This window comes from Diabrotica undecimpunctata, chromosome 8, assembly GCF_040954645.1.
Source record: "Diabrotica undecimpunctata isolate CICGRU chromosome 8, icDiaUnde3, whole genome shotgun sequence".
Taxonomy (NCBI): domain Eukaryota; kingdom Metazoa; phylum Arthropoda; class Insecta; order Coleoptera; family Chrysomelidae; genus Diabrotica; species Diabrotica undecimpunctata.
In genome coordinates, this window is record NC_092810.1 from 131,767,067 (window position 1) to 131,828,014 (window position 60,948).

The following is a 60,948-nucleotide window of genomic DNA, read 5'->3' on the forward strand; positions in this document are numbered from 1 at the left end:
AGTCTTAATTTATGTGTTTTTAATCCAATCTAATACATAAATGGTCAAACGACTTCGCACCTATTTTATGGAAAATATAATGTCACATAAAGGACATAAAACTTACATGAATAGATTGGTCTCGTAACTCTTTCTTTATTGTCTCGGCCGTTAATGGATTACGTAGACACGCTGTATATTAAAATTAAACACCACAGATATAGATATTAAAATAACAAATATCTTATTTTTGTCGTGGCTTTCATTGCTTGTTATCGAAACTATTGCAATATTCCGTGCAAAACTGTTGTAACTCTGTTACATTAGAATTACAACAGTTTTGCACGGAACTTATGTACAAAAACGCAAAATAGTTAAACTGTTGTTGTTGTAATATTTAGCCGGTTAAGCATTTGAAAGTTACTAAAGTTTTACAGGGGATAGATATGCATGTTTACAGTCGAATTCCATGATTACTTCATTTTCATAAAATTTTGAGTTACTGCAGTCTTGCACTGAGGGTGCGATATTTATAATAGCACCTGTAGCAAGTGCAATGAGTTTAATGCAAAAATCAAGTCTCTTCATTTTGTTGACGATGCAGCACAGATAAAAGCTCTATCTATGGAAAATAAATTGCACAAAACTCGTGCCCAAGTTTTCTATGATAGAAAACGAGCTGTCCGAATAAAAGCTATGAGAACTTTTTAGTATAAATCAATCGTCATGTACTACCAGAAAAACATTTCACTACCCAACATCAGCACTAACGATGTTTATTATAGGAAACTACTTTCTATGTTTTCGGTTAACATTCACGTACTGTCTTTAAGAAAATCCTGTTTTTTACATATCCTGAATATGTGTCAAGAATAGGATCCGACGAGGTATTATCTTTTCTGTTCTTCTTTATTTTCAATTAATTGCCAACAGTCCGCCATCTTCACATTTTCTGCTACTCAGCTGGCGGACAAAATAAAAATTTCACGATTGTTCGGCTACTTCATTACATTGTCCACGATATAAAGCGCCTAGATACTATTCAAATAACATTCCCCATCAAAGGGGAATATAAAAACATGGGCTTGATAAATTTGAAGACTACGATGCAATTACCCGCAATTGAATAAATGTGTTACAAGATGCAAGAAAAAAGTCGAAACCGTTTAAAGTTATAGACATGGACCAGAAATTAAGGAAACAGTGGACTACTTTTCTGCAAGAAAATTTGTTTATAAGTGTCCAATAGCTCTGCAGCAAGTAAGAGAACTTCAAATGATGAAAGAAAACTAAGATTGGCATTTGGGAAAGCAAACAACTAACAAGTAGATCAATAAAATCTGTTGTTCCTAGAAAAATAAAAGATGGCAAATTTTAGCTACCAAGTCAAGCATACCATGGATCATTACCAATTTTTAAAGATAATTATTACGATTTACAAGTGTTAAAACGATTTTGTCTGCCAAATGCTAATGAATTTTATGAAACATTGCTATACGAATGAAAAATCGCTTTATTTTTTATTAACTAGAATCTAATAATCTTAAGTTCAAATTCTTTTGTTTAGATATTAACAAAATAGTAATAAACGACTTAAAAATATTGGCATGTAGTTTTATTTATTTCTAAGATCGTAACAAGCGGTTTGGTAACGTTAACTAACTTTTCTTTGTAAGTTACTTTTGTGACATCGTTTGTTTTTTTCCTTTACCCATTATATATAGGGGGTAGTGCAGTAATAATCAAAGAAAATGTTATGCACTATCAGGAAACTAAAGAATTTCAAGCCACATCAGTAAAAATTACATGTAAAAACTATGAGGTAATCGTCACAGCGGTTTACAGTCCGCCAGACATGCCATCAATATGTAGATTTCCTGGCCAGTTAAGGACATAGATTTATCCTTGGAGGAGACTTCAATGCAAAACTTATGCATTGGGGGTCACGACTGACTACCACCAAAGAGAAATAATTTTTAGAAGCAATGAAATATATAAAATGCGACGCAATATCAACGGGCACATACTGGCCCACTGACACAAATAAAATCCCAGACCTTATCGACTTCTTTGTAGTCAGAAATATTTCAACAAATTACATAGAGATAGAAGAGGCATTGGATATGAACTCGGACCATTCTCCAATTATTCTCACACTCAGTGACACTGTTATCAAAAAAGAAAGCCCCCTAGATTTGTTAACAAAAATACTGACTGGAAAAGTTTCCAGATAGACCTTGAAGAGAAAATTAACTTCTCAGTTCCATTAAGAACCGTTGATCAACTAGAGGCAGAAGTAGAATTACTCAATAAAAATGTACAACAAGCTACTTGGAACAACAGCACGAACAGTGTCGAAAGAATAAAAGGAAATAACTACCCGAAAGAAATCAAAGAAATGATAACCGAAAAAAGAAAACTGAGACGCAAGTGGCATCATTCTAGAGCACCAGTTGATAAAACTTGATTAAATAATGCCATACAAAAATTTAAAAAAAAAATCAAAAAATTAAAAACGAATCGGTTAGCATCTACCTAAGTGAACTATCAAATGATAGCGCTACTAATTACTCATTGTTGAAGGCTACCAAACAATTAAAAAGGCCAATCTTACAGAATCCACCAATTAGAAATACTAATGGTAGCTGAGCAAGAAGCAATATACAAAAGGCCAACAGGTTTGCTGACCACCTAGAAAATACTTTTCAACCAAATGAAGAACAAGAAATGATTAACTGGGAGCTCCCTGATCAAGATGAAATGGAGATTAGCCCTGTAACTCCAAAAGAAGTATATTTGGAAAAAATAAAATATAAATCCAAAGAAAGCTCCTGGATTTAATTACTGGGTAGTGTTAAAGCAACTTTCAAGGAAAGCTAGAATAAAATTAACACATGTTATAAACGCTTTCTTTAGGCTGAGGTACGTACCAAAGATATGGAAGGTGGCAGAAATTATAATGACACTAAAACCAGGAAAACCTTCACAAGAAGCTTCTTCATATTTCACTGTTACCTGTCATGTCTACGAAAAATTACTCTTGAAGAGACTAAAACCGATTATAGAGGGAAAAAATCTAATTCCTAATCATTAGTTTGGGTTTAGAGCAAGCCACTCAACGATGGATCAGGTGCATACCATAACAGATATAGTAGAAAAAGCTCTAGAAGAAGGAAAAGTATGTTCCGCAATTTTCCTGGATGTAGCGCAGACTTTTGACAAAATGTGGCATGACGGATTATACCATAAAATGAGATGGTACTTACCAAAACAATATTCTGAACTACTAGAATCATATATATCCAGACTTTCACAAGGAAGTGTCCTGGGGCTAGTGCTATACCTGATCTATACCAGCGATATTCCATCATTAGAACCTAGCACAATTGAGACATTTGCAGACGACACATACATTCTAGCAGTCGGACAAAACCACGAGGATGCAGCAACCATGCTACAGAACTCTGTTGAACAAATTAATATCTCGACCAGGCGATGGCGTATAAAATTGAATGAAACAAAATCTGTTCATGTCAATTTTACTAGCAAAAGAGAACAACATATCCCAGTTAGTATAAATAGAAACCAAATACCTTATGCAAATACGGCAAAATATTTGGGAATTACATTAGATTCCAAGCTACGTTGGAAAGCACATATTAAGAAAAAAAAAGGAGGAATTAGAAATTAAGTTCAGAAAGATGTACTGGTTGATGAGAAAAAAATCCACTCTGTCTACTTATAACAAATTTTTATTGTATAAGCAACTTTTTAAACTGATATGGATATATGGGATACAGCTATGGAGCTGTACAAAATAAAGTAACATCCAAATTATACAACGATATCAGAATAAATTATTAAGGAACATCGTTAACGCTCCTAGGTACTTCAGAAACTGTGATCTTCATCGAGACCTCCAGATGGATACGGTTATCCAGACAATAAGTAAGTTTGCCGAGATTCATGAACAAAGGCTCTCCAACCACGTGAATTTCGAGGCCATCAAACTCCTAGACAACGCCAACCAAATAAGAAGACTTAAGAGAACGAAGCCGTTTGAGTTAGTGCTATAAGTGAGTGAAGGTGAAAAAGCAGAGCAAAGTGCGGTTAAAGTGTACACGTTAGCTAGTAGTACTATAATGTATTAGAGAATAAGGAATGTTGCTGAATGTAACCTTAGATAAGGTTTTTGTAATATTTTGTATATAGAACTAACTTGCTTATTGATCATAGTGAATGATCAGATAGCAATAAATATAAGATTCCTGTTGGAATTTTAATAAAAAAACCCTTTATATATAAATATATATTGTCAATAATTCACTTGTATACCAATTTATCTCCTACTTTTTGAGGTTGCTCACTCATCCAATTAGGATTCTCTTCACTCTAATATCTGCAGTTTTGCCGATTTACTGTTTCATGTAAACAGAATATTGCTTCATCATAACAAAAATAATATGACGAATGAAGCTTGGATTTTGATAACATAATTCTTGCATTCTTTTGAAAAACCGCATTCGGTGCTCTATTCTCATTAAAAAAAAAATCATGGCCCTTCACTGTATATAAATCTTCTTATAAGAAATTCGAAATATAGTCCCACATTTGAGATTTATCTCTAAAAGTCAAAACTTACCCACTTTTAATAAAATTTGACCACATTGTGGTCATACGTTTAACTATTATCAGGTCGTTATAAGTAGGAGTTATATTATTCCTGATAAAGAGATATGGCGCATCTTCTCCATGCTGGGCTCCTAAAAGAAAAATAATGATGTACTATAAAAATATGTTGTATTATTACCTATGTATATTGTATAATATCCAAAAAAATGAATATTGAAAAATCGTTCCCTAAGACACGTGTCACATTGTTTATACAATCTGTGGATAACCTGATGAAAAATCAATTCTGTTTATTATGCTGTTTAACGAAAATATGCAGAGAAGGATTAAAAATAACATACGGTAGTAACCAAGCTGAAACTGTAAGGCGGATAATATCTTCCTTAAAAAATAAGCCTAATCCAAAGCCACCGTGAATAACACGAAGTTAAGGTCAAAGTAGATGCAGTGCTATAATTGTTAATCTTTTTAACATACAAACAGCGGCGGATCACACAGTGTGTCAAATGTGCCTGTAACTGTGTAAGAACACAACGTACGCTTGTCAGAAAGCAACAAGCAAATTACGTAAAATGTGAGGGACTTTTTGGTAATTCTCTGGCTGTGGAAATCTCCAGTTTCATTTAGCTTACTCTACGAATAGGTAGTATTCTAAAACTTATGTTTGCCAATATTTGTTTAAAACATTCAGAATTTTCCTTCTTTTTTTCTCTATTGAATTACTTCGCACACGAATTCATTTTGTTCAAAAAACTGTTAAATTTTAAGTTCAAAAACTCTTGTATGCATGTGATATGGTCGCTATTATCACCCGAAATTAAAGTTTTTTGTTTATTTTTAGACATATTTTGTTATTAATAATTTTTAAAAAATTGACTTCTGAAGCTACTTTTGTAATAATTAAGTAACAAATTGGCAAAAATAACGTTACAAACTCTCATTTTAAAGGATTTTCTACAATTTTTTAGAGAATTGTATTACTTTTCCATATAATTCACCGGTCTTCACCTTTAGTATTCAAAATCAAATAACGATCTTGCATTGTTTATATATTGTTTATAAGTAAATAAAAACTAGCATTTAATCTTTTGCATAATTTGTTTTATATATTGTTATCACCAAATTTATCAAAGACAGTTGTTAGATACCTGTATTACAGAGTGTCACGAAAAATCCTTTTTATTTGCTAATCTCTCTGGTCAACTATGCAAGCCTCCAATTGCATTATGTATTAACCCTCAACTGGTGACGTGGTGCCACTCAGTACCCCAGAAAGGTATGAGTTTAGTTGTATAACGATTGCACATTGTATTACATAGTTAGTCTTCTGTGAAAAGTGCAAACGTCAAGTATAGGTATGTTATTTATGTTCTTGCTGGGGTTCTCAGCGACCCCACGTCACCATGAATTCAATTTTTTCATAATTTTTTTGTGCACAGAAATAGTCAGTACAAATAAAAATATTAAATATTGTCGTGAACAATAGGAGGAGAGTGTTTATGTAATGATATGATGAACTGGGCGCTGATTCGGAAGACGATATAGTCAACAATGATCAAGATATAGAAGTTAATGATGATACGACTGATAGTAAACAAAATGTTTCAGAATCTGAACAAAATACACCAGAGTCTGTTATTGAGAAAGAACAAAATATCACTGACGGTGAACATAGTGAGCAAGAATTGGATTTTGCAAATCATGTAGGAAGGGAGAAATCGCTACAAATGGTTGATACAGCCTGCGCAGAGAACAAGCAGTAAAGCCGAAGCAATTGATTTGGTAAGACATTTACCTGGTCTTAGTGGCTTTATAAAATGTTTCTTCTTCTTTCTCTTTATAAGCAATTCTGCTTGTTCATTTGCGGATTAATACCTCTATGGAAGTAGAAGTAGTATAGAAGTAGTCTGATTAGTAACTTATCTCTTGCTATTTTGACGACAAGGGTCTCCTCCATTCTGATTATGTGGTTATTCCATTCCTTTTTTCTACTTTGTGTCCATTCATTTATACACTGTACGTTACATTTTCTTCTAACGTCTTCATTTCTCTTTCGATCTCTCAGCGTATGTCCTGTAATTCTTCTCAGTTCTCTCATCTCTGCCGTTTCCAATAGCCCTTGCGTTTTGGCTGTGTCGGGTCTTGTTTCTGAGGCATATGTCATTATTGGTTTTACACTGGCTTTATAAATTCTTGATTTCATCTCAGTGGTTAATGTGTCTGTTTCGCCATATAGTGTTATTAAGGCATCCAGTTTATTTGCTTTTTGTACTTGATCTCTCACTTCTTTGTCCAGGTCTCCATAGCTAGACAGTGTAATTGTCAGGTATTTTATTTCCATTACTTGTTCAATACTGATGCCATCCATTTCCATTTTACATCTGGTTGGTTCTTTGCTGACTACTATTGTTTAAGTTTTCTGAGATAAGATTGTCATATTAAATTCTTTTGCTCTTATATTAAATCTGTGGACCAGTCTTTGCAGACTATCTTTATCTTGGGCTATCAATATTGCGTCGTCTGCGTAATAGAGTATTTTGATTTCTTTGTTTTCCATTCTGTATCCTCTTCCTTTGTTAACGCTTTTGATGATTTCATCCATGATCAAATTAAAGAGCATGGGTCTCAATGAATCCCCTTTACTTATTCCGCTACCTATTTCTGTAGGTTCTGTAAGTTGTCCATCTATTCTCACTTCCATTCTGGTTGTTTTGGTAGACGTTTTCGATAGTTTTTATAACATTTAGGGGAGCTTCTCTATTATATAGAAGATGGATTACATATTTGAGTCGGTCTCTGTCAAACGCTTTCTTTAGATGAATCATACACAGAAATGCTGCCCTATTATATTCTAGTAATTTCTCAGTAATTTGTTTTATAACGAATATTGCATTTGTACACGATCTTTCACTACGAAAACCCTGTTGTTCATCTGCTAAACTTATCCTCTAATTTATTAGACCTTGTAAAATTTTAGTTGTAAGTTTTAGCGTAGTATTTAACAAGTTTATACCTCTGTAGTTTTCTGGCTGATTTTATCTTCTTTTTTAAATAGTGGAATTAGTTCGCTCTTTCTTCATTTTTCCGGTATTTTATTGCGTTTTATAATTTTAATAATTGTTGTTAATTGTTTTATCATTTCTGCTCTACAATATTTGAGTAACTCGTTTGGTATCCTGTCTTTACCTGCTGCTTTTCTGTTGGTTTTTAAGTATATTTCAAACTTCCTCTACATTTATATTAAGTTTTCCATTTGTGGTAATTTCTGGTGTTTCCAGTTCTAGCGTCGTTTATTCTTCCTCTGCTTATAGCTTTTTTAGGTAGTCAATCCACGTATCATTTTCTATGTGTCTTGGTTCTATTAGTTCCTTTACCTCCGTTCTTTGACGACTTATGAAGCGCCATATTTCCTTTTGCAGACCGTAAAAATTGTATTCCATTTCTTTCGAAAAATATTCCCAGTGATCATTTTTTATTTTTTTTTTACAACCGCATGTGTTTCGTTTCTAATTATTTTGTAATTATTGTATGCCTCTTGTGTTTTGGTTGACATGTATTTCAGGTAAGCTTTTTTTTACATTTTGTCTTCACTTCTGTACAAAACCGTGGAATTCTTCACCTTGCGAACGATTTATGTTTATTTATATTTCTTTCACCAAGAACTTCCTTGGCCGAGGCTAAGATATTAGACTTAATTTTTGTCCAGCTTTCGTCGACTTCATCAATTTCTGTGATATGTATTTTTGCTTTGTTCAGTTATTTTTTTTTGGAATAGGTATCTTGGAGTCATCCTGTAAGCTTTTGACTTTTATCTTTGTGGTGTATTCTGGTGTTTTGTTATCCCAAAGAATTTTCTCGAATCCCGTGTTTATTCGGATTTTGTACAATACCAATTTATGATCGCTTCCTATTTCTGCTGATGTTAGTGCTTTTACATCCAAGATTTGCGGGGGTGGTAACTCTCTATTCGACAGAATATAGTCTATCATGTACCGATGCGAAGTATATTTCTCGCTTTCCATAAATTCGTTGTCCTCTTTCTCGCGTTAGTCGTCGTAATGAAATCATTCCTGTTCCGAGGCATAATCCTGTTTCTATGAGCTGTATGGTTTGAAAGTCTATCAGTAGGGTGCTAACTAGGCTGTAGACTAGGTAGTATAAAATTGTTGGCAGATCAAAATCCAACGAGTGTTTGGCAATGTATATTCACTGATGATGTAAAAAAAAAGAAATAATAAAGAGGACAAATGAAAGATTGGTTTTAGTAAGGCGACAATATGAAAATAAAGATAAGATAGAATTACAATTTATTGACAAAACAGAACATTAAGCATTATTTGGTCTATTTTTTCTAACAGCAATTTTTAAATCAAATAACGAAGACTTAAAATTAATGTATGCAACAGATGGAACGGACAGACCAATTTTTAAGTGCACGATGTTTCTAAAACGTATACTCACTCTATATTAACTTATCGAAGATTTCAGACCCACAATCCAGAATGGAGAGCGAAAATATTAATGCTGCCTCTTGGGTTTTTAATAGAATCATTGAGAACTCGCAAACAAATTACTGCATTAATGATCTTAGATGCATTGACGAAATGTTTAAGGTGCAAATTTAAAATATATATGTCCAATTATATATATTTATATAATGGGTATATGTATATACACTGATAGAGTTAGTAATGAAGCAGGATTATCAGATCAAGAAAAAAAATTTCAGTTCCTACCCAATCAGGACTTTGAAACTCAAAGCCAATTTTTGGAAGCGGTACAAAATATCACTGCGGACAATTGGTTTAGCTATATCCAGGTTGTTGAAGAGTTATTGCTAGAAAAATTACATATTTAAGAACATTCGAAAAGAATAAACGAGAAATTCCTAACCAATTTTTGCCAAATAAAACTCGTGTAGAACAATCGATCTATGGATTTTACAGAACCATGACACTTCTTTTATACGTGCCTAAACTAAATAAAGCTGTGATTACGATTTCATCTATGCATAGATTTAATCAATTGATAGTTAAACTGGAAAACGAGATGATCCAATTCTATAACAACACAAAGGGGAAGTGGATAGTTTGGATTAAAAATGTGAGACTTTTCTACTTCTCTCGTAAACTCATATGTTTTATACACTTGTATAAACAAGAACGACCGTTCAAAATTTCAATTCATTAAATAATTAGGTACTGATCTAATAACGCTACATGTAAGACGACGATTTACCAACTGTCATTTGCCGAGAGAGTTGAGATCAATAATTAGTTCAATTTTACAATAACCCATTAGTGACGATTCCTGTTGCAGATAATAAAAGAAGACGATGTAGAAAATGTCCTAGAACCAAGAATTGCGAAGAACTTCTGCGAATTGCAAGTTTTCTATGGTACATAGTTGTTTAGAATGTACAGAAAAAATGTGTAAGGACTGTACAATTGAGTAACTGTGAAATTTTTTGTTAAACGTTATATTTTTTATTTTAATAATGCACACATGACTAAAGCCGCTTACACATCTGGCGAACAAATGTGACTGAAGACCTTTGACCGAATTCGTTCGGTCTTTTGTCCACATTACAGCAAACGAATTCGTTTGCAGTCATTCGATCAGTTTCGCGGGTATTTTTGGGGATTCACGGCGCGGCAATTATGTAAATTGTAAAAATGACATCGGATGAGGATATAGTTATTGCAAGTGTGTTGTATATTATTATTAGTGACCGAAGCGAAGACCAAAGAAGTAAAACACTTCCCCAAAAAACGACGAAACCTGCGCTGGTGGACAACATCATTGTTTAAAAACTGAAGTCAGTAGAGAGATAGCCTTATTTAATGATCTAGAAGCTGAAATAAAATACGGGCTTCTTCAAAATTTTTGTAGAAATCTACTAATTTTGAATGGTTATTAAATGAAATTGCTCCAAAAATCTCGAAAAAAGATACAAATTTAGAGAAGCGATACCGGCAACAGTAAGGTTGATGCTTACCCTACGATCTTTAGCTACTGGCGACCTATCTACAAGTTTTAAGCACTTTATTTCATAAATCTTCCCGCTCTCGATATAAACCAACAAGCTTTAAACATAGTCACTTTCACTCGGAAGTTTACACAAAAAGCCAAATGAATTCCTTCTTCAATTTTCTTTTGATATATCGCCCAGTGAGCGAACTCTAGCGAAGGCAAACATACGCGTTTGGTCGGAAGGCTTCGGCCACACTCGTTCGCCAAATGTGTACAAGCCTTACGGCGTACATATCTTAGTTAATTTCTAAACCAATATTGTTCAAATTTTTGATTTTATAACAAAAATACTCTTATTTTTGGTTAAAGTTAAAATTATTTCAAACTACTGTTTTTTAATAACATCCTATTATTTTTTTTTTTATTTTTTGTATGACAAAGCTAACGTTTTCATTAGTTTTTTACGATTTTAAAAGGTTGGGGTACGGTTAGACCCCACGTCAACATTTATGTCAAGGTTATATCACGTCAACAGTTGAGGGTTAAATCCAGTGGCGGCTGATGTGGTAAAATTTTGGGTAGGCCAAGCCAGCAAATTACATATAGCTATGTGTAATCAGTGACGGATCCAGAGGGAGGGGTCACGGGGTCATGACCCCCCCCCCTAACTAATTTTTTAATTATTTCTCTGTTCATTTTAACTTCTGCGTTGTATCTAATTTTTGCGATTTTTTATTTTTCATCTAGCAAATCGCGAACACAAAACGCACTCTTCTGTACATCCTTAAAGGACAGGAAATTACTTGTTCCTTGCAACTGGAATGATTTTTTAAGGAGGCAGACATATTTTTTAGATCAAAGTATCCTTCACAATTCCATACACATTTCTTATTAGAAAATAACAAACACGGCCAACAATATAGTCAATAAACGCAATGTTGGAGTAGGCCTTTCATTCATAATAATTTTTTTTCTATCAATTTCAGTTCTAGATAATGGCGATTCCAATAGTGAAACAACAATATTTATACACTTACTATTAACATTCCTATTACTGCAACCCAGTAAAGCGTCATAAAAACTCATTTTTATGTATCAGTTATAAAACAATCTCACATATATAACTTGCATACAATCAGGCGATATGGAAATCACGCAAATGTGATTTTTTTTCTTCAAATTTTACCAATTTTTTTAAATTTATTTGGGCAACCGTGCACTTGTTTGCAATTGTGTTGTTTGTTTAAAAATATGTTACAATTACAGATTATGTTACATATTTTTTTATCATAATTTAAAAGAAAATTTATATTACAATTCGATAATTACGTTACAACAATGATGGTCGGTGTAGGCCCGATCGTCTGGTGCCTAAACAGCAAGCATAAACACGACAATATAAATCGTTGTCCGGCAAGCTGCTTAACTTCAAACGCTTTTTGTACGGGGATCTTATGTGAGCTGGATCGGCCAGTTCCGATCGGACCTATTAATGATATTTAAAATGTCTGAATACGATTCGATGCTTTCTGTGGTAATATAATAACATAGTTGTTTTAACGGACGCTAATGTATTGAGTAATTTAGTACATTTAAAAGTTATTTACAAGCATTAACATAATTTTTAAATATATGTTTTTCAATTTTAAAGCTCTTAAAATTATTGGGTAGGCCGGCCTATCCTGCCTACCCCCAAAAGCAGCCACTGGTTAAATCTCATTGACAATATGATTTTGTTGACACGGCGAATCGAGCAAAAAAATTAAGCTTAAATTACTTTTGTTTTTATCTATAAAATATACGTACCATCACTATATCTCTGTGTTACTCCTCCTAAAGTCCCCTCGTAATTAAATGAATAATAATAACAATTTACAAATTGATTTACATTTCGTACTAGGCGATCGGTGGCTTTACCAAATAAATCGACGTTCAAAAACTAAAAATATGTTAACAAGAAATAGAAATTATACATACCAATAAAATAATAGTTAGTATAATATAATAATTATATTATACTAACTAGTGCCAATAGCCCCTTTGGGGATGTGGCGGCGAGCAATTTTGAAATCCTTAATAGAGAATCTCATTCTTATTTTAGATTCAGAAATTTCTGTAGTTGGCTGTGTACCATGAATCACAAAAATATTTATTTAAAAAAAATCCTTTATAAAAGATATATTTCAAAATGACCCTTTTGGGCTACATCCCAGAACGTTTTCGGACTAATAAGTCAATCATCAATTAGTCAGGGTCAGCAAACTTTGGAAGTCCTGGGTTATCATGCAGTAAATCTGTTTAAAACTTAATTTGAATTTACCAACAAATATGTAATAATTAACACATTTAATATAATTTAGTGTTTTTACCCACATATTTAGTGGATTCGCTCATGTATACCTGGTAAGTGTTTAACCACATGTGCTTTAATCTTTGTCAAAATTTAAAACTTATGTTTGTTTCCATTTAAGTGGTGATAATTAATTCAAGTAACTGCACTGATGATAGAATTATTAGTCAGAAAACGATCGTTTTCTTCGGTGTTTGTCGCTCCGAGATACTTAGAACTCATTGTTGATTGTGTTTCCAACAAGGTCAATGCCATCCACGAATGCTAGTAGTAATTTTGGACCATTAACTGTCAGTAGTTCTGTTCTAATTTGTGCTGTTCTTACTACATTCTTCATGAAAGACGCTAAGGTTGTCCTTATCCCGAAAAGTAGAGGTGAAGAGGAAGGGGTACGATTTCGGGAAATTTGCCTTCTTAGTTCGCTAGCTAATTTATACGCGCAGCTTGTGAAAGACCGCCTTAAGCGAGAGCTGGAAGAAAAGTATGTGCTGAGCAACCGCCAAATTGGTTTTAGGGCCAAAAGGTCCACCGTAGATGCGGTCACAGAAGTAACCTCTTTTGTCACGCAGGATACAAATAGATGGGTGGCTCTCATCCTGCTTGACGTCAAGAATAGCTTTAAGATGGCATCATAGAAAAAATCATGTCTAGGCTGAGAGAATTGGGCGTTAGTGAGTACCTGGTCAACGTAATTGACAGATACTTTACTGACAGGTCTATAAGAGAAAAAAACCAGCATCAGTTTGTCGCAGGGTATTACGCAGGGTTCAGTACAAGGTCCCATCCTGTGGAATATCCTGTTAAGCCTACACATGTCAAGGGGATGTAGTCTTGTAGCTTATGCCGATGACCTCGCACTGGTTGCGAAGACGAGTCAGAAAACGGACATGGCTAATGTGGCTAACATAGCCCTGGGTCGTATTAGTAGGTGGATGGGAGAGAACGATCTACAGCTAGTGCCTCAGAAAACTGAGGTGTTAGTTCTCAAAGGGAGTCAGGAAAAATCCTCTCTTCGCTTTATAGTGGAAGGTGTGGAGGTTGCACCGGTTAAATCGATTAAGTATCTGGGAGTCTGGTTGTTGGAAGGACTAAGGTTCGGAGTATACATCCAAAACACGGTAGCGCACTGCTTAATACGCCAAGCTGATGGAGACTTCGCAAAGACGAATGCTCCTCAGGGTATCTAGCACATACAGGATGGTTTCACATAAGGCTCTGTATGTCATTGGCGCGGTGATACCGATAGCTTTGTTGTGTAAAGAGCTAGCGAGGGTGTATGCAAGGAGGATGGATGAACATATAGATGAGAATGAGAGAGAGAGAGAACGATAGTGAAGTGGCAGATAGGATGGGCAAAAAGGCAAGGTGAACAAAGGAGCTTTTTCCCGATTTGAGGCCGTGGTGGGAATGTAAGTTCAGGAAACTAGACTACTTCTTGAAGCAGTTTCTGACCGGACATCATAGTTTTGGCACCTTCACAAAATAGAATAGGTAAATCTGCCTCGGCAAACTGTACTGTTTGTGGGGCACCGGACGCTTCCACCCACATTTTTAACTGCCAGAGGTAGGCAAATAACGATATATTACTACACATAACACTAAAACGATATAATAATATATCGTTTCCTGTCCTCTGGGTTATGCGAAATGTGTAAAAGATTAAATCTTCTAGCAAAAGCTGCTATCGCTTTGTTGCATTAAATGGCAAAATATATGGACTAGGAGGACAAATTCGTTAAACTTCCCCTGCTGGAATCGGTATCAATAAAGTATTACGAATCATTTCGGCCTATCCCAGCCTCATCAGACACTTGAGGTGATACAAATTCAAACTCGGAAAGTACAACGAATGTCTCCTAAATCTTCACCACCGCAGTGGTTAGCGTACAGAAGCGCCACCTGCTTTGGCCGCCATGAACGAAAACGATATAATAATATCGTTTCCTGTCCTCTGGGCTATAAATGTGTAATCATGGCTGCCAAAGCAGGTGGCGCCTTTGTACGCTAACCACGGCGGTGGTGAAGATTTAGGAAACATGCATTGTATTTTTCGAGTTTGAATTTGTATTAGCCCAAGTGTCTGATGAAGCTGGGATAGGTCGAAATGATTCATAACCACTTTATTGATATCGATTTGAATACGGGAAGTTTAACGAATTTGTCCTCCTACGCCATATATTTGGCCATTTAATTCAACAAAGCGATAGCAGCTTCTGCTAGAAGATTTAATCTTTTATATATATATATATATATATATATATATATATATATATATATATATATATATATATATATATATATATATATCTCATCTCCATGTTCTTCCTCTTGATGTATGTTTAGTAATTTTTTTAAATATTGTTGACATGTTTGAAGCAGCTATTGCCGTTGATTATTAATTCATTATTATTTTTCCTGAGTTCAGACACGAAGTTTGACACCAATTTGTAAAATGCTCGACTATTTGACTCTTGTCTATTCATTTCCATTTCTTCATGTTGCTGTTATTCGTATTTGCATAGATTGCTATTTAATAAATAATTAAAACGTGACAATTTATCTTTTACCTGTATCGCTTGTGGTACTTGCGTAGACATGGGGAAAAATACATTAAAAAATTCAGCTTTAATTTTTCTTGATGCTTGAAATCTTGTAGAATCGCTAAGACTTATACTTGCGGGGACTAAATTACTACGGTTAAAATCAAGATTAGCTAATGCGGTCTCAGTAACAGCTAAAACAGACAACTTAAAGTGAAATTTTAATTTTTTTTGGTTAAATAATTAAATTAATTATTAAGAAATGGATAACGACGAAATTAATAACGATGAAAAGTATACAAACGATATATATGTAGTTACCAATATTTTCAGGATTTTGGTATGATCCTAATTCATTATTTGTCATCCCTGTTAATATTGGAACTTGATTAAAAACTCCGGTACGAAATTGTTTATCCGCTTCTCCTGTGTAAAAGGCATCCTCATGGTCAACTTCTTGGACTCCTCCAAATAGAGTACCAATTAATATATTTTGTACCGTAATCTATAAAATAAACGTACTTATAAATTTTATATTAAGGAAGACCGAGGCTTGTTACCGCAAGACTAAGTCGGTGCAGTAGCTCTTTCTTCTAATCATTATATTTGGCAACGATGTTAGATATGCCTCATGATACTATAACTAACAAGATAAGTCAACGCGCATGTTCTTGCATCTCTCTCGCACACCTGTGACGTAAGCCCGAGACAACTTTAATGATGCCAAGTTAAATGTTCTATCTGTTGCTATCCTGTGACCTTCAAAACGTAGTGAATGAGATTTATATTTATTCATTGATGTAGTAAGGACTTTGTATATTATAAATATTGTTATATAAATTTTGTGGTGAAAACATTCAGTTTACTGTGTTAATATCACCTAATTTATTTATCGTACGCAACTTCCTCTCGACTACGTGTAGCTACTTTATAAAGAAGACTAATTATTTGGTTGCCATAATGTATTGTACAGTGGTGGGTTGTTTAAACAATTATAATAAAAAAAGTAACTCTTTTTCGAAGTGTCTTTTTTTGTGTTTGCTAGAAACAAACAAATGCGTAAAGTATGGGTACTCAAGTGTTTTCAGCGAGACAAATTTAATGTAGAAACCGCGAGAATATGATCAAAACATTTTACAGAAGCTGACTATTGTTTAAAAGAAAAACTATAGTGGAATATTACTACTAATAGTATAATTAATTATGAAATTGTCACCGAAGAGATCTGTTCCTCGCTAAACCTTCCTAGTGGTGATAAAGAATTTAACCCTAAAGATTTAATTGACAGTCATCAAGATTTTATTAATTCGAATATAAAATACCTGGAATGGGATGGATTGGAAAATTAAGCCGGTTTCATTGCATTTAAGTTACAAAAAAAAAGAAATACTTGGAATAATTCCGGACGCTAACGATAAATTACGATAACAAATTAAATCGAAACGCAAAGATTTTCGTATATTTATCGTTCTTACTCGACGCAACGAGTACAAGAAAGATGGTAATTTATATGGGTAAATTGTTGATGCATAGTGGAATATAAATATTCCCAGCATCGCTCTTAATGGCTTGATTAAGCGTGAGTATACAATTTACTTTAATTGCTATCGACATATTTAACTTCATCTTTCATCACTAGATGTCTCTAGTAGCATACTCTGGTAATTATTTTTTCTATAATTGCCAGAGTAGTCGGTGCGTTTTGGTTTGGTTTGAGTTTTCTTACAAACTCTCTCTGATGACGGGTAGACCCAGAAACACGTGTTAGGGAGTGGTAAGAAACTCAAATTAAATCGAAACGCAACCATTTTCGTATATTTATAGTTCTTACTCGAAGCAATGAGTACAAGAAAGATGGTAATTTATATGGGTAAATTGTTGATGCATAGTGGAATATAAATATTCCCAGCATCGCTCTTAATGGCTTGATTAAGCGTGAGTATACAATTTAATTTAATTGCTATCGACACATTTAACTTCATCTTTCATCACTAGATGTCTCTAGTAGCATACTCTGGTAATTATTTTTTCTATAATTGCCAAAGTAGTCGGTGCGTTTTGAGTTTTCTTACAAACTCTCTCTGATGACGGGTAGACCCAGAAACACGTGTTAGGGAGTGGTAAGATACTCAAATTAAATCGAAACGCAACCATTTTCGTATATTTATCGTTCTTACTCGAAGCAATGAGTACAAGAAAGATGGTAATTTATATGGGTAAATTGTTGATGCATAGTGGAATATAAATATTCCCAGCATCGCTCTTAATGGCTTGATTAAGCGTGAGTATACAATTTACTTTAATTGCTATCGACACATTTAACTTCATCTTTCATCACTAGATGTCTCTAGTAGCATACTCTGGTAATTATTTTTTCTATAATTGCCAGAGTAGTCGGTGCGTTTTGGTTTGGTTTGAGTTTTCTTACAAACTCTCTCTGATGACGGGTAGACCCAGAAACACGTGTTAGGGAGTGGTAAGAAACTCAAATTAAATCGAAACGCAACCATTTTCGTATATTTATCGTTCTTACTCGATGCAATGAGTACAAGAAAGATGGTAATTTATATGGGTAAATTGTTGATGCATAGTGGAATATAAATATTCCCAGCATCGCTCTTAATGGCTTGATTAAGCGTGAGTATACAATTTACTTTAATTGCTATCGACACATTTAACTTCATCTTTCATCACTAGATGTCTCTAGTAGCATACTCTGGTAATTATTTTTTCTATAATCGCCAGAGTAGTCGGTGCGTTTTGGTTTGGTTTGAGTTTTCATACAAACTCTCTCTGATGACGGGTAGACCCAGAAACACGTGTTAGGGAGTGGTAAGAAACTCAAATTAAATCCAATCGCAACCATTTTCGTATATTTAAATCGTTCTTACTCGGCGCAACGAGTACAAGAAAGATGGTAATTTATATGGGTAAATTGTTGATGCATAGTGGAATATAAATATTCCCAGCATCGCTCTTAATGGCTTGATTAAGCGTGAGTATACAATTTACTTTAATTGCTATCGACACATTTAACTTTAACGATAAATCGTTTACTTGGGTAAATCACGTTTCTGAGGGTGGTTTACTCAAACCAACACTGGAATTTGTAACTCAATGTAGTGAACTGGAACATATTTTTCGTAGTTATAATAGCAACAAATTAAAAATAACTAAAAATTATTTAAAAAACCTAATAAAAGCTGCAAAATATGTAAATGTTAGCGAAGATGTAAAATTACTTTTTTTATATGTAAAATGTATTTTAAAATACTAATTCTAAATAAAAATATTAAAGATAAGCAAAAGAAAAATCACGAAGATTGTAAAATAAATGTTCTAAATGATATTCATAAAATCTGAAGTATGACCTGCTTTTCCTATATAGTACAAATTCTTTACATTTTACCGGTCTTTTATATTTAATTTATGTTTTGTAGCAATATCTATTTTGTTTGTAATACACACAATCAAATCGAAGATTCATATATTTCTTTAATTAATTTTACAAATTACTAATTAATTTTCAAACCACGTTTTCACAGAAAGTAACTAGTTATGACTGCTTAGTGCAAGATATGGTATCGAGGTATACTTACCGTTAATTGTTTAAGTTTCGAAGTTGTCCATTACAGTAATGGAACAACGTTGCCATGTGATGCATCGTTAAAATAAGATCCACACAAGTCTCCTGGCTTTGTCTCAATATGACGTCATGCGCAAAGTTGATTAAAATTAGAACGGCAAGTGAGCATACCTTGTTTGTTATAGTATCATGGATATGCCTACGTGATTCTAAAGAGTGGCTGCAACTTTATAGACTCTCAGTTATGCCAGGGCAACAGGGCGAAGTGCACATATTCGAGTAAAAATACATCAAGAGAAAGTAACTTTTAACATTCACAGTATGATTGTAATATATTTTAACCTATTAGTAATTTGAAAATGGAAATTATATTATTTTAAATCTTGAACTACTTATTATACTAGATAATTATTAGAAGTGTTTATTTATTTACAATTTAGCTTAAAAATTAAAAACAATTTTAAAAATACGACTGGGGCTAGTCGCCGCAATATTTCGAGGCATGTCATTGCATGCGGCAACTGGTAGACCAGTTTTTGGTCAACTGGTCTTCCTGTTCAAATGCCATCTTTACTTGTCCAGTTACCTTAAAGCGCTTTAAATTTTTTGTACTGCCGCCTTATTGGTCGAAGAATGGTTTGGAAAAGTACCGTTGAACAAGTTGGCTGCTTCACTATAAGATCTTTTTCTATCTCCGTAGCCCCTCATCAATAAAACAGTAATTCGCTATTTTTCATCAAAAACCATCTTTATTGTAGACCTTTTAAAACATATAAAACAAAATCCACAAGGAAAATAATTCCTGTAGCTGGCTGTATACCACGTATAACAAAAGAGGTTAGTCTTTGTATGTGGGTATATTTTATTTTATAAAAACCCTTAAAAGGGCAACATTACAAGCACGAACGTTTTCGGAACAACTGTTCCATCATCATATAAAACAACTCTCAGATTTAGTTTTAATACAATTTATTTTACAAAACTTTTCAATAAACTTCTAACTTTTGTTGCATTCATGAATTATTTTTAAACTCACAGCATTATGTATTTATTGAATTTCTTCAAAACTATTTGGCACTGAAAAGTTTTATTTGGTTAAGACCTTCGTGGCAAGACAAAATATCAAGTATTAAATATGGTTTAACTCGTATTGAGGTATGGATTCCAACATTATTACAATATGTAGTGAACTCTCCCTTGAACGGACAGTAGTCGTTCCGAATAGTGTCCGTTGAAAGGAAAAAATAAATGTGTAAACTTAAAAATTTTAAAAATAAGTACAAGAGAAAAATTTTAAAAATAGAACAAGGTTCTATTAATTTTCGTAAGACATTAAATCTGTCGGAAAGTCTTTGTTTATTTTAGACAACTCAAAAAGTGAAAGATGGTCCTCAGAATCTTCTTCTTCAAGCTCGATATCGATCTGGGAACCGAATCCAGCTTTAAGAAAGTACTTGTTGATTGTTTTCAGTTGCACTTTCTTTCATACATTTACAGTCCAGATTAAGGCGTTGGTAATGTTGATAGACATTTCATCTCTTTGGTAGAATCTTATTCGTTCATCGACGACATTAGGTTTTGAAACAAAAACTATCTGTACTATATTTTAAAACATTTTATAATCCCTTGATCCAGAGGTTGGCACTCTGATGTAATGTTTGGCGGTAGAAATATTAGTTTAACATTACAAGTTGTGGATTAGACCCAGCATTGTCTAGAAATAAAAGAACTTTTCTATTTTCTCTTTGCATTCTTTTATTAAATTTATTTAGATAGTCTGTCATGAACTGCAACTAAAGAAAATCAAACGCAGAGAGAAGATAAAACTCAGCTTTGAAAAACTTAAAGATCCAGCAGTACAGGCAGAGATAGAGAAAATACTGAATGATACACTCAAAGAAAAATTCAGTGAAGCCCCCGCGGTAGCAGAAAAATCAGTAGAAACTATTTGGCACACCTTCAAAACAACAATCACAACTATACAAACATAATAACTACAAGACAACACAAGAAAAACAAAAAAATACAAGGATGACAGAAGAAATCCTAGAACTGATGGACGTAAGAAGATCTTACAAAAACCGCAATGAAATAAAATATAAAGAAACCCAGAGAACCATCCGAAACAAAATCAGGAAAGTCAAAGAAGATCGGATGAACAGCAGATGTGAGGAACTGAAAGAATTACTAAAAAAACATGACTACTTTAATGCATACAAAAAGATTAAGGAAGTTACAAATATGAAGAAAAAATTGACTACAACAACTCTAGTAGATGATAACAAACAAATAGCATCTAACCCAGAAAATGTAGGAAATATATGCGAAAAATACATCGAAGATCTGTTTGATGACGAGAGAACAGAACCACAAATGAATATAGCACAAGTCACAATACTTGATATCCACATGAGATATATGTAATGATAAAACTTATTAATGAAGAAAATCTTCAGTCCTTAACACTACTATTTAACAAAATATATACCACTAGAATCTTTCCAAAAGACTGGCTTAGATCAACATTAATACCTATACCCAAGAAAATAAAACAAATAGATGCTCACAGTTCAGATTATTTAGCCTGATAGGCCATTTTCTAAAAATTTTACTCAAAATTGTACATCAACGTATAAACAGAGAATGCGAAAGAAATCTTAGCGACAATCAATTTGGATTTCGTATGGGGCTTAGTACGAGGGAGGCATTATTTGGCCTCCAGATATTACTAAAAAAAATGCCGAGATCAACGAAAAGACGTGTTTCCCTGTTTTATCGACTACGAAAAAGCGTTTGATCGAGTAAAACACACAGAACTCATAGAAACCCTAACACAACATGGTATAGACCATAACACGGTGGCCCTTATTAAAAACTAATATTGGGATCAAATGGTGTCGATTAAAATAGACAACCGTATAGCATAAATGTCAATAAAAAGAAGAGTTCGCCAGGGCTGTGTACGTTCTCCACTATTGTTTAATATATATTCCAAAAAGATCTTCCAAAATGCCCTCGAAAATATTGAAAAAGGAATAAAAATCAACAGAGAATATATAAACAACTTAAGATGCGCAGACGACATTGTCATTATTGCGGACAGTGCTGAGGGTTTGCAACGACTTTTAAATACCATAGCCGGAGAGGGAGATAGATTGGAGGCTGAATATAAACACAAATAAAACAAAAGTAATGGCCGTTACACGTTCACCAAATGCCGACATTAATATTCGTATCTACAACAAACAGATTGGTTGCTGGATAACAAACAATCTTGATTACGAAGTTGAAATAAGTGCTCGTATAGAGTATGCTAGGTCCGCTTTTCAAATAATGAAAAAATTCCTAATACACTCTACCTCATCATGGAACATGGACTTTCGGAATCACAAGTATAAGACGTGTATAATCCTTTGAGATGTGGGTTTTTCGAAGGATGCTGAAGATATTTTAAAGAGAGCACGTGACCAACAACGAGGTGCTGAGAAGAATAGGCACTAAGAGATAACTCCTTCTTCTTCTTAACATGCCATACACCAAAGTGCGTAGGCGACTATCTCATTACTAGAATTCTGTTCTTGGCGGCGTGACACAGCTCGTCTGTATTGTGTATTCCTGTCCACTCTTTAATATTCCTTAACCAGGATAATTGTTTGCGGCCGGCTCCTCTCCTACCTTCGATCTTCCCTTGTAAGATTAACTGTGGTATTTCATATTTTGCTCCTCTCAATATGTGCCCAAGGTAACCAATCTTGCGTTTTTTAAATAATTCAAAGAGTTCTCTTTCCACGCCGTTTCTCTTAAGGACGTCATCGTTTCGAACTCTATCCACCCAAGGTATGCGCATCATTCTTCTCAATGACCACATTTCAAATGCTTCAAGTTTGTTGAAAGTTTTTTTCAAAGTCCACGTTTCCATGCCATAAAGCAAAATGGACCATATGTAGCACTTGACCTTTCTGTAGCGTATTTCGAAATTTAGGTTTTGATTACATAGAAGCGGTCTGAATTTCACAAAAGCTTGTCTTGCCATTTGTATTCGGGTTTTTATTTCTTGTTGTGGATCCGATTGGTCATTGATTGTGGTGCCAAGGTATTTAAAAGTTTTCACGCGTTTTATGCGATCGTCACCTATGCATATTATCGGGTTTTCTGGAGGGTTTCTGCTAATGACCATATATTTCGTTTTTAAAATGTTGATTTTGAGGTCATATTTTTTACCTATGCTATTCACCCTATCAAGTAATAACTGCTGATCTTCCAAATTATCAGTAATAATCACTGTATCGTCCGCATAGCGTAGGTTGCTAATTGGTATGCCGTTCACTTTAATGCCTAATTCCGTGTCTTCTAATGCTTCCGCAAATATATTTTCAACATATAAATTAAAAAGCATCGGAGAGAGTATGCAGCCTTGGCGGACACCTTTCCGGATTTCAAATTCATCCGTATATTGGTCTTGATCAATCCTCACCTTTGCCATTTGGTTCCAGTATAGATTCTGAATACTTCTGATCTCCTTCTGGTCAATGTTGGCCCTATGTAGTAGTTCCATCATGATATCATGTTTAACATTGTCAAATGCTTTCTCGTAGTCGATGAAGGTGAGGTAGACATCTTTTCGTTGATCTAAACAGTTTTGTATTAAGGTATTCAAACATAAAATTGCCTCTCTTGTTCCTAGTCCTCCCTTAAAACCGAATTGTGTTGACCCGCTAAGTTCTTCTAGTATCTTGTACATTCTTGAGTGTAATATCCTAAGGAAGAGTTTCAGCAAGTGACTCATTAAACTGATTAAGCGGTGTTTATTGCATTTTGTGGCATTAGCTGTTTTTGGGATCATCACAAAGGATGACTGCAGCCATTCTCGCGGAATGTAACCAGTATCATAAATTCTATTGAACAGCTTTACCAAGATTTCGATATTCTCCTCATCTAGTAGTTTTATTGCTTCTATATTAATTTCATCTGGACCTGTTGCTTTATGCATCTTTGTGGTTCTAACTGCATATTCTATTTCACTTCGCATTATTGATGGCCCTGATAAGTTTTCGGAAAGAAGTTTGCGCGTTGGTTGTGTAGGTCTTTCGTCATTAAAAAGTCTTTCTGCGTATTCTTTCCACGCCATTGCTATCTCCTTTTCTGACTCTATGTATTCGTTTCTGTCGTTGCGTATTCTTGTTCTGTGGTGGCTTTTGTGTATATTCGATATTTCTTTGATCTTCTTATGTAGTCCAAAACTATCTCCTTTTTCCTGCAATTGTTCTATTTCGTTGCACCTTTCCACCATCCAACGTTCTTTTGCTTTCTTAATTTTCTGGTGAATTTCCTTGTGTATTTGTTTGTATTTGTCTTGATTACGTTGTTGTTTATGTTGCCTTCGCTTTTCCATTAGATCCATAATTTCGTCCGTCATCCATTCGTTATGCTTTCTCTTTCTGATCTGTGTTTTAACTTCCCTGTTTACTGCCAGAATCGTTCCTTTAATATCATTGACCTAACTAGATAACTCCTAAATGTTGTAAAAACCAGAAAAACGAGTTATCTAGGACATATTGACAGAGGAGAAAAATACAACTTCCTACGACATATAATGGAAGGGAAAGTGGAAGGTAGAAGAGGTCCAGGAAGAAGAAAATGCTCCTGGCTGAAAAATGTAAGAGACTGGACAGGCATGGACACACATTCGATACTAAGAACAGCTCAAGATAGAGAGCAATTTGCTGTAGTTATAGCCAACCTTTAGTAAGGGAGAGAACACCTTAAGAAGAAAGTCTGTCATGATTTGCCTTGTTATCCACGACTTCTTATTGCTATACCATTAGATAGGTAATTTTTTTACTTGGGAACCCTTGTAAAAACGAGGGTTTTTACTTTTTCCGATTACCAGTGGCCTTTTTTCTTTGTCTCCTATAATGTTTTTGCAAAATAGAATTGTGATTCTATCTTTGGAAGTCCTACCTTTCTCATTTTAGGGTACGTTCTGTTAAGTAATGCTCTAAAAAATAATCCCCTTTTATCTGAGTTAAAAATGTCTCGTAGAGAGTATCCTTTCAGTAAAGTGAGCAGCTTTTCCTTCCAGTCAGAAATCACTCATAAATCTACAGCAGCTGCTTCGCCACATATAGGTGTGAAAGAAATATTGTATCGCTTACAAAATTTCTTGAGCCATCCACCAGAAGCTTTCATTTCAACACTTAGTTCCCTTGCAACTTTTCTAATGCATTTTCTTGAATAATTTTACTACAAACACGAATATTTTTAGACCGCACTTTCAGAACCAATCAAAAACAATTTGGTCTAATGAAACATCATCGGTTTTCAAAAATTTTGTTTTCGCTTCCAGGTTTGCGCCCTCAGAAAACTGATTAATTAAATCACTCTCGTATTTCAAAATTTCACTGGCTTGAGTTTTACCAATTCCAAATTTTTCTGCTAACTGTCTACACTAAACTTATGCGTCTTCGCATAATGAACCAAATCGACTTTTTCTTTCAAACTTAAAAACTTCCTTTTGGTGGACGCCACGTAGCTAAACGTTCAGAACCAAAATTATTTCAGTTACTTTAATTATATAGGTAGATGTTGAGATAGATATAAAATTTGTCTACGACAAATCTACAACGATGTCTACTCTTAACTTCTGTTCCACTCTAGTTGAGTTTTTAAATATGCTTCATCAGACAAAATTTATTATTTTGCTGGATTTTCCAAACAGTTAAATGTTAAGTAGAAACATCAAACTTACAACAGATTTTTATTACTTAGTGGTGATAACGTAAACAGTTATATCATATATTTTATATTTGTATCTTTTTTATCAAGCAGTTATTAGTATCTCAATGAGAAAACAATTATTTCGGTAATTGATATGATTGATGATTATTTAAACTGCAGGGTTAAGGAAATATTTGCAAAAAAAAATGATATCATTTACTGTCCGCGTCCGTTGTTAAAAGTGCCCGTTGAAGGGAGTTAAAGGGTATTCTTTCAAATGTCTCAGAATAATTTTTGTTTTAAAAACCGTCCGTATAGACGAGTTGTACGGCGAAGATAGGTGTCCGTTAAGATAGAGTTTACTGTACAAAGTGTATCTCAATCTACCTACCAAATGTTGGAAAAATATAGGACCTTTTATAAAAATCCTTAGTTCCCCACCATTCAATCAGATATCTGTATAGTCGGTTGCCTACCTACATTCACACTTGTATAAACCTTGTATGAACTTATACATATGTCTATCCTCTTCACTAACTTACTTAGATAATTCCATGATCCATCTTAAACCAAGACACACATCAGAATCTTTCTTATTATTAACAGTAACGCCCACTCCATTTTTTACAGAACTGTTTTAACTAAAATCATCCCTCCCCAAAATTTTCCTTTATAGTATACTTCATTTCCCTCATCTACACGTACTTTCTTTAGGTTACGGTTTCGGACCTCTGAAGATCTCTTATCCAGTTATTTTTCATCTCACAATAACAATAAAATATTACAAATTATAACTTTATCCAAAACAGAGTCACCTTTTACTAATTAATTTTGTTGGTTTTCCATATTTTGTTAACATACATTAGTATTTAATTCACTCTCCAATATTGTTTTTTACATGTAGGGCCTTTTTCTACTTAAGTTATAAGTTAAGTAATATACCAGTACATTCCACCAATTATTCTGTTCGCCTTCTATATCAAATACACACTCACATAATTCAATTAACATTTCACTCTGTAATAATAAATTTAAATAATCCAACGTCCTACACATATCTACTTTCCATATTCCAGGTACCAAATGTTAAAAAACATATGGGGCCTTTTAAAATCTTTAGTTCTTCACCATTGAATTGAGATATCTGTATAGTTGGTTGCCTACCCACATTCATAACTTTTATCAATCTTCAATCCCCTTACAATGATGCCTAATTTACATTTTTTTAATTTAGTTTTTTCTAACAAACTTTCAGGGTAAATCATATTCTAAATTCCAACATATTGATGGTTGCTACTGTTTTATTTTATTTTAAATCATGAATGTGTTGCTTGTGTGAGTCCATTTCAAAAGGTGAAAGAAATAATAAGTTAGACTTACTCACAATCAATTTAATTTAACTAATCGGACGACCGGTTTCGCTTTCTACAATATGCAAAGCATCTTCAGGTCACGATACAAAGTTAAAATGCTGAAAACAATAATCCCTTATTAGGGTGTTGTCTAATAAAGATAAAAACTTAGGTAGGTGATACAAATTATATAAATTACAGTAATTATGCCAATATTACATGTCTGTGGTTTTATAAATGAATAAAATTAATAATAATAAAATGTTTAAGCAGACAAGGTAAGACCCACAAATTGGTAACATCGTCTATTAAACTGTAATGAATCAATAAATAAATGAACAACTAAATAAACATTACTTACATGCCGGTACTCTATTAATTGATGGTTGAAAGAACATGGTTCAAACTATCTTTATTGTTTTCAGCATTTTAACTTTGTATCGTGACCTGAAGATGCTTTGCATATTGTAGAAAGCGAAACCGGTCGTCCGATTAGTTAAATTAAATTGATTGTGAGTAAGTCTAACTTATTATTTCTTTCACCTTTTTTATTTTATTTTAGTTTGATGGCCTTGGCCGAGCCAATTATCCAGACAAATTTAAAGACAAACAATTTTTACAATCAGAGGAATTTTTCTGTATATCTTATCTATATATTGATATCTCCAGAGAAAATCAAGGTAGACGGGAAGTGGAATTTTTAATATAATAAGATTATCATAAAATTTGTTTATGTTTACTGATTCGTGGGAACATTCAAGGAAAATATGTAAAAGGTTACCTTCGTTTCCACACTTGCAATTAGGTGACTCCGTGAGACCCAACTTATACATATGAAGGGGGGTAAGAGCATGATTAGATCTTAATCTGTTTATAACCCTTATGAAATGGCGATTTGATAGAGTCTGAAACCATCTTTTTATGGGTATTTCAGGCTGCATTTGTTTGTAATTATTTCCAGTTCTCGTGTTTCGATAATATGTTTGCCATTTTTCTTTTTGATGCCGTTTACTAATTATATTAATGTCTAAAAAGGGGAGTAAGTTCAAGGGAGCTTCTCCGCCTATCTCTAGGGCAGATTTGGCTAGGCTATCTGCTATTTCATTGCCATTAATGCCCGCGTGTTCCTTTATCCATGATATAATAATGTTTTTACCTAAATTTGTAATTTTATTGTAAATAGTCATAATTTCTAGTTCTATATGATTTAGTTGTTTGGAGCTATGTACGTTTGTTAGTCTGTCGACGACACTCTTACTGTCTGTAAATATTATGCAGCTGTAGGGTTCGTTACTATGTATATGCCTTAATGCAAGAAGAATCGCTGTCATTTCAGCAGTGTATATCGATGATTCAGCTGGCAATTTCAATAATTTTTTAAATCCACTTTGAATATTAATTAGTGCACATCCTACTTTGTTTTGTACTTTAGATCCGTACTGATAATGTGGCCATTTATGTCGTATAAATGATTGAAAAGCGACTGGATCTAAATTACTGTCCATAAAAAAGGTATTAATATGTTTTGAGAAAAGCTCTTCTAATACATGGGAATACATAGGTGAAACTTGATTTTCATACGTATGGAAAGTACGTCGGTATTGAGATATCCTCAAGTAACTATTTACCAGAAGAAAACATTTTTCTTTATGAGTTAGATCTAAAATTGATAAAATATGAATATATCATTTACATAGTATTTTTCCCTATGGTAATGAATTTATCACTTAAAAACTCCCGTTGAAATTTCACAGGTGATTCTATCGCCTCAACTCCCATTATATTATATTAACGGGTGTAGAATTCAAATATCCAAGACAAAGCTGAAGGCATTTATTTTTTTGTATTTCTAATTTATTTAAATGTGTGTTTGCGGCAGTTCCATACAAATGATAACTGTAATCGAAAATGGTACGGTTAAATAAAAGTGCTACATTTGGATCAGCGCCCCAGTTAGTTTTACAAAAGGCTCTTAGAATATTCATTGTATTTTCAGACTTCTTTATGACTTGATGGATTTGATCCCTCCATAGAAGTTTTCTATGTCTAAATAAGTTTAATAGAGAATTGAATTTGACCTACTTCCAGATGACCTTGTGGAATTTGATGTTTTATAGAGAAAATACAAATTTCTGTTTTAAATTCTGATATTTCTAAACCAATATTTTCATAGTGATTAAGAAAAGCTTTAATTGAGAGATCAAAATTATTTTTACATATATCCAATGATTTGTGGGTTTAAACTACTACATCATCAACATATTGAATAATTTTTGTTGTGCTATTAATACAACTTTCTAAATCCATATTATATAAAATAAATAGTATTGGGCTTAATATGCTACCTTGTGGAAGTCTTATATTTGTGACGTGGTGGAGAGATGGAATGGTTGATTTTTAAAAAAGTTGATCTATTAGTGTACAGTGTCCTCAGAAAGCTAGCTATGGTGATGGGGAACCCGATGTATAATAGCTTTTTATGCATAATGTCCAAGTTAACGGTATCGAATGCAGAGGAGACATCAAGAAAAGCAGCCATAATATACATATTATCAGTAAAGTTTATTAGTATGGATGAGACTAAGGCAGTTATGGCATCTTGAGTTGATTTTGATTTTCGTAATTCATACTGAGATTTTGGGAGAATATGTTCTTGCTCTAAACAATGTTCAATTATGTTTTTAATCAATCTTTCTAACGTCTTTAGGAAGCAAGAGGCTAAGGATGTTGGTCTATATGATCTACTGGAATTTTTTGGTTTCCCAGGTTTTTTGATAGGTATTAGAATATATTCCTTCCAGCTGTCTGGAATTTGTGACGTATCATTTTAAATGTCATTAAAAATATTTAATAACGTTGCCTACGTTGTTCTACGTTGCCTTGTGATCAATTCCTTTTATAACTTAAACGTCATAGTTTTTAAATATCAAAGATGTAATTATGTAAAAGTCAATCTAACTACATTTAAATGGTTTTTACCAATAAACACAATTTTAACTTTAACGTTTGAACGGGGTTATACTTATTTTAGGATAGCACTGATGATAGGATAATTATTCCAAAAACGTTCTGTGATGCAGTCCGATAGGGTTTTTTTATTAATGTACCTTTTATAAAAAAAATTTTTATATAAAAATTTTGATCTCACGAGAGTTCAAAAAAATGGCAAATAACGCGCAACGTTTATTTATTTAACACGTTTTAAAAAACTGACTTCAATTACGGCAAAATGCAAAAATTACATAAGAAAGCTGCACTCTTCACTTTTAAAACGTTTTTTGACTTTTGGCAAAAAGACAATAGAGAAAGAAAGTAGAAAAAAATCGATGTTTTTAGTAATTTCTAAATTCCCGACCTATTTAAGAGGGAGGATAAGTCAATTATTATTGAAGTTACCACACAACTTTTTCTGCAAAAATCCGAATGTTAGCTTTCACATCTACCTCAAAATAGATCCGCCCTAGTCTAATATGTTAAAAGAAAAATATATCAAAAATACTTACCGACGATGCCACGGCAATTGAATTCCTTTGTAGATCTTTGTAGTCGACATCCTTTAAACCAGATACGAGTTCCTCAGATTTGGAAGTAAAAATTAAAAAGCTTTCACCAGTTTTAAACGCTATTTGCACTGCATTTCTATTGTATGACCATAGACATTCAGAATTGCCACTGTTCATGATTGCTTTTTGAAATTTATCTAAAAAACATAAAATCAAAATATTTACATGCAAATTTAAAAGAAAAATACTGCGCGAAGCTTTATATTAGTCAACAAAATTGCTGTTTTGCTATTCAGCAGTAGTTTTTGTTGGTGTATCTTTTTTAACACGTTAAGCCTCATGTTCACCACACTAGTGCACAGCACGTTTTTTACCACAGACCATGTGTACCAATTTGGCCTCAGTATGTTATCGTGTTTAAGAGACTGTGGCCACGTGAGAGACACAGTTTTTGTGTTGGTATATGATAAATTTAAAAGATCTGATCTATAGAAAACGGAAATCTGTCTTGGTCCGGTAAAACCTGCCTCTAGTTTTTGTAGGTTAGGTTTTTAGTTGACATTTGTATTTCACTGTGGTATCATCGTGTGCTACAATTTTATTCATTTTCTGTAGTAGAAAAGTATTCATATCTTCGTATAATGAACAAAAATGATTATCAGAAGATGAATTTTGTCGAATACTAGAAGAATCTGATTTCAGATATTATATCAGATTATGATGCTGATCCTGCTTATCGAGAGAATGACAAGTGATCAACTTTAATTGAGTAGTGACAAAGAAACTGGACCCAGTAGTTCTATTGATAAAGTGGTAATAGGTAACTAATTTCGCTCACAGTACAGATTGGTGTCTTAATTGTTTTCTTACTTTATAGAAAGGGGTGACGATGTTAGTAGACCAAGAAAAAAACAAAAGTTGTATAACGAACCAGGTCCTTCTAATTTAGTCGAGGGTTTAGTAATTGATAAGGTGTCTGATTTGCCATTATTTTATTTTGTATTAATTTGTTAATTATTTAGGACTCAGAGAAACTGAAGGAATCGTCAATATAGACGATGTTAATTTAAGAGCAGAAATAATAATGTGGAAAGAAATAGATGGCCCAGAAGAACTACATTAATTTAAATTCACTGATAGTCCAGTATTCAACATTGACGAAGAGCAGCTACGTGGTCATCAACCGATTAATTTTTACTTAGTATTTGTTGGTAATGAAATTCAAGATTTATTGGTAACAGAAACAAATAGATATGCTCAAGACAAAGTAGTTAAGGGGATTTTAAATGAAACCATTAAAAATTATTCGCTTTTGTGCAAATGGCAAGACACAGATAGAGATAAATTACTTCGTTTTTTAACAGCTATAATATGGATGAGATTAACCGATTCGATGTCCTTTTACGTTGTTTTCACATTTTCGATAATGAAAATATTCCACTAAATAACAGACTGTACAAAATCTTACCTCTTATAACAGTATTGAATAGTAAATTTCAGAAAATTTGTACGCCTAACAATTCTCTGTGTATTGATGAGACAATGGAGCTTTTTCGTGGAAGGTTAAGCCTTCTTTAATATATACCTAGAAAAGGGCTTAAATATGAGGGCTATCAGAGAAATCCTTAGCTTCTAGGGTAGTTATGGAACTCATGCAACCTCTTTTATGTACCAGAAGAATATTATTCACGGATAGTTTCTATACAAGCGTTGAACTAGCACACGAGTTAAACAGATAAAGCACACACTTAGTTCGTACATTACGCGCCAACAGGAAACCCAATCCAAAAGCTGTCGTAAATGTCAAGCTCAAACGAGGAGAAATTAAATCTTTACAAAGCAACACAAAAGTTATTGTCAGCAAGTGGAAAGATAAGAGAGACGTTCTCTTTATAACCACTAAGGATGCTCCTTCAATGATTGAAGTAGCGACTAAACGCAGACCTGTTACTAAGCCATCGACTGTTGTCGAATACAATGCAACAAAAGTCTTTATTGATGTCTCGGACCAAAAAGCGGCATCCAGTTCTCCCATTCGTAGAATTATTAAGTGGTACCCGAAAGTCGCTATCGAACTTTTGACTAATACGGCAGTTGTCAATGCGCATGTGCTTTACAAATATGTTACGGGTAACATAATACCTATTACTTCTTTCCGAGAAAAAATAGTTTTATCATTGCTACACACTAGGGGTGCTCCCGAACCACAACAAGAACAATCCGTCCAGTGCGATATTGCATTATAGAAACAGAGAATAGAGGAACATACACACTTTGGTATAAATCTTTTTCAGAACGCGATAGAAGGCAATCCTCAATGAAACATGCTAAAAAGTACATACATGGTGTCCAGGCTGCCCCTCAACTACTTTTATGTGCATTAAGTGTTTTTTTGATATCCATGGAAGTACTGTTAAGAAGTTAATGTAATAGAATATCATAATATGTATATTTGTTGCAATATATTTTGTTCATGCATTAAAAACTGTGTGGGACAACCTGGTGCACATGGTCTGGACTAAAACCAAGAACAAAGAGTTTTATCCACAGATCGTGTGCACCAAAAGTGACCATAATGTTTTTCCTTGTTTAAATTGTCAGAATGTCAAATTTTCATGCACACATAAAAACTAATATAATTTTGATGTCAGAAGTAAAAAAAATCCTTTGATCCGAGACAAAAGAAGCGGGTTCATGCTTTGGAGCTTAACGTGTTAAACGTTTTACATGCTTTATCGCATTCGTTAGTAAGATCTTTTTTAGGTTTCCTGTAAAAAAAAATTATAAAACATTTCAAAAATAAAAATAACAAATTAGTTACAACAACCCCCTCGTTAGTTATAGAAAAGGACTCTTCCGCTGTGACCGTATAAATATAAAAATGTTTTACTAATAACTCTTTTATCGCACTTTAAATACAATAGTCGAAATGATAATTGCAAAAATCCAACATTGTATTTATATGAAAAGATATTTATATGAAATTATGTTTCAGAAATTTTTGTAAAGTTTCAAATATGAAAAACTCAAATTTGTGACATTTTAAAGAAAACGGCCCATTTAAAAAAGCTTTATAGTAAAAGCGGAAATGTTTTACAAAAAATAGGATTAAAACTGAATGTGTTTTCATCGATACTATAGTGTTTTAGCATAAAAATTTCCTTATAACTATCGAATATTTAATGTATAAAAATTTATTTGATACGCCTCTGACTAATACATAATAATAATCTGAAGTTTTTTTAACCAATGGTTTATGAGAGACTTCTTCTTCTTCGCTTGCCATATCAGAATTATCCGACGTTGGCGATCACCATTGCGAAGGCTTCTCGATCTTCTTTAATATGGAATAATTGTTCTGCATTTGATATCTATGTCCATTCACTAATGTTTTCTAACCAAGAAACTTGTTTTCTTCTCACACTTCTACGGCCCTCTATTTTGCCTTTAAGGATCAGTTGTAATATTTTCTGTCGACTTTCCCTTACTATATGTCCTAGATAAGACATTTTTCGATGTTTAACAGTCTTTAGCAGTTCTCTATCTTTGTTGACGGTCCTTAGTACTTCTTTATTAGTTGTCCTTTCTTTCCAAGGTATTTTTAGCATTCGTCTATGAACCCACATTTCCAATGCTTCAATTTTGTTTATGATCGATACTTTTAGCGTCCACACTTCTGTACTATACAAAAGTACGGACTAAACATAGCACTTAACCATTATTTGTCTTAGATCTAAACTGAGATGATTATTGCAAAGAAATTACTTCATTTTCATAAAAGTAGTTTTAGTCATTGCTATTCTACGTTTTATTTCTATGTCTGGATCTAGTTGGTCCGTTATCACAGTTCTCAAATATGTCATTTTGATAACTTTCTCAACTTGGACTTCGTTTAATTGAAGCTTTACATCGGGATGTGGGTCACGACTAAACACTAAAAATTTGGTTTTGTTTTACTTTATTTTAATGCCCATTTCCTCTCCTACCTCTTGAATACGATCAAGCAGAATTTGGAGACCTTCAATATTATCTGTCAGAATTACTGTATCGTCTGCATATCTAATCACATTAAGTAGTTCCCCGTTGATTATTTTTATTCCATATGGTTGTCTCTCAAGTGCCTTTTTAAATAACTGGTCCGAGTAAACATTGAACAATGTTGGCGACAAAATGCAACCTTGTCTGACTCCTCGTTGTATGGAGATTTCATCGGTGTAGTTATCTCCAATTTTTACGATAACAGTTTGATTCCAGTACAAATTTTTAATGACACGAATATCCTTGTCATCTATTCCGATATTTTTCAGTATTTGCAATAATTTTACATGCTGTACTTTATCGAATGCCTTTTCAAAGTCCACGAAACATGCAAATACATCTTTTCGTTGCTCACGGCATTTTTTTAATAGGATGTTAAGCGCAAAAAGTGCCTCCCTGGTTCTCATAGCATTTCTAAAACCAAATTGGTATCTTCGAGATCTTCTGCGAATTTGCGTCTAATTCTGTTGTGTGAAAATTTTAAGAGTGTGGCTCATTAGGCTAATTAATCGATATTCTGAGAATTTTCTCGCATTGTGTTTTTTAGGTATTGCGACAAAGATGGATTTGAGCCAATCTGTGGGAATCACTCCGGTGTTATATATTGAATTAAAAAGTCTTACTACTACTTTTATGTTATCATCCTCTATTAGTTTCAGCAACTCAATTGGTGTATCATATGGACCACAAGCTTTTCTAATTTTAGCATTATTTATAGCGTGTTTACCTCGCATTTCATAATTTCTGGGCCGTCAGTACAGTTTTGGTAGAATTCGGCAATATTTTTTCTGTCATTTTCAAACAACTCTGATATATTATACAGCTGCCATTCTTTTCTTATTTCGTGTTTACAAATTTCGTGTTTCGAATTTACAATAATTTTGGAGAGAGAATAATGAGGATGAATAAAAACTTATTACAACTGTAAGTTATTTAAATGATGCTTACCTAAAATTAAGAGACCTGGAATTATTATATATATATATATATATATATATATATATATATATACCTATATATATAGGTGGTAAAAGAGTAAGTTAAAAAATATATTATGTAATTCAAAATGTGGAGTCAGAAATTGTGAAAAATAATGTTCAAAACAAAAAACAAACCAAAATTGATGATTATTTAAGAAGTAATACCTACCTTTTTACGTTAGAATTTTTTGTTTTATTTGTGTATATGCTCATGCAAATATGTACGAAAATGTATAATCAAAGATCAAGCAAATCGAAATTTCATTTTTATTTCAATTGATTTAGCGATAACTGTACATAACGGACAACTCTACACATTATTTTCCCCCGTCGGTGTCCGTTATAGAGAAGTTTCACCGTATATATATACAGTAGAGCGTCGATAATCCGAACCCTGGTAATTCGAACGTTCGCTAATCCGAACGCAAAAAAAAAATTATAAAATTAAAAAATATGATCGCGGATCGAAATTATATAAAATAAATTCTTGACTGCAAACGCACCTCGTTGCGATATTAAAAGTTGGCAACCGCGCGTAATGCCTGCACATAAACATGTGTTGTGTTAGTCGCTCGTTGTTCGCTGTATTGTGAGTGCGTTGGTGATTCCTGCTTAGAGAAGTTCACGTGTGTTAAATTTGTGAAAGCTTCATTTGTTGTGTGTGAGAGTGTGTATGTGATTTGTTATTGCAAAAGTACTACATACATATTGGCTAATTCAGTGAGCAGGAAAAGAAAACATACAACCCTAACGACTAAAAAAAAATTGAGATTTTAAATCGACTCCAAAAGGTAGAATCTGGAGCAAACCTGGCCAGGTTTTATGGAGTAGGGAAGGCGACAATTACCGATATTAAAAACAAACGGGAATGTATACTACATTATACGACAAAACTCGATTCGAATGATGGTCCAAAATGTAGGAAAACGCTAAAAACTTCACAAAATACAAAGTTGGAAGATTCTGTTTATTTATGGTTTACTCAGAGGCGTAGTTTGGGGGAACCAATATCTGGCCCACTTCTCTGTGAAAAAGCCATGTAATTAAATAAAAAGCTGAACGGTCCCACTGACTTCAAAGCAAGTACCGGATGGTTCAAAATTTTTAAAATGCGGCACGGCATTAGAGAACTTCAAATTGAAGGAGAAATTCTGTCGCGTGACACTGTTGCAGCAAAAGCATTTAAAATAAAATTCAGCTAGCTCGTAATATCTCAAAATTATTCAAGGGATGACGTTTATGACGCAGACGAAACAGGTATAAATTGGCATGCGATCCCAAGCAAATCCCTCGCATCTCGTCGAGAAAAAAGCTCCTGGTTATAAAGTAAGCAAGGACAGAATTACATCTATGGTATGTTCAAACGCAAGTGGCACGCATGCTCTTCCTTTGCTGGTAATAGGCAAAAGCAAGAAACCGCGTTTCTTCAAAAACATCGCATTTCTTCCTGTCACATATAGAGGACAAAAAAGTGCTGGGATGGATTCGGAAATCTTCATGGAGTGGTTTTCTAAGATGTTTATACCCGAAGTAAAGAAACACAGGGAGAAAGAAGAGAAGACGGGAAAAGTATTGCGGCTTATTGACAATGCGCCGACTCATCCTGGATTAGACCGTTTAAACGCAGTTGACGAAGATTTTGTGGTGATGTTTTCCCCCTAATATAACGGCTCTTTTGCATCCCATTGATCAGGGAATTATTGTTAAATGTAAGAAACTGTACCGGAAGCAAGTGTTACAACGTTTGCTTATCTCTGAACGAGACGAGACATCGTCATCACTTTTTCGAAACAGTTAAATTAAAAAGACTGCTGTCATATGTTAGCGAACTCGTGGGACAGTTTGACTAATGAAATTTTAAAAAATGGATGGAATAAATTATGGAAAATATAAGATGACAAACAAATCGAAAGCGTTGTGGAAATAAGATAATTATAGGATTAAGGCTTATGTCTTGTGTTGCGGACCCTGCATTATACATGATAACAAACTTACCTTTTGATTTTGGAGAAAGTAGATGATAACCAACGGATGCAGCACCAGAACTAAGGCCACCTATTGTAATGTTATTTGGATTACCTCCGAAATGTTGAATATTTCGTCTGGTCCAATCTAGTGCCATCAGTTGATCCTTTAGTCCAAGATTTCCTGGGCAGACTAGATCCCCAGTGCTCATAAAGCCAAAGATTCCTAATCTGAATTGTGCTGTTACTAGAACTACATTTTGATTAATAAAATGATCTGGTTTACGCAAATCAAAAGAGATACTTCCAGCAATAAATTCTCCACCGTGGATCCAAAAAAGAACTGAAGCATTGCCTGTTAACTAAAAAAAAAGTAATGTTTAATATTAGTCGTTTAAATTGTAAACCATTTACAGTATGATGCAAATGTATGGAATAAATTCATTATTTCAGAAACAGACAACTTTTTAAAAAAAGTCTTAAAACACGTCACTTTTAATTATTGAATGACCATCAACTGATATAGTGTGTTGGACATTACGTCATCAGTGTCGGCGTAATGACGTAATCGACGATTTTTTTAAATACAAACCGAGGTCACGCGACAGCTCATTGCCTTTCCAACGATATAATCATTTGAATATTTATTTCTACAGGGTTAACCAAAACTGTTGGTTTATTAATACAATTAACTTACAATAAATGTTTACTTAAATATAATTAAATTACAACAAATGTTCAAATTAACGATCTTCAGTAATAATACAATGTGTAAGGTGGGCAATAAATTCTTTCCTAACGTTTTCGATGACTTCAGGTGTTATTTGTGCAATTTCTGTTCTGATGCGCTCTTTCAACTCTTCTACATTATTCTGTCGATTTTGATACACTCTGCTCTTTAAATGTCCCCACCAAAAAAAGTCTAACGGAGTTAAATCTGGAGACCTTGGTGGTTATTCGATAGGCCCCCTTATACCTATCCACCTACCTGGGAAATTGTTATTAAGGTAATTTCGTACCTCAACGCCCTAGTGTGGGGGAGCCCCATCATGTTGGTACCACAAATCATTTCTATTTGGAAATAGCTGATTCAGCTGTGGCAACAAATAATCCTGAAGAAATTCTAGATAACGAGAAGCAGTTAAGTTTTCCTCAAAAAAATATTACCCTACAATTTGATTGTTTATAATGCCGGCTCAAACATTTACCTTCTCGGAATATTGTGTCCTATACTTTTCCATCCAATGTGGATTTTCACTTGCCCAGTATCGATATGTCTGGCGATTTACGTGAACGTTCAGCAGAAAAGACCTTTTGTATGAAACCCTTATCTCTGTTATATTTTCCCATAACGGTTTTGCAGAATTCGATTCTTCTATCAAAGTAATTTTCTAATAGCTTTTGGACCAGATGTACTTTGTATGGATGCCACTTCTCCTATTTTAGCACTCTTACAATAGTTGATTGGTGGATATTATTATCTAGTACGACCTGACTAGAACTGGTATGGGGATTTTCTTGAAAAGCCAGTACAACGTCCAGTTTCTTAGCTACGGATATTGATTTTCTACCACTTCTGGGTGTTTAATACGGCCCGTTTCTCTATTTTTTTTTTTCAATTTTACTTACTGTTGACTGAGTATTTATTTCGCGATTGGGGTATTTAGCATTAAATAAATTACGAATTTCTGCTTGAGTCCTCACTCTATTTCCATAACCAATCATGATTAAAATCTGGATTCGTTATGTTTCTCTTAGTTTCAGTTTTGTAAATACTGTTATTAATGCTTAAGAGTAAAAATTTGACCTGTATTATTTTACAGACTGACAGATCATTGGCAAATAAAGACGAGTCAATGACAATATTAATTTAAATATTTTTGAAAAATAACTTAAAATACTTACTACAATAATTAATTTCAGATTATAATGTAGCATTGTTTGTTATCAATGTATTATTTTTTTTTTCGGAACCAGCTAAAAACACTATTTTGTTGTATTCCCAGTGGAGTTTCTTAGTATATTTTAGTTCAGTGAATGAATATTTATTGTAATTCCATGTTAAATAACAAAGTTCATAATTTTGGTCAACCCTGTAGAAATAAATATTCAAGTGATTACATCGTTGCAAAGACGATAGGAGACCTTTCAAATGAGCTGTCGCGTGACCTCGGTTTGTATTTAAAAAAATCGTCGATTACGTCATTACGCCAACACTGATGATGTAATATCCAACACATATATATCAGTTGATGGTCATTCAAAAATTAAAATTGACGTGTTTTAAGATTTTTTTTAAAAGTCGTCTGTTCCTGAAATAATGAATTTATTCCATACATTTGCATCATACTGTATATTAGTCATTACATCGTTACTTCATTTTTCAGTAAAAATAGTACTGTAGTAACTATTATAACTTTTTAAGCACTCTACTTATAATTTTTCTCAATAACTTAGTAGACTAGTTCGACTAGTCGAGCGAAGACTGTACTATCTCAATTTTTGGCGTTTTTGAGTTACACACCTGAAGAATTAGATTACCGCGATATCTTCCAACGAACAAAGTTCTAAGTTAATATCGCCATGTTTAGGCAACCAATTTTGCGATTCGATATTGTACTAACTTGTATATCTTTACATTTTCCAACGAAAACTATCCTATCTTAGGTTAGTAAAGTCTTCCTCGGCATTCCGAATGGAAACGTCGTTGTCTCGTGAGTTAATACAGTTTTAGCATTTTGAGGTTAAGTAAAGTACGCGTACATTAACAACAGTGTTTATGTATAAAAGTTGTACAGCTATCAGAAATAATACGTGTGAATAGATGATGGATTTGTATAAATTTAAATAAGTATCCAGGATGTACTCGAGAGGTCAATTCATAGTTTTATTAAGGACAGCTAACAAGCGAGAAACAGATTTTCAACAAGGGCATTGTTCAAGAGGTTAGTATATTTTGAATATGTATAGAAACATAAATTAATTTTGTCTCATTTTAAAAACAATTTGTGATAACCCGGACCTAAATACGACCAGAGAAGTTATAGTTGCTTATATCGAAGCGTCTATAGGTTTGTTTTAATATAAATAAGTAAAGATTCATAATGTAAGATACATCGTCTTTCGTTTTCAGAAAAGGAACGAATGAATACAGTTAACGAAAATTTTGAAGTTCATACTGAGGACTCTTTTCATGCAAGCTCAGATGGTGACATAGATTATTTACCTTTAAAAGATGATAATAAGAAAATTCCATATGATGAGATGAAGGAAAATGAGGAACAAATAAGTAAAAGTAAGCAGAACAAGAAAAGTATTACTAGAGTTAAAGTGGGTAGAAAACAAGAAAGAAAAGAAGAAGAATTGATTTATGTAAAATCTAAAACTGGTCTAAATCGTGGGTTGGTGGGGGGAAAACTGGTTAAGGAAAGAACAATAGGCGAACCTTGCCAACAAACATGCAGGTTTAAGTGTACCACAAAAATAAATAAAGAAATGAGACAGTGGATATCTACAGACTTTTGGAACTTGCAAGATCATACAAGGCAATGGGACTTTATTGTGCAGCATGTGAAACAGATAAAGAAAAAACAAAGTACTGTTTCTGCTGGTGGACACTGTCGTAAAAATTTTTCCCGACAATATCATTTTCAGCTTGACGGTGAACAAAACCAAATTTGTAAAAATATGTTTTTAAAAACTCTTGGTATTTCACAAACTTGGGTAAATACAGCATTAGCTAAAAGAAAGGAAACTAGTTTTACAATCAGATAATCGTGAAAAACAAGTACGACCACATAGACTTAACTCCAAATATTGCAGAAACTATGAGAAATCACATAAAATTATTTCCGTCAGTACCTTCACATTATATACGGAAGGATTCTAAGCGAACGTATCTTGAGGAGGGTTTAAGCATTCAAAAAATATATACCGAATTTTATGGCGATGAAAACAGTATTGGACAACTTGCTACGCATCACCAGTATAGAGACATTTTTAGCATTGAATTTAATATCAGTTTCTTTAGATAAAAAAAAGATTAGTGCGATGTTTGCTCAGTCTTTAAACTAGCTGATAAAACTGGGAAGATGGACTGACATGAGAACTATGAACGTCACTTAGCCAATAAAATAGTGGCTAGAAAAATAAAAAACAATGACAAAGAACTCACCTTGACTGATAAGACCATCTGTGTTGCATATTTTGATCTCCAAAAAGTTATAGCGACTCCCCAATCAAACGTAAGCGATTTTTACTATAAAAGTAAGTATGCCACAACTTTACCATATTTGATATAGACATCAATGATGGTTTCTGTTATATATGGCATAAACAAATTTCTAAACGAGATTCAAACGAAATTGCTAGTTGTTTGTGGAAGTTTATAGAAACCCAAAAAAAAAGAATGGAATTAAATCACTTATATTCCATTTGGATAACTGTGTATCTATTTCCCAGTTAGTATTACTCATAGATTTTAGAAAAAGAATACATCCAAAATGAGGCAGACAGCATGCATGCTGTAATTGAAAACGCGAAAAAACGTCAGTCGGTCTTGCATGTTCCTGAACAATGAATTGCTTTGATAAGAATGGCCAAAAATATCGAAAAAGTATATATTGTAACAGAAATGAAGACACAAAAGCCTTATTGGCAACAAAAATTGGAAAACTGACAATGGAAAAGAAATGATCAAAAACAGTCAAATAAAGGAAATCAGTACTTCGCATAACACACCAAATATTTTTTTAAGTATGATTCAAGTTCCGATTCTAACAGGTGTGATAGAATAAAAGCAAAACGGGGACGTCTATCTCGTATTGACAAATGTCCATCTAAAGTATACACAAATCTTTTGCCAATAGATAAGAAGTTAACCAGGTTATTATGGCTTTTCGATATACTGGAAAATTCCTACTATGTACTTTGGCTTCTATAGAACTCTACATTCTGATATTCTGATACATTATAAAAATATGAAATATACAGTGATGAGTGTCTCACCACCCGGCTTTTTAACGTAAGAGATAGAAAACACAGTTACCTTGTGAAATAAAAAAAAATATTATCGGGGAAATAATCGGTAGAAACCTATAATTTACATTACCACTATCGATAGTCTCACACCTTTACACGTTAGCTTCGAGCTAAATCACCTCGGTCATAATTATTATGTGTAACGTCGAATAAGTGACGTATTTCCATTTTTTAATTTCGCATAAAGTAAAAACTGATTGACCACAATAAAGCAAAAATGTGAATAAAATAATTTAATTAATAGTAATTATTTAATCTAAAGTTTTAAATTATTAACCAAGAATAATTTCTACTATAATTTGAGGAGTTGCATACACTCTTGTCACGGAATAATCACAATCCTTCGTGGATTAGTGGTAAGAATTCGACACTTCGACACAGACGTCGCAGACGATTAGAGTTCAAAACCCACATGTGGTTTTCTTTCTTTTTTTTTTTTTAATAATTTGAAATTATGCAGAGATCGTTTTGCTTTGAATCGCTAAACATTTATGTCAGTCCTTACTAGTATTAGAAGTGTTTAAAGTTAAAGTATTGTCGTACTTTCGAAAATAAAGTAAACATTCTTGAAAATTAAAAGAACGTTTAAAGAATGTTTAAATAAGTAAAAATTTTACAAAAATAAAAAAAAATATTGTAAATAAACGTATTTACAATATGTTCAAATACGCCTTCATTAGCAGCAGAACAATAACCCAAACTGTCACTAAAGAAATATAAAAGTTTGATGGATCAGAGTTCAAGTCACGATGTTCTCATGCAGGCGATCAGGGTTCAAATCCCACATGAAGGTTTTACTTTTTTAAAAATTGGAAATTATGCAGATATTATATCGTTTTGCTTTAAATCACTAAACATTTATTTCAGTCTTTATTAGAAGTGTTTATAGTAAAATATGAAAATCTTATTGAAAAAACAATGTCGTACTTTCGAAAATAAAGTAAAAATTCTTCAAACATAAAAGAACGTTCTAAATAAATGTACTTCCAAAAATATTTAAATAGGTAGAAATTTTATAAAAATAAAAAAAATTATTCTAATGAAATGTATTTACAATAAATGTTCGAATAAGCCTCCATTAGCAGCAGAACAATAACCCACTCTATTATAAAAGTTTCCTCTAACATTAGTTAATGTTTCTGGACTAATACCTCTCATTGAATCAGAGATCTTTTCTCTTAATTCTTGGACAGAATTAGGCCTATCGTCTTCAATTCCATATAGCTTGGACTTGATATATCCCCACATAAAAAAATCACAAGGTGCAAGATCAGGTGATCTTGCAGGCCAAAAAATATCTCCGTGGCCACTAATCAATCGATTAGGAAAAGTCGCACTGAAATATTCACTGACGATGCGAGAATTATGTGCGGGACAACCATCGTGTTGAAACCATATGGAATCGAAAGGTATTGGTAAATTACGAAGGGCTGGGACAATTTGATTTTGCAGAAGTTCCAAGTATTTCCGCCCAGTCAACATACCGTCTATAAAAAATGGACCAATGACATGATTCCCTATTATGCCTCCCCAAAGATTTACTTTTCGAGGACGCTGGGTACGAGCGAAATAAATCTGACGAGGATTTCCTCGAGACCAATACCGAGCATTCATTAAATTGTGACGGCCCTGCAATGAAAATGTACATTCAACGGTGAACAAAACGTTCTCTAAAAAATGTTCATCTTGATGTGACATTTCCATTGCAGTTTGACAAAATTTTCAACGTCTATATTGATCCCCAGGGAATTGTTCCCTGAGGATTGTATCCATGTCTTTTCAAAATTTTACCTACTCTAAATCTTGAAATTCCATATTGTTCTCCGAGACGAGATGTTGATTGGGTAGGATTTTACTCAATACTTGCACAAATCAAAGTGTCCCTTAGTTCCAAATCTGGATTTACCTCCCTTCGTCTACGAACTCCTCTTGGAGCGAACACGGATCCATAAGTAAAAAAATTACGTATTATAGACTGAATTGTTGATCGTGCTGGAGTTGGCCTATTTGAAAACATATTTACAAATTGTTGTCTAATTATGTTCTCTGATAATCCATTCACATGCCAGACAACAATTTGCACTTTTTCCTCGACCGTTAAAACCATTTTCACGAATTGTTTTTTCAATAAAAAGTTTCAAAACACTTCTCGGTATGTTATTATTTGATAATTTGATGATTTGGTTAGCTGTAAAGCAGGCAGCTGTTCGCGCGCATACATTACAATGTTGTTAATTGTTTTTGAAAATCATTACCTGTACAGAGGAATTGATATTAACACTGAGAATTTAGTGATGGATTTGGCATTAAACAGTCTTAACCGGATTATTTTGCAATCACAACTGAAGACTGTAAAACTGAAATTGAATTTGAATTATTTTGTATTTTTATTTTTTAACATTGGAATAAGAATAAATTGTAAATAATGAGTTTTTCGAAAACTTTCTACCTAATATGTATCATATTTTCTATTATTTTTTGATTAAGTAAAACAAAAATTTTATTCTTGGTGTGAATTGAACCTCAATCTTCTTGTCACTAGACCACGTCTCTAACTATTACACCAATTGCACATACAATAATTGTTTTCGGATTGAACATACCTACCTTTAGTTTAATCAAATATTTCAGTTAAGTTATTTTTATTATTAAATAAACTTAAAGATTTATAATTTAAAATCGCTAATAAATAATGTTTTTTACTATAATATATCTTAATTTATTCAATCATTTATTCTAACATCAGAAATTATTAAAATAAAATATTTTTGAGGTCATCCGTATAATTATGACTGAAGTGAAACAGCCACGTCAAGAACTAGCTTTATCTCGTACTATCTCACAACTTAATCTGTCTTCTATCCTTTCCGCTATTTTGCCGGATGGTAAGACACTCATCACTGTATATGACGACGAAGACTTATAATGTTTGTTTATAATATTATGTAATTTAACTTTTATGTTGATTTTAATTATAAATACAGTTTCACAGAACGATGGTATGTATTATTTATATTCCCGATTTTTTTCCAGCGAATATTTTACTACTCATTCAGAAATCAGATAAACAAACAAAATTGACATATTTAAAAGCACAAATGGAGCAATACGGTAAAAACAATGGATAAATATAAAAACAATTTAGTAAATAAGAACCCCCGATTTTTTGCATTAATCAAAACTTTATCTTGCTTTATTCGAAAACTTAAAAAAATGAGTTAGTACAGTCTTCGCTGGATAAATCGAGTTGCAATCAATACTTACATTTGGAGAAAACACAGATAAATATAAACAATCTTCTGAACCAGTAACTTCAGTAGTACCTTGGACGCAGGAAGATCTATCGTAAGTACAATTTAAAGTATCACTCCAAACTGCTTTTGGAACTGGTGGCTAAAAATAGAAAAATAAATAATTAGTTTGTGTTAGTGTGGGAAGCAGAAAAATCAGCAGCCTGCGATACGCAGATGATACATTTATACTAGTAGCGAATGATGTTTTAATTATCTTGGTTGCCATATTACTGAACAACTAGATCCAAATCAAGAGATAAAACGTAGAATCGAGATAGCCAGCACGACATTTTTAAAAATAAAGTCATTCTTCTGTAATGATAACTTGCAACTTCAACTTCGAAAGCGCATGGTTAAATGCTACATTTGGTCAGTCCTCTTATACGATGTCGAAGCATGGACATTAAAAATATCCACCATTAATCGTCTGGAGGCCTTTGAAATGTGGCTGCACAGACGTATACTAAAAATTCTATGGACGGCTATGCTGACAAATGTGGCAGTCCGGCATGTCGGCAGAGACCGATATAATATTCTTCAACTTATTATGATGGGTAAAATCGAAGGACGCAGAGGAATTGGTAGAAAGCAGGCCTCTTGGTTGAAGAATATCAGGGAGTGGACAGGAATGAGGAAAGCTGAACAACTCTTTAGAATAACTCAAGACAGAGACAGTTTCGCCATGTTAATCGCCAACGTCAAGGGGACTTGATAGGGTACGTTAAGAAGAAGCGAATTAAGTCGAAATGATTACCATTACTGAACGGCAAAGCCGGATAAGCAAAGAATTCGGACTTCAGATCAACACCAGGAAAACAAAAATAATAAAATAAAGTGATAGACAGATTTCTATAGTTGGTCCCCCTGAGAACCAACAATGGCGATTGCTCCTCAGAAATCAATGAGTTGCATTTTTTTGTTTTTCTCCTATTCGTTAGGTCCATGATTGTTTTTAATATCCAATACCCCTTCCTGTCGTTTTTCATAAATGCAAATATCTTCTTCTTAAATCTTTGATGTTTTTATTTTTAAAGGAATTCATTTTTTTTTATTTCTCCATTTTTCCTTCCCTATTTTTCCATGTCGTATTGGGTTCACTATCGTTTTTATTTATTCTCAATCTTTTGAGTCTAAACTTCGGTACAATTGAATTGTATATAGATTGCTTCTTCAGGATAGGTTTTTATGGATTTTATATACGTGAAGTCAATTTGATTCCTGGCTTTTTTTTCTTCTCTATATTCAGGTGAGTTTTATGAATGTACCCTCTGGGTTGTTGTTCAAAAAAGATATTGGCTATTAAAAGGTTGTTCGCTAGAAAGTGAGATTGCCTTTCATCACTTGAGAAAGGCAATCAGCCGAAACAGCTGTAGTGATAATAATTTAAAATAAAAATTTGTGGAAGTTTTGAAAACAAAGTTTTCAGTGTTTTATTGTTACATAAAATGAATTTCCATCAAGTAACGGTCGAATCCATCAATTACTGAAATTAATTACTGTAGTAAATATTGTAGTAATATACTAGCGTTCTTTACTATGTGTTATTCTACAATTATTTATTTTCTACGCTTCTTTACTTCTTGCGTTACCCAAAAATTCTCTGCGTTATCTCAGGCTTTGCTTCACATCTAATTTTTAGCTTTATTCACTCCTTTATTACTTCGTTATTTAAGCTGTTGAAATGTTATCTTTCCTAAATGTGCTGTAGTGTTAGCTATTTATACATATATATTTTTCTTCTTCCCCCCAAGAGCTTTCATTTCTTTATTCCACATCCATGTCTGTTCTTTTTACTATGCGCTTCTCAAATAGATTAACAAATATTGTTTAATTTTAAATTCAAATTCATTCAATACAGAAAATGGGTAGACTTTTTTCAAAACCTGGTATACTAGTACTTTTCGTTGAAATGTCTTGCAGTATTATTGAACTCTTATTATTATCTTATAATCTTATTATTCATATTAATTTCGTAGTTGGTTTCCTTTAAATGTAAATATTAGTATCCTTTAGCAAGAAGTTTCTTGCAGTGTCATTGAACATTCATATTCATATCGTCGTTGGTTTCCTTTAAATATAAATATTAATAACGCTTAAGTAAATGGTCATCATATTCACACTCTGCTCCTAGATGAACCCTAAAGTAATTAGGCTTCAATTTGGAGTTTACCTTGCATATAAACTAATCGGTTATTAAGTTCAAATTTCTAGTTAGTTGAGATGGATTTTCTTGTACTGATGTCGATTCATTACCTTAAGGTTCATATGATTCCAAAACTTATACTTTAATTTATCGCTTTTATTCTCCAAATGGACCGACCTCTTTGCTATTTTCTTTTCATTTGCTTTCAGAATTTAAGACAACTAGTAGAAGTACTTCCTTCCTGGTTACAATATTCTCTTTTAAGTCAGTTAATCCGTTGTAAAATTATCCTTTACCTTATCCTTAAAAGGTGCAGTTGTGTCCAATACGATGCGATGTGTCTAAAAGGGCATGGCAAAAGTTATACATGTTTTAATATTTTGTGATAGGATTTTCTTTATCACCTAGGTTGATTTTCTGTTTTTTTTTTCTGCTCCCCTACAAAATTGAACAAAATTTTATCTAATTTAATTTAAATCCCTTAATTTCTTTTAGCACCTTATCTAGCTTAGTCCGAATACATACCATGCATATTCTAGGTTTTAAAACTCATTATCTTTTTCTATAAGCTAGGTTGTCTTCCATTGGTTTTAATGTCTGGTATTTTTTTTCTAGGATTTTTTGCAATAATTTTTTTCATATGACGCGCGGGAGGTACATCGCCATAATCTTCAATCCTGGTAGATCGAGTAAATTACTGCAGAGGCCTTCTATACTTACCTGGGTGGCTCCAGTTTTTGGGTGCTTGAGACTCGCCTTCATTCTTCTCTTTATGAAATAATATTTGCTGGCTAGGTATTCTACGCTTTAAGATATTGCTTGGTATTTATTAAACGAATAATTTATTAATATTAACAAATAAAATTTAGAAATGTAGTTCCTTTGAGTATCCCTTTATTCTATCTTAGCAGTATGATGATGAAGAAGCAGTTTTTTGGCTCTGACAGCTTTTATAAGTAAAATTATGGTGCATGTATCAAAAGTGATGACTAAGTTTACTAAGAGTGAGACTATCCTATTTATAACTACGTAAAGTTAAACCTGGAATCGAACCTTATTTCAAATCAGGAACAAGACTTAATAAACTCAGAACGGAATACACAAATCTTACTCATAAATATTTCTATCCGCAATGTGTATGATACTAATTTAACGGTTAAGTACTTATATGTAAAATTTAAAAAAAAATTAATATCTCGTTAATTAAATAACAATGATTATGTTGTTAATAACCTTAATGTCTTAGATTGGTCCTTACCTCAAATCGTTCAGGTGGTTCTGCAAAGGGTATTCCTTGAAATGCATAGCATATATTACCTCCATACGCAGTTGAATATGTGCGCCCTAAAATTCTTCCCTCTTCTGTGTCCACTTCAATACACTAAAATAATTTGTTAATTGAGTCGAAGTATATATACAAGTAGAGGCACAGGAATAGCAGGATTACTATTTGGAGTTATAGTCTAATCTTGCCATTGATTCAAACAAATAGGAAGGTTTGATTTTAGTAATATCAATAACATATCTAGTGGACATTTTATTTATAATTCTAAAATTAATGAAACAGAATTCACCGAGTACATAGTGAAAGACGAAAAATTTAATGCTGGCAGACAGAGTTAACAAACATAAATGTTCAGAATATTCTCGGAAATCTAATAAAATGTATATTAAAAGTTTTTTGAGAGGCAATTTACCAGTTCCAAAAATGTCGCAAAGAAAGTCGTCATGTTAAAAGAAACCAAATTTCGGGTAAAAGAACCGATAATTAGAAGCACCCTTTTGTCTTTAGGATAAATAATTGAGCCAAAATGATGAGCCGAATAATGACCAAGGGCATAAAGGTAAGCTACAATATAATAGTTACTAATCATGGATTTAGATTCCAAGATTCGACAACAACGAAAGATTTTAGGGTTTAGGACTTAGAAAAACCGTAAAGCACTCCCTGAAGTTAAATATGGAATGTTTTCCCCCATGGAGGAGTAAGAAAGAAAGACAGAAGAAAAACTGGGGGAGACGCTTAGCGTGACATGTCGGTAATGGTGGTTGATATTGGTATGACCCAAAAGAGGAACTTAAGAAGAAATGAAATTAGTTAAATGAAGAAATTATAAAGACAAAGATAATAATGATAATAATTTAAAATATTAATACTTACAATTATCGTTTGAAATAAAATATTCAGACCTAATCCTAAGTAATATATTCTATTGTTTGAGAGCATATTTTTTTATAAATTTTTATCGCAACCGGAATGAATAAACTAAGTAAGGTATTTTTTAATTTAAACGTCCTGTTTGATGGTGCGGTAGTATAAATAGGCTTGTATATTTATTTTAGTATTAAGTAAGTATCCTGTATTAGAAAACAAAAATAAGATTTTATTTTATTATTTAAGATTATATGATTCAAATGCCGAGATTTAAAAAGCAAATGATTTAAGTCAATAACAAACAACTAACAAAAGAGATCAACTAGATAAAAAAAATAGATATCAAAACCTATCTATAATCTAATAGGCTATTCAATAAATGTTGCGTTTCGATGAAAAAAATACAATTTTATAGTTTGAAATACACTTTATTATTCAGTATAGTCTCCCAGAATATCAATACACTTTCAATTTATGAATTCCATCCCTTAAGCCGCGTTTACACGATGACAATTGGCGAGACAATTGTCATTCTGCAATTGTCATCACGTACTTGCGGATTGTCGGAGGCCAGTCCAATTGAACGAGAAGATGTTTATACGGGGCCAACTAGTTATTGCCATGGCAGTAGACAGCTAAAAGATGGCCGACTGCTCGTCATCTGTTGTGTCCGGAGAGGGAACTGGCAAAAAACAAGACAGCACTACTGGCCTACACCGTTTACACGGCGCCAATTGTCGCGAAAATTGAGATTTCTAGTGGTGGGGGCCTCACTGGGCGCAGCTCATTGTCCTCGGTCTACTCCCGGAGACAACTGAATTTTGGGCCAATTGTGAGGGCAGTTGGCAAGGCAATTGGCCTGAAGTGTTTTGACTTCTTCTTCTTCAGTGCCTTATCCGGTCCGGATATTGGCGATCATCAAGGCTATCATGGTTTTGTTGACTGCTCTGCGAAACAGCTCCGCTGAGGTCATCCCAAACCATTGTCGGAGATTTTTCAACCACGAGATACGACGGCGTCCCGGTCCTCTTCTGCCAAATACTTTACCCTGCATACTTAGTGTTTTGACGAAGACAATAATTTCATGCCAGTCAGTTGTCTTCTGACAATTGTCTCGCCAATTGTCATCGTGTAATCGAACGCTTCCATAGCTGTTCTAATCTTATCATTTGACGAAAAATAATAATAATAATAATTAAATTTACTATTAAGTGATTTACTTATATTTTATTATTAATTTGAATATTTAGTTTGACTTTGACGGATCGGTTACAAGTAATTACTTTGTTGATACGTTAATAGGTGGCGCTAGAAATAAAAATAATAATATATTGAATAACTAGTGATTTTGCCCTTCACCAATTGCCATCTAGAGTCACTCCCCTCAATTTTTTCCTCCTATATAAGGCTAGGACGTAAACAATCAACATTATTAATAGGTATATAGTATATATATATATATATATATATATATATATATATATATATATATATATATAAATACTATATCTTATGAATTCCATCCCTTAGGTGAGAATCTGGAAGTACTGCAAAATACGCTTCCATAGCTGTTATAATAGAGAAATTATTTGTTTATTATTTGGAAGAAGCAAATCGTTGCTCCAACAAACGAGAACACCAGAATTACAGACAGAAATGAAATAATACAACTCGTGACTAAATTCTACAGCGAACTATACAAAGCCCCTAACACACTTAAAGAAGTAATCAGTAACCAAGAAGATGTATCAAAAGTCCTTCCGGAAGAAGTAGAATCAACAATTACAAAAATGAAAAGCGGTAAAGCAGCTGGAATAGATTGTAAAACAGTGGAACTGCTTAAATACGCTGGCAATGATACCAGGAAAATCTTAGCAGGCATATTTACGGAATGCCTAAGATCGAGATGCATACCAGAGTACTGGAATACAGCAAACATAATTCTCATTTATACGAAAGGTAGCAAAGAGGATATCAAAAACTACAGACCTATAAGTCTACTACCAATCGTATACAAGATACTCACAAAGATCATCAACAACAGATTAACAAACGCATTAGATGCTGCACAGCCAAGAGAACAAGCTGGCTTCAGAAGTGGATTCAGTACCATAGATCATACTCATACACTTCGAGAACTAATGAGTTGAGCTAAAGAATATAAAATACCGCTAGCATTAACCTTCATAGATTTCGAGAAGGCTTTCGATTTTATATATCCCAACGCAGTAATAGAAGCTTTGGGCAACCAAAGCATTGACAAACCGTATATAAAAACTTTAGCAAATATATACAGACAAGCATAAGCTAAGATAAAAATTTATGAAAACACTCCAGAATTTCCCACTACCAGAGGCTTCCGACAAGGAGACGCAATATCACCAAAGCTCTTCTGGCAAAGCTCTTCTTCCAAACTGGCAGAACAAAGGAATATCCATTGATGGAAAATACCTCAGCCATCTAAGATTTGCAGTCGACATCGTTCTGGTTGGTAATAATCCTGCAGAACTACAAAAACTTATAAGCGACCTAAATCCAGCTAGCAATGAAGTTGGCCTAAAAATGAACTTAACAAAAACAAAAACCATGTACAACGAGTTAGTGAAAGTCCAAGATGTAATAATAAACAACATTGCACTTGAGACAGTAGATTAGTATGTATACTTGGGACAATTAATACATAAATCTGGCTCCTTACTCCCAGAAATCAACAGAAGAATGAAACTAGCTTGGACATACTTTGGTAGAAATTTAGTTATATTTAAATCGAAGATGCCAATCCACTTAAAGAACAAATCATTCGATCAGTGTATACTACCAATCATGACATACGGCTGCGAAACTTGGACACTAAAGAAACAGTTAATATCAAAACTCAAAGTAACTCAAATTTCAATGTAGCGATGCATACTAGGTATAACAAAGAGAGATCGAAAAATAATAGAATGGATTAGACGGAAAACCAATAGCCCAGTCTGGTTAAAAAAAGGTCGAAAAATGTTTCGCAGATATCTGAAAGTTTTAAGACATAGGTGGGGGTTACTAGATGACGAATAGATGAAAAGGTACTCGTATTTTTACCTTGCGTTTTTTTTAAACAATAATTTATGCTCACAATTTGATTTTTTGTCTATACGTTTTTTCCCTTATATTTTAAATAAACAATATTTATATTATTTTTTTATATCAAGAATATCTTTATTTTCCCGTTTTTTCAATTAAAATTGATAAATAATTTACAGAGATATTTGCAAAAAAGCAGTTTTTTTGCACTAATTTATAAATTTTATTAATTTTTTTATTAACTTTTAAATTTGTGCGAAATTTCCCGCGATCAGTCAAATAGTTTAAAATTTATTTAATTTATTTATCCCTGAGGCTAATTATTTAAACTATTGAACTTGCCGTATGAATGATGCGATGACACGTTTAGCAAATTTCATAGGATTCTTTAAGACTTAAACCATCTCGGAAGTTAAATGCATATTGCGTTTTCATCGAAATTATTTACAAAATAAACGTTTGAAAAGGGTGTATGTTTTTTACTTATAAACAATTGTAATACCTTTTATATTTTTCAAGCTACAGACTTGTACACGTACAAACATTGGATAGCTGGTAAAGAAACTCACATTAAAAAAAACCTATGACCAACAGGAACGAAGTTAGCGACTACTTTTTAAAACATCGTATCTCTATTGTTTATAAACATTAAGAAGTAAAATTTGCACAAATTTTGAATAAAAATCTAAACTTTATATTGAAACTTATAGCTATAAAATTTATCCAATTTTTCGAAACTTACAGCCCTTCGAAACGAAGGTACTTTCGGAAGATCGACATAGAAAAGTAAAGAGCATAACTGTTTCAGCTCCGTTTTTTTTTCGACATCGGAACTTCAAATTGAAACACGTAGGAAAAATTTACATTATCTGGGCTTCCATTGCAGCTGGAAGCCTCTTTTTTATTCTAGGGTAGCTCGTCGAAATATGAATAACTACATAGTTTTCACTGGCCGGAAAATATGGGAAACCTCTTTTCACCCCTCCTCGGAAATCTTGGAAAATCCCGGAAAATCAACGTATATTTTTTTTTCATTTTATATCAATGATATAATAATACTTATATATTTTATAAATTAAATTTCAGGTAATTTTTTACACATTTTATTATTATATTCCTTATATTCATTATAATTGTTTGTATTTTTATAATTAACAATATTGATTTTTATTCTATTTTTCTTACAAATATGACATACAATATATTATTCTAATCTGCGTTACTGTTTTGATAAAATAAGTCGATTTTTTCATCACCTGTCTTATTAAATTTTGCAATGTTTATTGAACTTTACTTTTTTTATGTTCTTTACATACATTGGTTTAAAAGTTAAAAATTGGTCCATTCATTCGACTTCACTGTCAGCTCTGAACCTTTTTGTTGCAGGTTGTTTGTCTTCATTTATTAAATTAGTCTCTAAATATACATATTCAAAATCACTGTCGTCGTCAAACGTAACTGTACCGAGGTTGCAGCATATTTTCTCCTCTACTTCTTTCTCAGTACAATTTATGCACAAGTTCGTACAATTCAAACCACGTTTTCTGCACCCACATCTAGTAGTTTTGCAACCTGTGGCGCATTTGCATGTAATGTGCTTTAATGTCTCTTCGGGAATTAAATTATCTAGAGTATAAATTAAAGACACAAGCATCTAACTTATTACCTAACCACATTTGTAGTTGATAGTAAACCCGAAGAACACGCTGTTTGGCTGCACCTTTAGTTGGTGGCAGAGTTTCTAGTTTAAAAGATATTTACCGATATTTCTGCTAAATTGTAAGTATCTTAAATCATTTAAAGAAAGTGTATCGTTGTGTTTTTTTATAATTATTTATTATAATTAATTATTAATTCGATAGTTTTAAATATTACGTACAATTTTCAATCAAAAAGTAATTAAATACGTTTAGTTGAAACTTTTTTGTTCAAAATACACAAAATATTTTATTCAAAGAAGTATCAGTATATTGCTTTCTAAAGCCACTACACTGAGACTGACGAAATTTTGGAGCGTGGAGCTGAAACAGTTTCCCCTCCACTTCCCTATGTCGATTTTTCGAAAGTAACTTCGTTTCGAAAGGCTGTAAGTTTCGAAAAATTTGATGAATTTTATAGATATGTTTCAATATAAAGTTTAGATTTTCATTCAAAATTTGTACAAATTTTACTTCTTAATGTTTATAAACAATGGAGATATGATTTTTAAAAAAATAGTCGCTAACTTTATTCCTATTGGTCATAGAAGGTTTTTTTTAATGTGAGTTTTTTTACCAGCTATCCAATGGTTGCACGTATAAGTCTGTAGCTTGAAAAATATAAAAGTTATTACAATTATTTATAAGTAAAAAACATACCCCTTTTTCAAACGTTTATTTTGTAAATAATTTCGATGAAAACGCCATATGCATTTAACTTCTGAGATAGTTTAAGTCTTAAAGAATCCTACGAAATTTTCTAAATCTGTCTAGCATCATTCATAGGGCAAGTTTTATTTTATTTTATTTTTTTTATTATTTTAATTTGTTAATAAAAAAATTAATAAAATTTATGAATTAGTGCAAAAAAAACTGCTTTTTTGCAAATCTCTCTGTAAATTATAACACGCATGACCAAAAACGCTATTATCGTTGCATTTGCAAAATATGTTGATTTTACCGTTGCATGTGCGGTATTTGCCTAGTAAACAAATAATATTTATACCTTTGTCTACTACTATCACATGAATAATTCTATAACCAAATTTTTGTAAGATTTAAATAATATTTACCATAGACGTTGATAAGAGGAGAAAATGTTTACTAATAATTTTATTACGGCAAGAATTATTTTGATATAAAAAAACTTGCTTTTTTTGAGAGTTTACTGGAATTATGTGCACTAATTAAAAAAAAATGAAGATAGTTGATTTAATAAACCTTAGTGTCACATAAATAAAATATTGTTCTGAAGCTATTTCTTTGTGGCATCTTATGCAATTTACTATTTTAATGGGAAATAAGCCACAATTTATGTTGAAAATTAAATTTATTGACTGATTAAAATGGTAGTTGCATCCATGCAGTCTAACATCTGGGAAAACAGTTTTGGGAGCTTGAATAACAACATCTTCAAAATCTAGCGTCCCTGTTGTTGGTTTTCACCTGCCTAGTTTTTTTGTCAGTATTGTAAACAGCCTTCTATACGTTTTCATTTTTTTTTGTTTGGTAGAAGCGCATACAACACAGAAACAAGTCTTGTTTCGTCGTCAGTGCTGCCCATATCAACATGCATGGTATATATTTGTGTAAACTGTTTGGAGGAGCTCTTAAATGTGCCGTCGACAAAAAAATCTGTTTTTGTTGCTAACGTTTTCTTTGCTTTCGAAGTCAAAAAACATAAAATTCTTGCTCCTTCTTCAGTGTCGTCAAAACACAAAAACTCTGACCATCGTCTAATATTGTCAACATTTCCAGTGGGATATCTAGTTCAATAGACGACGCTGGTTCTGGTCCGACACCAGTTTGTAAATGTCTTGAACGACAAAATGTAGACTTACGTGAGGCATACAAAGGAACTTTACTCACAAAATCGAGTCCTTTTGTAAATAGTTTTTCAAACTCTTTCCTGTAAATATCCGAGGTTAGAGTGTCTTCTTCTCGAGCTCTCTTTTTTGAAATGTACGTAGCCTTTTTTACTTCTAAGAGAGCTACATCGGGGACACAGGTGTGTTGGTTGACTTCGAGTAATTCCGTCAGTTTTGTCTTCATCCTCCCTTTACAGTTGTGGTAACGTTCTTTTACACATACCCAAGTTACAACATCTTCCTATATTTTCGATACTGATATCCAGCGTGAAGAGCAGAAGGTTTTCCCTTGGTGGTTTTAATCACTTCAAAATTTTCCATTATTAAAAGTTCTTACGTTCTGGACTAAACAATCTCTCAAACTAACAATATACAAATATTATGCATTTGTTTTTATATTTAGTATTCGGTAATTCTCCCCCCAACCTTTATAATGAGGCAAATACAAACTTTCCAAAAATCCGTAATGAGGGGATTATTGTGGTTTAGTTATTACTGTTTTCATTACCTATTTTTCGAATTATAGATAAGCGGATTAAAATATTTCAATAGGGTCGACCGGGCTTGCTAATGACTTGGGTGGTTACTAATTTACGACCTTCTTAGATTTCTAGCTACTACTACTATCGGTTTACAGCGTTTTCCGACGCCTTCCGCCTCCTAACCGCCATTCTTCTCTATTTAACCATAGGTCTGGAGGGATTTCTCTTTCCTCTAGTTCTTTTTCAATTCCCTCTCTCCAGCTTCATCTCGGCCTTCCTCTTTTTCTTCTTCTTTGTGGTGTCCACGTCAAAATCTGTTTCGGAATCCTGTCATCTGGCATTATCTGTACATGGCCGTACCATATTACCTGTTTTGTTTTTATGTCATCAACTATTGTATGCTTGACTCCTATCATTTCTCGTATTCTCTCATTTAGTATCCCATCTCTTCTTGATTTGCCTGCTGCTCTTCTCCACAAGTTCATTTCTGTTGCTACTAACAGTTTTTCTGTTCTTTGTTTCATTGGCCAAACTTCACTGCCATATATGATTACTCTTTTAAGTATGGTGTTGTATATGAGTTGTTTGTTCGCTTTAGATATTTTTTGGTCCTGCAGAATGCCGTTCATCATGGATATGACTTTTCTACCCTATATGTTTCTGTCTTTTATAGCAGCATCGAGTGTTCCATCTTGAGTTATCTTCATACCCAGGTACTTGTATTCATCATAGTGTCTAATTTCTACCCCATCGTCTAATATAATGGACTGCTTTGTCCCTCCAATACACATGGTTTCAGTTTTTTTATTGTTGACTTCGAGACCCCATTTGTTATATTCTTCTATTAGCTTCCGAATCATGTAACTCAAGTCGTCATGATCCTGAGCAATCAGTATTTGGTCATCAGTGAAACATAAGGTGTACAGTGTAGTTTCGTCATTGAGAGGGATTCCCATGCCATTGCATTTTCTTTTCCACAGCTTGAGTGCTTGTTCCAGATAAATTTTGAAAAGGGTAGGAGAAATACAGCAACCCTGCTTTAGTCCTTTCGTAACCTTAAATCCCTCAGATATCCTTGATCCAGTTTTAATTTTTGCAGTCGTTCCATTATACAGACTTTGGACTGCTTTGATAAGACCATGCTTAATGTTGGTTTGCTGTAGGGTTGACCAAAGTTTATTTATTTCTGTAGCCTTCTAAGGAACTGATATTTAGCCTTGACCTTAGTTCTACTGAAGACAATCTATAAGCACAAATTCGGAGAAACTTATTTTGAATTTTTTCAAGGGTGTGAATATTATGGTTAAAATAGTATGGTGACCATACTATAAAAGCATTAGACAAGATGCTACGGACGAAAGTAAGATATTAAATTCTATATGTGGGTACTGAAAGATCTCGTGATGTGGGGGATAAATGACAAGGAACTGTCAAATAACACTGCCAAATCTTTTTATTTCAGTCACTCTTGATAGAAGGCTTTTATTAATGTGATAGTCAAACACAACATTATTTTTAGATTTGCTAAAGGATATAACAAAACACTTATCTTTATTTAACTAGAGACCATTGGAAAGATACCAATTACATAAGGTCTTACTGGATCCTTAGACAATCACATAGATTTGAAACTTTAAAATATAACTTAAGGTCATCAGCAAATAGCAAAAACTGACAAACCTTTATTAACTCAGAAATATCATTAATAAACAAATTAAAGAGAAGAGGACCCACATGTGAACCTTGTGGGACTCCTAAACTGACAAAGATAGGAATTGAAAGTGAACCCTTTATAAAAACTGAACTCTTTCATTAAGATAACTACTTAACCATGAAAGAAACCACTCAGGAAAGCCAATACATCTTAATTTAAAGATGAGTAGAGAATGGATTACTGTGTCAAATGCCTCCGAGAAATCAGTATAGATGGAGTCCACTTGGTACCCATCCTCGAAAGCCCTGATAATGTAATCATGATACAAAACAAGATTTGTAGATGTAGATTTACCCTGCCTAAATCCATGTTGCTCATTAATCAAAAGATCCCTACAATGCCAAGTAAGATATTTGTTTAGAATTAGTTCAAAAAGTTTAGGGATGGCAGATAACATAACAACAGGCCTATAATTTTTTATATTGTCTCTGTCACCGTTTTTAAATACGGTGACGATTAACACAATTGTGTTAATCGTCACACCAGCATCAACAGAGACTTTGTTCCACTTCATCGACAATTATTTTCCTGAATTAACTTTCTTTCTGTTAACTACACATCCAGTTTTACTTACTTCTACATTTCTTTCTATTTTCCCATAGCTTAATATCACCTTATATAATCCGCCATACTTAACTCTATTCTTGTCACCATTAATACACTAACATCCCTTTTCCAATATCCCATTTCCCATCCTCTCCAATAACTACCATCTGACTAATCACACAGGTTTTCTTATAAATACTCACGCTACATCTATCAATCTCTTATCACAATCAGTTTCAGTATCCCCAGCTTACATCTTTACATTCATCTCCTACTTCCTTTTCTTTCTCTTTCTTTTATTTCTTTTTCCTCGATTCATCTTCCACAAATTTCAAACCAACTTTTATCTATATCTACTTCATACAAGGAAACAATTAGGTAATAACATTCTTTTTACCGCCTTCAAAATGATTTATTAATTTCAACTACCTAACTTAAATTTTGCCTTACCCTGGTATACCAATTTAATTTTACATCACAGTCACTCATTGTTTTACATTCTACCACCTTTTTAAAATACCAAAAATTGCTATTGATCTTACTACACACAAAACACAATTCTTCACTAAAAACTGCCTATTCACAAACTTAAGCACAATGACTTTTGCTCCTACTACATCATTCCACTTGACATTGATGGGTACTAACTGATTTTTCATACCATCTTTATATCAGTTAGCCCAAGACTCCAGAACAGATCAGAGGTAATGTAAGTTGAAAAAACTTCACCAGCTACAGGGGGTCATGTAAGATGCCCCCATTTTCAGTTTTTTTAATAATCAATAAGTTAAGTCTATTGCATTTACCTTGATAAATACCATGAGGATTATATTTTAATACGGATGTCCTTCGAAAGTTTTTTAAGTGGCCATACAATGTTTTTTAACAACTTTTTATGTAAGTAGTAAAAAATCAACGTGTTATTTCTATATATTTAAATTTTAACTTGTGTTTTTTTAATATTAGTATTTTTACTCTCTCTTCTAGTTAACTGATGATGGAATGTATTAATTCCAAAAGATCTTCTTAAAATAAAAATTTAAGCTTGTAATAAGCAATTTTTTTATACCTTAATACACACGAACACCACGTGCTTTGTAATTTTTTTATTAACTTAACCCCAGTTATTTTAACAATCTGTTTCTTCCATTGGAGCAATAAGTCAAATGTATTGTAGTATTTTTATTAATCTAATTTATTGTCATTATTTACTATCAAAGATTCTACACTTATAACACTTACAAGTTTATTACAATCTTTATATATTTATTACAATTTTACACTTATCACTAAGAACTAGAACACAAGTACTTGAATTTATATCATTTATTTA

General features: G+C 33.1%; 1 protein-coding gene and 1 long non-coding RNA gene across 2 annotated transcripts; both read right to left on the bottom strand.

The window, feature by feature from the left end:
• Window positions 1-4,621: 4,621 nt before the first annotated feature.
• Window positions 4,622-15,611, bottom strand: LOC140448580 (uncharacterized). Its single transcript, XR_011951738.1, has 3 exons — window positions 15,502-15,611; window positions 12,391-12,523; window positions 4,622-4,742 (listed from the first exon to the last, which is right to left on the bottom strand). It is a non-coding gene; the product is annotated as an uncharacterized lncRNA (long non-coding RNA).
• A 6,024-nt stretch (window positions 15,612-21,635) lies between these two features.
• LOC140449120 (venom carboxylesterase-6-like) lies at window positions 21,636-57,057 on the bottom strand. The gene is made up of 6 exons (XM_072542265.1): window positions 56,875-57,057; window positions 49,349-49,471; window positions 45,919-46,047; window positions 37,646-37,976; window positions 30,633-30,829; window positions 21,636-21,659 (listed from the first exon to the last, which is right to left on the bottom strand). The coding sequence occupies exons 1-6, from the start codon at window positions 57,055-57,057 to the stop codon at window positions 21,636-21,638; spliced, it is 987 nt and encodes a 328-aa protein (XP_072398366.1).
• Between the last annotated feature and the right edge of the window lie 3,891 nt (window positions 57,058-60,948).

Bases quoted from the DNA above. Each gene is read 5' to 3' on its own strand.
- LOC140449120 (XM_072542265.1), bottom strand. From the start codon at position 57,057: ATGAAGACAAAACTGACGGAATTACTCGAAGTCAACCAACACACCTGT. The intron at 49,472-56,874 runs GTGAGTAAAGTT...AAATTATTTTAG, and splicing joins TTACAAAAGGACTCGATTTT to TGTATTGAAGTGGACACAGA. The intron at 37,977-45,918 runs GTAAGTATTGAT...CTTTTTTTTTAG, and splicing joins TATCTGTGTTTTCTCCAAAT to TTAACAGGCAATGCTTCAGT.